We start from the raw sequence: 70865 nt of genomic DNA on the forward strand, positions 1-70865 counted from the left end.
TTCTCCATTTTGCTGGTTTCAAAAGATTAAGAGGCCAATTAGTAAAGCTCTCACGGCAGTTATTACCACGCTGGGAACTGGAGAGGGAAGAAATCCCCCTCTCTCCTCATCCAAAAGAGGGATTTCTGCCTCATTGTCGCCGAGTTGAGAGCTAAGGATGTGGGGTGTTTTTGGAGGGCTGCTGATGTGGTAATTTTGGCTCGGAAACAATGCTACGCTGTCTAAAGACGGGTAATGGAGGGAAGTAGCGGAGGTAGTGTTTTGCTCTGTGTGTGCGTTCACATGTGATACACACACATACAGTGAGGTGACATCATGGCATCGCTCTGAGGGCCACACTAGCTTCCAGATGAAGGAGGAAGCATCGTATTAACTCCAAATCAGGACGCTGACACAGACGCTTTGTGTGATTGTAATGAGCAGCAGGAAAGACAGAGTGGAACAGAGGGTTAGAGTGTTCCTCTGTGAGTGTTTTTAGGTTATACTGAAGTGCTCTTTGCTTTTAATTTTGATCAACCTGTGTTTATTTTTGAGATGCATTGTTGTCTTCTTACTAGGAGATTTATTACATTTGCCACAATGGCCTTCGACAGAAACAAACGCGTTCCTGTTGCATTCAAAAGAGGTTTAAGCATTGATGCTAAAAAGTGTGGTTTGACACACGCACGCACACACACATATCTATGTCTGATATTTTTACATCAACCCTCCTGTTGTCTTCATTTACGGGCACCAAAAAATATTGCTTCCTTGTCTAAAAAAAAAAATCCAGAAATTCAGCAAAAAAATTCCCCAAATTTCTGAAAATTTGTAAAACCTTCAGGAAGAAAATTAAAATAATTCCTTAAAAGTTTTATTTTAAAAAAATCCCCCAAATTTAGCATGAAAATTCTTATAAATATTTTTTTTTTAAAAATAGTAAAAATCTTCCATAAAATCCTAAAAATATCTAAAGTGATTACATATATATCAGTAAAACTTCCAATGTTTTCTTTCAGAATATTCACAAAAAAAAAATCAACCAAAATCCAGCGAAATTCGCTGGATTTTGGTAGATTTTTTGCAAATGTTTTTAAGAAACATTTTTAGCATTTCTTTTTTTCCCCACCAAAAAGTGCTCAAAAATTTCCTAAAAATGTTGAAAATGTGGACATCAGAAGTGTTACTGTGAAAATGTATATTTTTTTTCCACATTTTCAAACTTTAAAATGGGTTAATCTGACCTGTAGGATGACACGAGGGTTAACAAGTGATCATGACTACTTGCAACTAAATATGCCACTGAAAAGCCATTAGCCAACTGAGAATTTATCATCTAACTCCGATCGAACTTTTCATTTAGGAATGTATGCTACCTGCTACTAGCTGTTGAACAAAGTTAGTAGCTAAGGAGCTAGTTATTCCTCTCAGGTGTCAGTAACAAGTAAAACAGAGCTAAAAAAGAACTGATAGTGGACTGATATTCCCCAGTAGACACATATTAATGGAAGTGTTGCTCTTAGTCTGACTCAACAGATGTAGACTGTTGGTATTTGAGCATATATTTCACACAGTATTCTCCTTCCCTTCTGCTGTCTTCATGCTCCCCTTTTCAAAATCGCCTTCACTATGACAAACAACAGCCTCCAAGCAGCAAGCAACATGCTGAAAATAGCCAGAATCAACAAAAAATTTGATTATGCAATAAGGTAGACCTGGCTTTTCTTTTGTGGCATCTTCAGGTGGCCAGCACTATTCCACAAGGGCACCACTGCTGCATCCTGGGCTTAGAGTGCAGATGATTGGGATTGGTTTAAAGAAATTCAGGCAAATCAGAGCATTCTTTATCCTATAGCAGAATGGTGATGGGTGCAGCCAGACCACTCTAAAGTGCAGACACAGTGCTGTGGAGACACGTCTGGCTCTGCAAGACTATGTTGTTCTGTATGTGTGCATAAAAAGGCAACCGATGGCTCATATGTTCAACATATGAATTAAAAAGGGAACAAGTTCTGCTTGTGTCTTGTTCTCTCAAGAGGCCAAAAAATTCTGTTAATGCCAGTTTAAGAAGAATTTACGTTGATGTTTAGCCGTCCACCAATTGGGTAAGATTAAAAAAAAATCTTCAAAAAACACCTACTAACACGTCATCTGATTGATGGTTGATCTGAATGTGGTTAAAAGTCGGCTCTGTTTTAACATTCTGTCACCAACCTCATTGACTCTGCTCTTTGCCTGCTGCAGCTGGAGAAACCGTAAAAGTGTCGACACATGTCAGAATGGTTTTAGCCACATCTAAACTTGAGAGAGCAGAGTTTTAAAAACTGCCAGTTAGGGCATGCTGAAAGGCGGTAAATATTCTTATATAAGAGTATTTATGCAGGAGCTTTATTCTCTTTGTTAAATTAAATAAGAAATGAAAGCATGACAGGATGGGATGCAAATGTATCACGTAGACCTTTGCAGCAGTTTTAAATCTGATCTACCTCAAAGTACAATCATGTCAGCTTGACAGTTCACACAAAATGTAGCCCCAAGCCTGAGAATACAGTTTAATCAACAACTCTCTGGGCCAAATACAGAAATATTTCAAAACAAACATTTTCCTCTATATCTGGGGCACTCATCCGCTAACAAACAACATTTTAGGTCACTCAAAGTGTGATTTTTCTCAAACTTTTCATTACAATTAGTTTGCATAATTAGACAAACAGACATTACAAGCTTACAATGCAAGTTGGCATTGCTGCACCGCTTCACTGGCACAGTCTCTGCATCTAATGTTTCCAGCATGAGATTCTGTAGTTCAAAGTACACAGAAACAATAAAAATAACACAGTGTTCTTCTGTGATATTTGACATATCCAGTATGTGGACTGTCCCGGCATGCTTCATTGTGGTCATTTTTTGCATTCTAGTGTGTATGGAGTTAATGTGTAAAACTGATAGGTGTGTGGGCAGATTTGTTTTGTTTTTAACATCCATGATAATGTAAGATAGGTCTAAAAGAGTCAACTAGAATAAATCATTATTACCTTTATGATGGCAGGATTTATTGCAGTGCTGCAGCATTAGACTGCATTCATCTTAGCTATGCATATGTAAAAAAAACTGGAAACTGACTATATGTTGCCAAGTTTTCTAATATAGTTTGTGTGTGTGTACTTTTTCACAAACAGACTGGACCAAAAAGATAACCCCCTTGATGATGATGATGGTGACTTCATGCTCTACCAGGACTCAACATTAAAGCACATGTCACATTCACTTCAGTAAGCAGGAAAACGACACAAAGCAGGATAGTCTGGCTTGTTTACAAGTATGTATATTCACAGTTACCATAATAACTTTCAATGCTGGAACTAATGACATTTTGATAAAGAATAAAGTTGGTTTGGCAAAGCAAACACAACCCAAGAATCTCTGTGTGTGTTTGTGTCTTTATTATAGTGTTGTTATTACCTGCTTTCCAAATCGCCAGCAGGTGAGTCTCATTTGTGCTCAGACATGAAGTAGCCTGTCTCCGCTCTCCTTTTCATCAGCCCTCTTTATTATCTTCCATATCACTGTGAAGAAGTCATTAAAAGTCCTGGAAAAGACAGAGACAAGTGTTCGACAAGCCTGAGCTGGAGGGGCTGAAAGTGAACGGCTGGAGGGCAAACTGCAGAGGTTATAAAAGCTGACGAGGCTTTGCTCTGGTATTGAGAGGCACTAACTTCTGGTTTGTCTAATTAATCTGTCTGGTTGTGTTTGGCACCAAGAGCTGCCTGCAGACTATCAAAGCTCAAAGACACAGTTATATAATATGTACTTCTGAGAGATAGTAGTACTGAATGAAAAGGAAATAAATCACCTTTTTGTCCAGGTCAGGTCCTGATATGTTACCGTGGTTCCAGGTTTGTTGACATTATGTGTAGTCTAATACCTGAGAGGACACGAGAAGAAGATCCGGCTGTGATGAGGCAGCTGCTCATGATGGAAGTATTGAATCAATACGGGACGCAAATTGTTCCGTATTTTCATAAATGTCCCGTACACGTCTGTCACACACTCATCAAAACTGTATGAGGAACAAAATAAAACAGGAAATCTTTAGGGGAGCCAATTTCAACTTCGTAGGACCTATGTAGCGAGGACCCGCGAGGTCCAGCAGATTGACCTCAGACTTCTCTGTGTCCCCCGTCCTGCCCGGTCCTGTCTCTGGTTGCCTGGTTACAGTCGCTGCTGCACCCGCGCGTTTAAAAATGTCTACAAGCGAAACTCCACCACATCTAAAGAAGCAAAAATGTCTGCAAATGTACAGACGTGAGTGGGGAGAATGGAACCCCTGGCAGTGTTTTCTGTTGCTCATGGACTGACTGAATTAAGGCAGCATCAGGAGACCAACATGTAAGAAACATGAGAACAGACAGAACCCAACCAGCAGGTCACATTTTTTATCATCATCTAATCATCTCCTGAAGTCCATATGGTGAGGGACATCAGTATATGGTTGAAGATGCTTATAATCCTACTGATGTGGTCCTAGACTCTAAAGCAGTGGTTCTCAACTGGTCTGGGCCTGGGACCCACCATAAAACTGAAATGACAAGTTGTGACCCAAACAATATTTCTCCAAAAATCAACAATTTATTGATTGAGCGTTCGAAGACAAAACTTTTAAGCCTGAACTCAAGTACTTCACAACAACTCAAAATCAAGCAGCAATACTAATTCAAGTACTGAGGACTTTGAAACAAGTAGAACAATAGGCTCAAGTAGTTCTCAGGATATATAAAAGTGCATTTTTTTTCTAGAAAAAAAGTGCAATTCAACAAAACCAGTAGCTTCTCATAATACTGCACAAGTCTGCAACATTGCTGTTGTAGCTGGAGAAACTATGTATAGAAATATGTGCAAAAGAGTCCAAAACATGAAAACTGATGAAATGCATTCAACAAATTATTAAAGTGAAGAAATGCTTAATGTTCTGATCAATCTCAAAATGTAAACACAACAAAACATTTTTCAAAGGGCTTAACTATATTTGAAAGCCAATATTTGGGGAAAAAAATAGTGTGCAATATTGAAAGAAACGTTTGTTTTTAAGCACTTACAAATAAAAGTCACAAGTCACAATAAAAGTACTGCAGAACTACATGAAGTTCTAATGGCTTAGCTGAGGATGCTTTTTGGCCTTTACAAGAGTCTCAAAATCTGGCTGTATGCATGATAAAGCAACTCTGAGGTCATGCTCAATGTTCAGTTTATTTCGGTATTTTGTTTTCAGCTGAACAAGAGCTGAGAAGCCACATTCACAGAGGTATGTGGTGCTGAATGGTAGGAGGATTTTTACAGCTCGACTAGCAATGGAGGGATACTCTCTCATCACATCGTTGCACCAGAACTGGGAAAGGCTTACCTCTGTGAATTTCTTTCTGAGAGTGCGGTCACATGATAGCTCCACCAGCTCACATTCATCGCTGCTAGGCAACGTGATGCTTTCCATGTTTATTCCAAACGTGTCGCGCACCCAGTCGTCCTCGGGTTGTTTATCGGGAAAGTAGTCGCTAAACCGCTCGAAAAGTTTATTCATGCTTCATGCTTTCACTTGCCAGTACCTCACAACACAAAATACACTGAGGCTTTTGGACTCCTTTGTCTTCGATGTAGGAAAATCCATATTTAATGTCCTCGCTGTCGTACTTGCGTTTAGCCATGCTGCTGTTGCTACGAAAACATGCAGTTTCTTCTACAGTAATACGAGTGTCCTCACCGGTCGCTGCTGACACGACGACCCCCTGCGGCACCGGAGGGGAACTACAATGACTCGCCACTAAATTGGATTATCTTTATTTTTCTCTCTTTTTAGAAAAAGGCTCGCGACCCACCAAAAACGGCCCCGCGACCCACTTTTGGGTCGCGACCCACCAGTTGAGAAACACTGGATTAGAAAACCCTTGTGCAGTTATGTTAGCACATGAATAAAAGTCGGAGTTTTTATGGAAAACATGGAATTGGCAGAGTGACCCCAAACTGACAACCATGACAAAAAGTCCAAGTTGTTGAACCACACTCCAAACTTCCCAGAACATAATCCAATCAAACACCAGTGGGATGCTCTTAAACAAGCCCGATTTCACTGGATTTTGGTTGATTTTTTTGTGAATGTTCTTAAAGAAGATATTAGAAGTTTTACTGATATATATGGAATCACTTTAGATATTTTTTAGGATTTTTTGGAAGATTTTTACTCATTTTTTGAAAATATTTACAGGAATTTTCTTGCCAAATTTGGGGGATTCTTTAAAATAAACTTTTAAGGGAAATTTTTAAGGAATTATTGGAATTTTCTTCCTGAACGTTTTGCAAATTTTCAGATATTTGGGGAATTTTTTTTGCAGAATTTTTGGATTTTTTCAGACAAGGAAACAATATTTTTTGTTGCCCATGAATGAAGACAACAGGAGGGTTAAGCAACACACCTAAGAAGTATACAGGTAGTGGATCTTCTGGTTTCTTTGGGTTGTGAGCTGGGCCACTGGTGTGAAAGGTGGTGTGATCCATTGTTCATTGAAAAAATATTGATTCGTGCAACTTTATACATATGTTGGAAATTACACTCTGGATTACACAGAACTGCAAGCAATCAATACCTGAAAACAATGTAGCTCCACAACTGCCTTATCTTTGGTGGGTCCATGTAAAGAAGCCGTAGTTGAAAGGCTCCAACACAAGAGTGCAGAATAATTCTCCTTTTGGTGAATGTCTTGCAGTATTTTCAGTGATGTTGTTCCACATAGTGAGAAAACTATTGTTCCCAATATCTGATAGATGGACAAAGCCTCCACATAGAAGCCTTAGGACTGTAACATACAGTAATGTAACTCTGTGACTTCATTTGTTATGTAACCTGCTTCTACGAGCTGAAGTGAAGGCTTCTCATTCCTATATAAGAAGAAGTGCACGGACATCAGTTTGAAAACAAGGGTTTTTTTTCCATCTTAAATTTTCAAACCCCTGAATTTTTAAAGATACCTGAGTGTTCTTTACTTCGTCCTCGTCTTCCTCCTCCTGTGACCTCTGGAAAGACTCATCCATCCTCAGAGTTTGATCCCGTCCCATGGTGCCCGGCTTGTACCTGGGGGGTTCACTGTCCTGGACCGTGGGACACTGGGAATAGCTCTAAACCCAGAACCATCTGGCTGCACAACATTTCCCAAAAGCATCCAGTTCGACTTCCTACGTTGTCTTGTCCTTTGGTGCCCTTTCTTTCATTTTTCCAAAGTAAACCCTATTATCAACTCTGGAAGTCTGACATTTTCTACAATAATGCACAGTGCTTTGTTGTGTACCTGGGTTCTGCTTCACTACTGCGTCTTCCTGTCGCCTCTCCTGCTTTCCTCTTCCTCCATTTAATGTTCAACCTCAAAGCAACTGGACTGAAATACCATCTGGTTATCAAACTGCCAGAATTGTCTACTTCTCTTGGTTCTGTCATTCACTTTTTGAGCAAAGAGAAACGGATCAAATGTCAATTTAAGAAAAAAAAGGTTTGTAGTAGAAATGAGCAGTAAAAGGCTTTTAAAGTTTTGATGATATTATAGGAGGATTGTTCTCACATTCTCCAAATAAAAAGCTCTTCCAGTGGGCCCATTAAAGTTAGTGTAGGCACGTGATGTTGGCCAAAAATCCCATAATGAACTTTTAGCAAACTTTTGCATCTCCGTTTGGTGAGAAAAATCTAGCAAACAGTGGAAGACTCAATCCAATCACAAGCCTTTTAAATACTGTACGGAGTATCACTGTGAGCCTTGTTTTCTCCATCCTCCATTTATTGCTCCACCTCCAGGCAATCCTGGACTGGAATACCATCTGGATAGCAAACTGTCAAAATGCCCCTCTCTAATCCAAGTGTTTACATCATTTAGCTTTGTAGAGAAAAGGTTTGCAGAAATGAGCAGTGAGACTTTTAGAAGACTTTATGATAGTATACAATTGTGCTCAAATTCTCTTCTAGTGGCTGTGCTAATTTCTTGGGCCTGGATCAACATGCACATCATGTATATTCTTCACTTCACTTTCATTGAAAAGAAATTCTTTTCGTTTAAAAAAAAAAAAAAGGACATCTTTAAGTGACCCCAAACTTTTCATGCAAAAATAATTTATTTATATATATATATATATATATATATATATATATATATATATATATATATATACATACACATGTATTACAAGAAAAAGGTCTTCTTGATCAACATGCACATCATGTATATTCTTCACTTCACTTTCATTGAAAAGAAATTCTTTTCGTTTAAAAAAAAAAAAAAGGACATCTTTAAGTGACCCCAAACTTTTCATGCAAAAATATATTTTTATATATATATATATATATATATATATATATATATATATATATATATATATATATATATATATATATATATATATATATATATATATATATACGTATTACATTACATATACGTATTACAAGAAAAAGGTCTTCTTGATCAACATGCACATCATGTATATTCTTCACTTGAGCTATATCTTTTTCTCAGGAAAAATTCGTACTGAAGCAGGAAGGAAGGAAGTGTTGTAATCTGCATCAGAGCTGTATGGTAACTGCACTTCTGCAGATCAGCTGCTGCTGATTTTAACCACCACTTAATGTTCCAGTTTCTCTTTCAGAAAGCAGCTGTGGTAAGGCTAATTCAAATACTGTTGACCGTGCAACTTTCTGATTAAACATTTAAGGACAACAAGAGTCATGCTACTGCCTGGTGTGTTGATGGGTTTCATCATTTCCATCTCAGGTATGAGTTACTGTTTATTTATATATATATATATATATATATATATATATATATATATATATATATATATATATATATATATATATATATATATATATATATATATATATATATATATATATATATATATTTTATTTATTTATTTTTTTAAATCTAGTTAGTTTATTTACTACAAAACAAACAGTCTAAAGGTTCATAGCTAATAGAAATGTTGATATGACATGTAACAATCAGCTCTTGAAACAGTGTGAAATAAGCAGATGTTTGCTCATAAAAGCTTCTGTTAAAGGGGTGAATGGTGAGGCAAAAAGCATCTGTGCTTTAAGACGATCTTCAGTGGATCTGCCCTGCCCAGCTCTCTCATCGACTGTGAAATGGTACACTGTACACGAGGACGGTGTCAAGTATGTTAAGAAGGCGCTCTCTGCAGATGAAACTCATGTAACTTACAAGATGTCTGAAGAAAGTCGTCTTATTTTGACGATCAATGATCTGAGACGAAATGACTCAAAATATTACTGCTGCAGCAGCAATGATGAGGACCCTGCAGTTTGCTGGAATAATGCAGTTCAGCTCACTCTTTCAGGTACTATCCTTATTCATGACTATTACAGTCAGAATTGTTGCAATAGACATGAAATTTTAGATTTTCATACCATGGTCTCAGACCTGCAGGTGAAGGTGATTCCCTCCACAGAGGGACAAACAGTAACTCTGATGTGCAGCACCAGCTGTCCTCTGACTGAAAAGCCTGCAGCCTACATCTGGTACAAGAACGGAGAGTTTCTCTATGAGGACTGGTCTCCCTGGTACCAAGAGCTGCTCAGCAGTGATCAAGCAGTCAGATACTCCTGTGCTGTCAAAGGCTACGAGGGTCTCAGAGCTCCTGAAGTCTCAGTGGGTGAGTGACTATGATTAGCTCCTCATCATCATCATCGCACAAAACCGTTGGTTAAACTGTTTCACAAATGTGCATACTGTTACTAAGCTCATCAGTAAATAAAAAGCCCCACTGAATCTCATTTCCTCTTGACCAATTCAGATTCTGTCACACCGACCTGCTTCAGTGTGACCTACTCTAGAGGGAGGATGTGTTCATATGATCAAACATCACAGAAAGAAGCTTGTTCTATCACATATCCCAGAGGTAAAGTTTACACAAATTTTTACACACCTCCCACCTTCAGAGTTTAATTTAGTCTTTTGCTGTGTATCGTTTATTTCACGTCACCCTTTAAGGTGGGACACAGTTTCTGTAACTGTTCATTTATTAAAATTAACATGAGGCAAATGAAAAGTGTATTTGTCATTTTCCAACAGAATTAAAAGTTGAAAGGTCTTCAGGGTCATCGGTTGAAGTGAAATGTACCACCAGCTGTCCTGAGATTGATCCAAAGATTTCCTATAGATGGTACGAGAACAAAACCTTCAACAGACGAGCTGACAAACCACAGATTTTAGTTTCAAATTCTTCGACTACAAGCTTCTACTGTGCTGTAAAAGACCACGAGGATCTGCTGTCTGCTGACGTCTGTGAGTATGAAGCAACTAACAACTGATTCTTACAAACACAGTTTTAAAGTTCACAATTAGTTCTAATTACTCCCTCCTGTAGCTTCTCCCATTAATGAGACTGTGTCCATTTGTTTAGTGTGCAACAGTCAGCTTTGGTCATAAAGATAGATTTCATGTAGGTTCATGGCAATATCATATCATAAGAGAATATTTCCGAATTCACTGCTGTAGTAGAATTTATTTCCAGCCTTGCTTTTTGTATCATATGATGATGACAAGGTAAAGGTCAATCAAGTATCAAACTAATTTAATTAAGTTACTACAACCGTAATTTAGTTTTAATTTGATGAAAGTACAAATCTGAGCTAAAATTACACACAATATAAAGTGGATGCAATTACCAATATTAAAAAGTCAACACATCTCATCAAAATGTTGTTTGCAACTTAGATAGTTCATCTATAAATAATAAAAAATAAGTTCAGCGATTTGCTTTTGAGAATGTGAACAGAACAGCAGAGCAGCTTTAATGCTCCTTGGCATTGATTCTCCAAGTGTCTGGAACTGTTTTGGAGGGATGAACAACATTCTTCCAAAAGATATTCACTCACCAGTCCTTCAATTATCATATAATTGGTCAATTATTTTAGCAATTAACAGTTTGATGTACAGCATGGGTCACAAATCACCGTTCATTTCCCATGTTATTTCATGCTGGGTGAGTGTTACTTTGCGCTATCTTTTGAAATCATTTTATTTTATGATTGCATATTCCATGTATTATTTAAATATCTTGTTTTTGATTACTACAGATCATCATTTCTATTTTCCTTTCATACGTTATGAATAAAAATATATTTTTTATTACTGCATTAGGTTTTCACACGAGTCAAAAATGACCCATTCATCCAAGTGTGATTTAAAATTAAATGATTTAATACTATAATAATCAATAGTTTCAAATAATTACTTTAGCAGAGTGGGGCCAAGCACAATAACTGCAATATGTTTATTTGTAATTTTTTCCACACATATACATACCTCCACTAACAGATAGCACAGCTATTGAACTACTGTAACTCATCAGATGAGTCTTATGTGTCATCAGAGGAGTCTTCTTCATATAGAAGAACTGGATTCCCAAACACGCTGACAACTCCAGCTTGACCCTGTGGCAAATATTCTAGGTCATTATTATCATCATCACAAATTTCATACTCAGAATCAGGACAAACTGCCCCCTCATCTTCCTCATCTGGTTCGTCCAGCAGCATCTGTACAACCATCTCAGCAGAAAACCTGTGGACAGCCATACAATGGACAAAGAAAATCAAATGCTGTAGTAAATGCATGAGGATCGTTTTTGATCCGTTTTTGTGTAAACTTGATTTTAGAAATACTAAAGCTGTGCTTCATGTAAGTGAAAAAGGAAAAATAAAAATGATGATTTGTGCTGAACAAAAACAAGATATTTACTGAATCCATTGAAATACTAAGTGATAAGCTATAGTTTATTTCAGTATATATGATTGAAACACTCAGAAGGGTCATGATACAAAAAGGGCTTTTATTCCAAAAGTAAAAAGGGAAAAATAAATTAAGGATGTATGATGACCAAAACGAAGTTAATTGAGGAATACCTGGAATATTAATCAATGAAATTTATTGCAAAGATATAGAACATGGGCTGCACAGTGGCGTAGTGGTTAGCACTTTCTCCTTGCAGCTAGAAGGTCCCTGGTTCGCGTCCCGGCTTTCCCGGGATCTTTCTGCATGGAGTTTGCATGTTCTCCCTGTGCATGCGTGGGTTTTCTCCGGGTACTCCGGCTTCCTCCCACAGTCCAAAAATATGCTGAGGTTAATTGATCATTCTAAATTGCCTGTAGGTGTGAATGTGAGAGTGCTTGTTTGTCTCTGTATGTAGCCCTGTGACAGACTGGTGACCTGTCTAGGGTGTCCCCTGCCTTCACCTGAGTCAGCTGGGATAGACTCCAGCCCCCCATGACCCTAGTGAGGATTAAGCAGTGTATAGATAATGGATGGATGGATATAGAACATAAAAAGTGAGTTGGATCACTTTTGACACATGTTGTGCATCAAAGCATTAATTGATTAGTTACCAATAAATGTCAAAAATTGGTTTTCCAAAGTCCAGGATGACGTCCAATTATGCCCTGTTTATTCCACAGCTGAAAGGTATTTAGGAGTAAATATTTGGATTTCAGAAGCTGTAATCAGAGAATTCTGACTTATTTTATCTAAATTACTGAGGGAAAGCAGTAACTGTTACAATCCAATACCCTGGAATAGACAGAGGTATCAGTGAGGGATAAGGTGAAGGCAATATGCAAAAAAAAAGACAAAAACAATAGAAAAAAACTATTTTGGTGAGCGGCACAACATTCAATCCAGTTCCTGTTGGGATTTTCTGTATTTCAGGTGCTGTGGAAAAGAAGTGCCGGATGTTGAACTACGCCAGCAGGAGAATCTGTGCTCTGCAAGGCTCTTCAGTGGATATTATCAGTCAATACTCGCACCCTGACAACAAGCAAACCACTTTTAGATCATGGTATAGAATAAAAAGTGGCGAGCAGGAGAGCGTTGTGCAGCTGACTGAGGAAGCAGGACGTGTTCAGTATCATGACAACATAAATGAGCACATCCTAAAAATCGAAAACCTGAAGAGGGAGGACTCAGGAGAATACATGTTCCCAACGCAGCGGATACTTAACAGAGGACGGAAACTGTCTGATTTCCCCAAAGTGATGTTGGTTGTCACAGGTAACTCAGCAGAACTTGCAGCGTTGCAGATGTTATCACAGGGTGTTTGTTCCGGGTTGCCAAGAAAGAGGAACAATGATGAGTAAATGGTTTGTTCATGTTTGATGGGGCACATGAGTCAAGAGTCTTTAGCATTTTAAATGTTGAAGAGCTGCTACAGTCAGTCACAGTCGAGTCCTGTAACTCAGCAGAATCTAAACAGCTATGTTAAAGTGTCTTTTCAGAGTTATTTTTCCCTCAGCGATGTCTTCATTTCCCCAGTTGTCTAAATGTAAACAGATCTTAAATCCAGGGGGCCGTGAGCAAGTTATCGAGGAGTGACCAAACAGTTCAAAGCAGCAGAAAATGTTGATATTTAGTAATGGTTCAGGACTGATTTTATTAACATTTACTGACACTAAGAATCTTTCAGGCCTCAGCGTGTGGATACATCCAGCAGAGGTGACAGAAGGTCAGACAGTCACTCTGACCTGCAGTACCAGCTGTCCTCTGTCTGGTAACTACACCTGGACCTTCAACAGTAAACCTCTGAGCCAAAACAAGCACCTGGTTCTGGATCCAGTCAGCATCCAGCATGCAGGAAACTACTCCTGTGCTGTTAGAAATGGCAGGATCATCTCCAGTGAGAAGACTCTGACTGTCCAACGTGCTGCAGGAACATTTGTAGCAGCTGCAGGAGTCGGTGCTGCTTTTCTCATCATCACACTTCTTGTTGTCTTCTTCTGGATAAGGTGAGCAGCTCTGTTGTACGTTACTGACATTCTGTTTCTTATCTGAATGTTCGTACATACTCACGAATTCATTTCCCTAAACAGAAAGAAGAGGACTTCAGGTCAGTCTGTTACAACTGAAGCAACAGACAATACAGAGCAGGTAAAGATCAGACATTTTTAAGTTACTGGACAACATTTACATGTTAATAGTATAAGATCCAAACTATCTAAAGCTCTCCATTGTGAAATAGCCAAAAGAACCTGTACACTTCTTCTCAGTTCTTTCAAATATATTCCTTATTGGTAACACAAAGAGTGCAGTATAGTAAGTACGGAAAACAGAAATTTAGATATTCCACTTTATTCGATATGTTTCCTCATTTGTCCTGGTTATCTTCCAGTGGAGTGATTCTTTAAGAGACACTAACATTACTTTACTGACTCTGTGCCATCAGTGATGTGAATCCTATTTTTTCTGGCACAATAAAACGGAGTCCTAATTCTGTTTAAAGCTTTAAATTACCAAAGAAAAAACACAGTTAGGTCAATGAGTATTCACTGTGTTATGGTGTCCGTATGTATTTATACGCTGAGCAGTGTCTGTACAGTTTTAGCTATTGTCAGATTGTTACTGACTGTGGGCTAATTTTTCACTGTAATATTAACTTGTCCTCCTCCACGGAAACAGAAAATCCACGGCTGGAAGTGGAGAGAACTCAAAGATAATCAAAGAAGCCAGACACCAAATGTGAATTTATTTTACAAAAAAATCAAAAACTGAAATCAACATGCACAGCATTTTTCCAGGTGTCCACAGGTGTTACCAATAGAGGGAAAAATAGTGGTTCTGCATACACTAGATGTTGAACTATTAACATTTTTACAACCTCTACAAGCTAGCCATTTCTCCCTCTACTCTGCACATCAAATATATTTCACCATGTTGAATGTATCGTCCAGTAACTTGCTCCTCTGCGTGCTGGTTTTGATCCGTGCTGCATTTTATTCTTATTGCTCAAGCATGTTTTATTCTCCCCTTGTTTTCTCCTCTCTGCTCTGTTTAAACACAGCCTGCAGTTCATCCAAAAAGTTGTCAGAAAGTCAGAGAATGTTTGTCCTGTGAGCTGAGTCAGTCATGGATTCTCAGTTTTGCAGAGAGGTGCAGAACTTTTTTAGTTTTTGACAGGTTCTAGTTGGACCAAAGTGCAAACACTTTATCTTTTGTGACTATCTTTTGTAAGGTGATTTTGATGATAATGTTACAAATTGAAGTTTAGATTTGGTCTATTTTTTCCTGAAAACTAAGAGTAGAACAATTATTTCTGTCTTTATAGCTTCTAGCTGTGATAAATGGTGTAATTTCTCTGATTATGCAGAGAGAACATGTTGTTCTAACCTGCCAGCATTTTGTGGGTTACACAACGACATTTGTCCTAAAAGTTCATCAGTTCAGCTTCACTTGAGCAAGTACGTGTCTCTGATATAAATGAATATAATTTGCTGTCTCTCTTTAGCTGAACCCAGGTCTTCTGTATGAAAACGTGTCAGCTCAGCCAACAGTGCAGGATGATCTTCACTACAGCAGTGTCCACTTCTCCAAGAACCCCACTGATCCTCTCTACACCACCGTCCAACCTCATCGGCCTAAAGAAGACGAGCACGTTGCTTATGCCGTTGTGAACATTAGACCCAAGGTGACCCCTGAGTGAGCATTTCCTCCCGGTATAACTGGTTTAGAGTCTAACTTTACTCAATCAGAATCAGAAGCTGTTGTGAGTGACCATTCTGCCTGATATGGCAGATTTGCCGTCACATGTCAAGGATTCTCCAGCACCATTTTCACCTCATTCTAATCTCCAAAAGTGAAACAAATTGATGCATTTGTCAGAAAATAAATAAGTGTTTCTGAAGCAGCAGTAAAATGTAGGTCTGCCTATGCTAAAAAACCAGACAACAGACAAATGTTGATAAAGCTGCCTCAGTGTTACTCTCAGTTTTCTTTGTACAAAATGTCAGAAAACTAAAGCTAAGAGGTCAATGCATTCTGGCTTGTTTGGGGTTATCATACCGGGCATTTAAATAAATCTATAACAAACACAACATATTGGAAAATAAATGTAAAAACACAGACGATCCTATACAAAAGGGTTTGGTATTTTGTTGTAGTTTCCGGCCAATGACTCAACCTTCATCGTGGATTTGGGATCTCCAGCTGGAATGCACTTGTCTCCACTGCTTGAGAATTCACCCCTTTAGAGTTCCTCTCTTCACCATTCACCCTTTGAGAAGGTGAAGTTGTGATAGAAATCTACACCCAGCTTCTACCTGAAGTTTTTCAAGCGTTGGAACTTTCATTGCATCGGCAAAACCTTAGAAGAGAAATCAAATGATCATCCTACATTCCAGGAACACATTTGATATTTGGTGTTGGTCAGATCTTTTAGATACAGAATGAGGAGAACATTTTAGTGGGCCGTTTAGGAAAACTCTTTAGGATGCATCTTTATAAAAGAGATCTTGCACGCGTCCATGAATGTTAAATGCAAGCAGACAAGCAGCTGAAGTGCATCTTAAACTCTCCTCACAATCTTTCATGACAGATTCTAACAGTCCTCTGCTGTTTTTACGCCACCATCTGCTCAGCGGTGATGCATACTCTGCTACATGTGCTGTAGACAGTGCTGAAAGTGTTGATTGACACCATTTCAAAATGATCTCAACAGCATGTAGCTACTGAGCAAGAACAAAATATTATTTCTTGTATTTTGTAATAATATGATTATCACAGTGCTATTTAAAAGAGAATTGAAAAGACTATTTTGTGGGCTTTGTGTTGTATTATCTTCTGTATATTTGCATTTGTATTAGTGTAAACTATTGCTGACAGCCTGAAATATGCAGTTCTCTGCATTTGTCGTGATGAATAAAAATATTGTATACTTTGGCGATTGAGTGAATTTTTTTTACTTTTGTTTTTATTACAAATTGACCAAAATACCAAAATAACGGCTTCAGAAATACTTAAATTCAACATTACACCAAAAAACCTCTTCACTACACAAGTTCTTCACTAGAGGTCTCTTCTATGTCAACATAGTTATAAGGAAGGAAATGCTTTTTGTGGGGAACAGAAATGGTGTCTCTGTCAGACACATTCACACTTCCCTCTGTGAGAAGACGGCTGTTGATTTCGATCATTCATTAATATTTTGGATATTTTGTAGCAGGTTTCATAAAAGCAGCAGCTGGAAAAAGGTCATTAAAAGAATCAAGCAACCAACTTCCCGATTAGAAGCTAAAGTCTACAACAACCATGTTCCTGGAAGCAGCTGCATGTGTGGTTCTGGGTTTCATACTGAACATCTCAGGTATGTTTGATCGGTTTTCCTCTTTATGTTACTAAAAATGTAATGAAAATGTAATCTAGCAGTTTTGACAAACTGAGATTCACTGTAAGTTCACTTGTTCTGCTGTTCTGAGCTCCTCGTGTTTCTGAAAGTACAACAGAGTGATCTTTACTAGTATCAGACTATTATCAAAAACTGATCAAAAGAATGTTGGAAACTGTAATTCTGAATTGATGCTTGCTCATGAAATCTTCTGTTAAAGGTGTTCAGGGAAAACAAAGAAGCATCTGTGCTTTGAAAAGTTCATCAGTGAATCTGACCTGCTCAGCTGAACATCCAACTTCAGATTTGGAATGGTACTCTGGATTCTGGGATCACTCCAGGATTGAAGTATCTGCAGATGGAAATCGTTCAAAGTACAGCATCTCAGAGGAGAATAATTTCACTCTAACAATCAACAATCTAACGGACACTGATGCAGATATTTACTGCTGTGGAAAACCTACTGACAAATCAGTCAACTGCCAGATAAATCAGACAATTCTTCTCCATGTTGCAGGTACAGTGATCATCATTCATGTATAAATTGATTAATTTAAGAACAAACAGTGAGTTCATGATATTTATAATAACGGTCGTCTCAGACCTGCAGGTGAAGGTGATTCCCTCCACAGAGGGACAAACAGTAACTCTGATGTGCAGCACCAGCTGTCCTCTGACTGAAAAGCCTGCAGCCTACATCTGGTACAAGAACGGAGAGTTTCTCTATGAGGACTGGTCTCCCTGGTACCAAGAGCTGCTCAGCAGTGATCAAGCAGTCAGATACTCCTGTGCTGTCAAAGGCTACGAGGATCTCAGAGCTCCTGAAGTCTCAGTGGGTGAGTGACGTTAAAAACCTCACATTGAATGTTCAGCAAAAACCTGAAGCTTGAACTGAATAAATCTATTTGTATAGCTTTAGGAGGTTCACTGAATTGAACTTGTTTTTGTGCAGATTCTGTCACATCGACCTGCTTCAGTGTGACCTATGCTACAGGGACGATGTGTTTATTTAAGAGTGAGCCCTGCTCCATCACATATCCCAGAGGTGAAGGTTCTTAATTTACACACACCTCAAAGCTAATGTCTTTCAAGCCAGCATTTTACAGCAGATCACTTATTCTGTGTTAAGACTGTATTCAGTTCTACATAAATAAATAAATGGAAAAGCCTCCAGTGAGGGGATCTGGAGGCTCTGTGGTGCTGACGTGGTTTAGGTCCATATGCCTCTTTAGAGGGAAGAGTCACTGCAAATCAATCCAAAGTTGTTCAGATTGATCAGCTTTATCCTAAGATGAAATATTTCTATCCTGATGGAAGTGATCTCTTCCACTGTCCCATCCATACACCATGAGGGATCACTGAATGGTTTGGTGAAGATTAAAATGAAGTGAATCATATATCATGGCCTTTGTAGTCACTAGATCTAAGCACAACACCTATGGGAGATTTTGGAGCAGCACCCCTTCATCATAATCATCAAAACACCAACTGAGTGAATATCTGTTGGAAGAATGGTGTTTCATTCCTCCACTAGAGTTCCAGAGACTTGGAGAATCAATGCTAAGTAGCACTGAAGCTGCTCTGGCTCTGCACAGAGAGGCAACCACTTAATAAGACACTTTATGTTGCTTTTCCATTAATTTCTCAGTTTTCTGTTTTCCAACACTTTGAAAAGGTAACATTTAATAATTTATCTGGTCGATGTGTTGAATTATGTATTTGACATGGCAAAGATAAATCAATTAAAGATGTATTTAAATGTCCCTACAGGAATACATGTTCAAATGACTCCTGGAAAAAAAGATCATTTCAGACTGACCTGTAACACCGGCTGTTCTCTGACTTCATTTACGTGGTATAAAGACAGAAAAACAGACAGACAGAAGGAAAAACAACAGATTCTAGTTCCCAGCAGTATTACAGGCAACCCCAGCTTCTCTTGTGCTGTAACTGGTTTTGAGGATCTCCGCTCTGCTGACGTCTGTGAGTATGAACCAACTCATTGGCAGTTAGCTAATGGAAAATGACATTTGTATTAATGGTCTGCAAATGACAATGAGATTCATGATGATTTTAGTACTATTTCATTTAAAAAATATGTACAAGGCAAGCACACTTGAGACTAGCAGGTCCTGGTATTAAACATTTATGTCTAACACACAGAAATGTTCATTTAAAGTAAGTTCAGTAATTAATTTCACTTGTTTCTATGTATATTTCAGGTGTTGATGATAACAACTGCTGGAGTCTGAATTGTGTCAACAGAAGAATTTGTGCTCTGGAGGGATCTTCAGTCAACATCTCACATGAATATTCACATCCTGAAGATGAGGAGCCAAAGTCTACACTTTGGTATAAAGCAGAGGGAAATGCTGAGCACAAAGAATGGCACGGGCATAATGTGGAATATGAAGAGACAAAGAAGCAAAACATCCTCAGATTAGAAAAGCTGAAGAAGAGTGACTCAGCAGAATATAGGTTCATTATTGAGACAACCAACAATGAACTGAAACACTGTGGTTTTCGTGGAATTTCTCTGATTGTTACAGGTAATTATAATTTATTGTTCACTCTTCATGTTGTAGCAGAAATCAGCTGTAGTATTTAATATTCAGTACACATCATGTAAATACTCGCATTATCTATCTACTTCACATTGTTTTATACTTGTTATTTTTGTCTTGTTGGTATTTGGAAAGCTATTCTGTCCATTTCCTTTACAACATGGAGTCAACATTAAATGCTTCTTCATATTTTATCACCAGACATCTGGACTCAACACACACATTTTAAGGCTTCTCTTGTAAAGACAGTCACCACACTCCTTACTTACAGATATTAACAGCTATCACCTTGAAGATTTTGAACTTTTTCAACACTTTCCACATAAGGTCAATCAGCTAATACAGTATAAACATCAATCATTCAGTTTTGTTTTGTCAAAATCCGATCATTAATGTCTTCCATGTCTAATAAGACAACATGTTAAACAGGTACAGAGACACAACCTGGTCCAAGATTCAATCATTAACCTAAACAAGTCCAGCTGGATTGCGTGTTATTTATTGTTATGATGCTGTCTACTGTACTGAGGCCAGGAGCATTAGTAGAGACATTGTTTGATCTAAACAAAAAGTATTAGAGAACACATTGACTAATTTGAGTCACAATTTTCTTTTCTCCACACTGAGAGGAGCTTTGTGCCATTCACAGCAGCACTAACTTCATTAACTGTTTTTTCTTTTGACGTGTCACTGTGATCTCACGTGGCCTTAATTAGCTCATTGTTTATCTGAAAGCAAACAGCATACCTACTGTCAATAAATTCAAAGTTTCTACAGTGAAGTTACTGGGAACAAAGCAGTCGCTCAGGAGGAAACCAGCTGTTTCCCCCTTTTCAGCAGGGGTTCAAATAGTTTTTTCTTGTATATCAGGTGGATCATTACAGGGAATTTTATAGGGAGTTTTCAGTTTTGCGGCTTAAATGCAATAATATTTGCAGAAGTGACATTACTATAAGCATTAGGCTAGTTTGATTGATTTAGTCAATAAAAATTAGGTAACAGAAAGTTGGTCTAGTAATGAAAAAACTGTTTCACAGCTTAGAGGCTACTGGGGATACTGCTGTAAAATATCACAGGCGTAAAATTCTTTTATTCAAATTCATCTAAAATGTTACTTCATGCAAATTACCAGAAGGTGCAGCAAATAAATAAAAATTGAGAATCTTTGTTCTGGCTATATAAATAGTGAGATTTAATTTGATTTAACGGCTCTAATAGTGGTGGAATTTTTTTGGGGGGGGGGTTAAAAATTACATCGAGAAAAACCATCTCTTTTTTACATCCACTGAACACATTGTGTAGCTTTTACTGAAATTACTTTCTAGAAATATCACGTGTTTCTTCAGTCTGTGACTTTGACCTCACTACATAAAGGCTCACAAATTCCAGTTTAACCCCTGGTTGAGTTTATGTGAATTTAACACTCACATCTGCTGTTCCCAGGTCCTACAGATAGTTCGGGTTGGTTTCTATTATCCATTAAGGTGAAAAATAGAAGGGATTGTAGTTCAAGTTGCATAAATAAAAATAAATGTAATACATCTGGCATATCTGAAAGAAAAATATAAACATTCTCCAAGCAATATGGGCTGTTTTGGAAAACATTGACCAGTAATCCCATTATGCCATTGAATTTATGCAATGAGGACTACTTATAAAACATCTCATTGACATTAACAATCTAACCATGTTCCAGGCCTGACAGTGACCATGAGTCCTTCTGCAGAGGTGACAGAAGGTCAGAGAGTCACACTGACCTGCAGCACCAGCTGTCCTCTGACTGACAACAACAACTACATCTGGTACCTGAACAGTCGACCTCTGAGCCAAAACAAACACCTGGTTCTGGACCCAGTCGGCCTTCAGCATGCAGGAAACTACTCCTGTGCTGTGAAAACCCACGGAGACATGGAATCAGCTGTGAAGACACTCACTGTCCGTAGTATTAGCACTAACTGGAAAGTAGCAGCTATGGGAGTCGGTGCTGCTCTAATGGTTCTAATACTTCTCACTGTCATCTTGTGGATTGGGTGAGCATCACTGTGTTCTGTTTCGAATGAATGAGATTCACATATGAAGTGACCCTGACCTGGTATCATGCATTAGTTTTTGCAGAAAAAAGAAGACTTCCAGCAAATCTCCTAATGAGGAAACACTGGACAAATTGGAGCAGGTAAAGAGACACATTTATATAATTCTGCTACACAAAAACAAACACCAATCTTATCTCCTGCAATGCTTTTTAAAAAGTGAAATCAGCAACTTCAATTAAAAGACAAAAATAATGCTATGATTTCCATTCAGTTTCAGCATTATTTTGGCCCCATCTTATAAACAATGATTGTGTTCTAGTGACACAGAAATATAATGTCCGAACATTTGTCCTTTATTTTACAACGTAAGAAATTAATACAGTACCAGTCAAAAGTTTGGATGCACCTTCTCATTCAATGTTTTTTATATATTTTAATTATTTGATACAATGTAGATAATACTGATGACAGCAGAACTATGAAAGAACACATATGGATTTATGTTGTAAACAAAAAAGTGTTAAACAAACCAGAATATGTTTTGAGGTGCTGTTCTTTTGTGGTTTCTGAGGCTGGTAACTCTAATGAACTTATCCTCTTGGTCTTCCTTTTCTGGAGCCGTCCTCATGAGAGCCAGTTTCATCATAGCATTTGATGGTTTTTGCAACTGCACTTGAGGATACATTAAAAGTTGTTGAAATTTTCCGGATGGACTGAGCTTCAGTGATTCTAGCCATACGATGGATTACAACAGTCGTCAAACAGGGCCATCCACTGTGCACTAACCCTACCTCTGCACAACACAACTGGTGGTCTCAAACACATTAAGAAGGCAGGAAATTCCACAAATTCGCTCTTGACAAGGCACACCTGTTAATTCAAAACCATTTCAGGACACTACCTCATGAAGCTGATTGAGAGAATGCCAAGAGTGCAAAGCTGCCATCAAAAGAGACTACTTCTAAAATATAAAACATATTCTGGTTTGTTTAATAATTGTTTTGTTTACTACATAATAACCACTGAATGAGAAGGTGGGTCCACACTTTTGACTGGTGCTGTAGTTATGTTCGAAATTAGGAACATAACAACTCAACTATTGTGCATCTTTTATAAAATATTACCTACAACCTGTCATTTTGTTCACCAGTTTATGAACTTTGCAACAGCATGAAAAAGTTTCACTACAATGAGGTGTCTCTGCACAATTTTTGTTTTTAAATCCTATGAATATCCTACCTCACATCCTTTAAAACTCTGTATCCATATCCAAGAACTACTCCGAGTCTCTGCTATTCTGTGCTAATCCTTCAAAGCGATTCAATTCCAATTGAAGTCATTTTATGCTGTTTTTCCGAACAGAATCAGTGACATCTTAAATAATGGTGTTTGTCTTGTGTTTTTATCAATTCTTTTATCATTCTGGCCTCAAGTACAGTGAAATCTCAGCTCAACCAGCAGAGGAGAAACACTACTACAGCAGAGTCCAGTTCTCTAAGAACCACACAGATCCTCTCTACTCCACCATCCAGCCACATCAGCCCCAGGAACAAGAGCACACCCCCTACGCTGTGGTCAGAATAAGGTCCAACACCACTGAGTGAGTTTATCTTGCTTTTAAAATTCACGTTTTATTTCAGGGATATATCGTAGGAATTCTGTGGCTTATTACAAGTTAGATTGTATGATATTATAATGTCTTGGACAATTTAAAGGGGAAAGAAACTGGATTTAGTTCAGGATTGCGACTGTTACTGAAACCTGATAAACTGAGAAAACTATTTCTTCATTTATATTTTTTTTAGTCTTTTGTAAAAACCTCTGTCCATGAAAGCACTCTTTTCTTTACTTCAGGGCACTCTGACCAGGCAGTGGACAACTAGACGTCATACAACAGGAGAAACAAGGACAGCACGCTTCCCTATGAGATGTACAGAACTGGAAAGACATCATTATCTCTGCAATGTACTCGCATTTAGGGCTTCCCCTTCTGTTCTTATGTCCTTCAATCCTGCTGTAGATAAGCAGTCACACATTTAGCATCTTCACACCTCTGGATCACACCTAATAGTGCCGATAAGGACTCGCAGCCTGCTTTGGGAAGTCACACCACCACATTTTACTCTTGCAACTTCAGTGAGACTGCCACTTTCAACTGATGTCACACATCATGAACATTTCACAAACCCATTTCATGTTAAATAACAGGAAGCTTGGAAGGCTAAGACTATTTCATTTATGTAGAAGTAGTTATAGCCCATACAGTGTGTTTTACTTGTTTTCACTGCAAACAGGACAAAGTCTGAATATGATTTGTTTCACATTTCAGCACCAAGACTGGTTCATAACCAATCAAGACAGTTTGTTTGGCTTTAAAGACCCTCTCTGTTTGTGGGTAAAACCGTCAAAAATCCTGTCAGTGTATCAAAGCTACATTTTTAGATGTCTTTTTTCCATGAAATGAATCCCCTTCTGCCTTAAAATGGCTAAGATGTAATTATACTCTCCCTCCACGCACCACTTCTCTCACTGCAGCTGGAGCACATCAGCTCACAAAGGACTCTTCTCAACCTGTTAAACTACTCCATACGTAATGATATGTGTTTGAATGTTCTTATTGGACTATCATTTAAAATACAGGTTTGTTTTACTCTTCTTATTTAATAAACAATAGTGAAGCAATGTGCCTCAGATGAATAAAACTACAAAGAACCAACTCAGCCATTGGTCAACATTAACAGATTTAATTACCATCCTAGTATACACTTCAATGGTTAATCCAGATACAAAAACATAGAAAATACTTTGCTGCCTCCTGTTTATTTTGTGGAAATAGCAGCAGGTCTTCTCTTCCTGTGTCCTTCAAGTAAGTATGTAATTCAAGTCTATGTTCCACCCCAGTTACACGGTAAATATGCACTCAAAACACTTGTACAGCAGACTGACAGGTTTAACAATGTACGATGAGAAACAAAGTTAGCAACAGGTGTGAGGCTGAACATTGTGGTTAAAGTCGGTAAGGCATTAATGTAAACCGTGTTGTGGGAAGGAGAAAGAAATGGTAAAAACATGGGTCTCAGAGACATAAGGCAGAACTGGTTCATCACCACCATCAGTGACGCTGCGCTACAGTTTAATGCAGGTTTTATGGCAGGATCCCATTTATCATGTGGTTTTTGGGAAAATGCAATTATCTTGTATGTTGTTTTAGCTGTTTCAGTGAAAAGAGGAACAAGTGAAGAAGAAATGAGTGTTTTTGTTTCCCAATAGTGCAGACAGGGGGAGGATGACAGTTAGCTGAACACATCAGTCAGTTTCTAGTTGGATTCAGTTCTTACCACTTCCTTCTATACTTCCTCTGTATTCACAGACCAAATAGGGGAAGACTCCACTATCTCTCCTTCATTGGTTTTATATACAAACAGTAAACTTGAAAAAAATCAGTTATAAGGTCACACGATGCTACATAACTTGCCTTTCAAGACGTTAAAATGAGTCAGTTGTTTCTTGTGTTGGTTTCCAGGATCTGAGATGTTTGCTACTGTGTGGGCACACGTCAGAGTAAATATGGAGGTCATCAAATTTATTATTATTATTATTATTGTGGCCACGCTGACTCAGTCAGTGTGTTTTAATAGAGAGGTTACACAAGCGCAGACATTAGTACTCCAATCTTTGTGTCTTGTCCAACCACTCCTGACTCTTCACAGCCTCTTCGTGGTATTTTTGTGCTTTCAGTTGTCTAGTAGTAATTTTGCCAGAGACTGGAGGATATCCCTCTTCTCATACAAGTACATCTGGGTTTCCCACAGCATGTCCACCAGGACGGCATCACTCACCTCATCTAGCATCACCTCCTGAGAAAGCTGGGGACTCAGTCTGCACAAAACACAATGGAAACCGTGAATAGGGACCAACTATAAGAACTAAATGAATGTGAAAGTTTGCAGAACGGTGTTCGAAACAAAGGTATTGTACATTTGCGTTTTGAACCACCTCTTGAAAATAAATTAGTATAAATACAGTAACAGTCAAAAGCTTGGACACATCTTCTCATTCAATGTTTTTATTTACTTGAATTATTTTCTACATTGTAGATTCTCACTGAAGACATCAAAACTATGAAAGAACACATATGGAATTATGTTGTAAACAAAAAAATGTTGAACAAACCAGAATACATTTTATATTTTAGGATTCTTCAAAGGCAAGGCACACCTCTTAATTTTAAACCATTCCAGGAGACGACCTCATGAAGCTGACTGAGAGAATTCCAAAAGTGTGTAAAGCTGTAATCAAAGCAAAATGGGGCTACTTTAAAGAATCTAAAATATAAAAGATATTCTTGTTTAGCATGTTTTTGTTTAATAAATAATTTCATACGTGTTCTGTCATGGTTTCAATGTCTTCAGTATTAATCTAAAATGTAGAAAATAATTAAAATATATAAAAACCAGTGAATGAGAAGGTGTGTCCAAACTTTTGACTGGTAGCGTATATACCACCGCTGTGATGCAGCCGCCTCTCTCTAGCTTTAATCTCTTTGACTAATGTACTGCCCACAGCGCTATATGATTGATTATACATTAATTAATAGTCTGCTATCAACAATAATCAATAAACGGTGAAAAATCTTTTCACTAAACGTAAGAAAACATAAATTAAAAAAGGCATTTCAATGATGTGAAACTTGTGTAATTGCATTTGTGCTTTTCCCATTGACTGTTACGAAGCTTAGCATTAAATATGTATTGTAAATGACAGAAATTATGAAGATTTGTGTCTAAGAGCTTATTTTATTGTACAGATTTATAGATGCATGTCAATAATGCTAATATATCTACTTAACTGAAAGGTATCTCAGACTTTGGCTTAGCTAGAACCAGGCTTTTCAAGCTGGATGGTGGCGAGTCAAATTTAAGAGGTTACTTCAGAAGGCATCAGCACTGTCCTCAATGCAACATCTATGTGATATATAGTTTGTCAAACTGCAGCTGTGTAGCGTCCAGATCATAAACTTTACAGATGATACTACTTCCGTTTCCCAGACAACTTTTGTGAATCAGTGCGTCATCATCCTCTCCGACCTCGAGATAACTGATGCACTCTCTCATCCTCTCAGCCTTGTGTCGTACACTGATAGCTATCAAGCAAGTTTTCTTTTAATTATTGCTCTAACTAACGTCTGCTGTAACACCTAAATGTTTATTCTTTGTGAGCCGCACTTCTCTGGTCGGAGTCACTCAACACAACACGTTACAGCATGTTAAAAGACTGCATAAACACTGTGATAACAAGACGGACAACACGAAGGGGGCCAAGAAAAGATGTTTAGCCAAAGTTCAATCAGATAAAGAGATAAGACAGATAGCAGAGGCAGCAGGATATGAGAACCAAAAACAGCATGTTCTTAGTCAGCTGACCTGTGGTAGATGGTGTCGATCATTTCACACCAGGCTCTGGCCCTGTCCACTGCACAGCCATCAGAGTCTGTACACTGTAAACACGTTTATTTTAAATTAAGACAAAGTAAGCATTATTAGAATACGATGGTTGTTAGTTATCATGAACAAATTATGAAGAAACTTGAAAGGCATTAAAGTAGAAATTGATGGTTAAAGATCACCCATCACTGATATCAACACAAACAGTGGCGTACTCACGCAGTCCACCAGCATTTTGCCCAGTTCCTTAGCTCCTACAAAACTCTTGGCCAGCTCCAGTGGGTTGGAGGGCCGGAAAACATCCACAGAGCTCACCACCACCTGAGGAGGTTTACCTGCAGACACGTGTATTTAAAACAAAAGTTTACAATTAGTCGGACTTTCCTTACAGGGAACACAAGCTGGTTATTCAAAAGTTGTCATAGAAATCTTCCTGCGTACTTAAATTGTACAGAGTTGTCGAGGTAACAGTGTGGACCGCCAAATGTCCACACTACCTCCCATCTCAACACGCGTGCAAATTACAGAATATACTGTTGAGTATCTTGAATAAATCACATCCATCTACTGACATACAGCAACTCATGGATGTTCCATGGCACACTTAATTTGACATGAATAGTCTAGACACTCTTGGCATGTTTTCCTGACAGCAAGTATCCATGATAGAAGTTTTGGGAGTTGTTTTTTTTTTTTTTTTTTTTTACTTTATACCAATTGTCACAAGATGAGATACTAGGATCAAATCTACCTTATCCTTATGTTTATTTGAAAGATGTGAAAAATACTAAAAATCTACCTCATTGTTTCAAGTTGAGACATACTGTGCTGATGCCTATTCATGTGCTAACAAAATTGCACAAGGGTTTTCTAATCATCAATGAGCCTTTCAACAGCATTAGCTAACACAATGTAGCATTAGAACACAGGAGTGATGGTTGCTGGAAATGTTCCTCTGTACCCCTATGGAGATATTCCATTAAACATTTCCAGCTAGAATAGTCATTTACCACAATAACAATGTCTAGATTGTATTTCTGAACCATTTAATGTTATCTTCATTGAAAAAAATTGCTCTTCTTTCAAAAATAATGACATTTCTAAACTTTTGAAAGGTATTGTATGTGCGTGTTTTATTGCAAACAAACGAAAACTAATAAACAAGGAGAAACAGGATACACAACACGTTTAGAGTGACAAAGACACTTTCCATTCAGTCACAATTATGTGACCTACCTGTACCAAGGGACACCACTGTGCCCAACTTCTTAATGTTCTCCTCAGGACCCTGAAAGACAGACATAAATAAATGATTCAATGATCTGTAATGATGAATCAATGATCTAATAAAAAGAAAAGGTTTACAAATCCATTAGCAGTTGAGTGTGCACTTAATAAAAGACCAACGGAGACATAAAACTATAATACAGCTGTCAAATGATCTACCTCTGCTTTCAAGGACTTGTTGTACTGATGGATTTCTGACATGGCGTCGAGTGTCGGGTTATTGGCCAGCAGCCCTCCATCCAGAAAGCGGCCCATTGGTCGGAAATAGGTAGGAGCAGCACCGCTGGAGCGGGCAGCTCTCCACACAAGTTGTTCTGGCATAAAGACAAAGAACTGAGTTAGACAAGAATAACTTACAATAACTTACGCTTTCAAATTGCATAGAACATTGGTAAACAATCTCAGCAAAAAATATGTTCATGAAAGCACAAACAGCACAACAGCAAACAAAAGAGTAGAGTGTGTTTTAAAGTAGTTACATCATTTTCCTTGTTGCTGTGCTCTTGAAAAATCCTCAAAAGCACGTGTTCCCTTCCGGACTGCATTTAAATCAACACACTGGGATTTATGTGGTACTAAAACTAAAATAAAAATAAAAATAAATTCCTTTGAACCTGTTTCCATCAAAGGCTTTTTATCTCTCACACATACCAGTGTTTCGGCTGGATTTATTGAGTTGGCTTTCAGGCTTTTAAATATATTTTTAATACATTTTCTCATAACCAGAACGCAAAAAAGACAACCTTATGCTGAAAATCCATAGGAACAATAATGCCCTAGACTCATTTATCATTATATCTCATTATTTCAATACTCCCTAGGAGTATTTAACAATGATTCATAGTGGCAGTAATGTAAATAATTCAATCTAGACTCAACCTAGGCTTAACCAATTAAATATCATTTGGTTATTTTATGGGTATTTAAGTCTTTGCTGAAATGATCACCCATTATGAGGTACTGTTACTAGCATCAGTGACAGTGTTTGCTACAAGCGTGATGGTGCTTGATGAACAAACTGTGAAGACTTTTTAATACTATTCATGGTTTTGAGTAAGACTTGTGTCTGCCCACAGACACATATATGTCCACACACCTTCATCTGTCACCTTCCTACGCTTTCTGGGTGGCTCTTCTGTGTAGCCTACTATCAACACATCCTCATCCTCCCATCCTGTAACAACAACAGGGCTGGCACTCAAACAGCACAGAACAACTGGACTTCGTCATGAATATAACATACAAACTCAGACCCAGGAACTTCCTTTGTAGGCATCACTGCCTGAATGAACTGAGAGCTTGGTTTCCTGTTGAGATTAGCTCATCCTAGAAATTATTACGATTACCTGTAGGTTCTGAAAATAGCTTACTTTGGCACCATCCAGTGGTGTGATCAATGCACTTCAATATCCCTCTAACACATTTAACATTTGACATCAACAAACATAATTCTTGAGGCACCTTGTGGGGTGGTGAGAGGCTTGAATGTGGCAGTGGTGGCATACGGAGGCTCTCTGTGGACGGATGGAGGGTCGTAGTTCCTGAAGATGTGCAGCTCTCCAGGATGTCTGTCTGCCAAAACACTGGTGACCATCACCCTGTACAGAAAGCAATAAATGAGTGGAGAGGTCAAATATATGATGCTACAGCATTTGTGCTCACACAAAAAAAGGTATGATTTGGAATTCTCCCTAAAATCTGAGAATTAGCAGTTGCACTAAATAACAAAAAAATATCTCCAGAATCTGGTTACAAATTTACGTACATATTTTTGGGTGTTAACACCACTTATGCACGTTTCTAAGCAGCTTAGGCTTTTTTCTCAGGGCATTCAAGCTTGGAAACAAATTAGAACACAGCACAGCAGGGTCAAATCAGCTCAACTTTTCAAAGGCTGACCATCTACAGTAAAAGAGCATTATGCTTGAAGCTTTTAAATCCCACACATCACCTACTAGTTTAAGGGAATGTATTGGTTAAATAGCAAAACTTAAAAAAAAAAAATAAATAAATAAATAAATAAATAAATAAAAAATTACGCATATTTTCTTTTGGTGCGGTCATGCTGGCTTACGCTATCACCTAGCTAACATTTTAAAATGTTTGTACGTCTGAAAAAGGCATTTTCAGCATTTTTATCTTTAGCACTTCTCTTTTTGTTTGCTACCTCTCGTGTAGTGCCAGTCGATGTGAACAGCTACCTGGGGAATTGGACATCTGTCATTTTGGTGTTCTCTCCAAATTCTTTCTTCAAAAAGTCCTCCAGCGGTGCTGATTCATAAGGTCTTGACCCTTTGAACACCTGTTCCTTCATCCTAAAGTACAGGCAGCGCAAGTACTCCATGGACTTCCCTGCATATAGAAGAAACGCTAGTATTGTGCTGGTTCTACAATACAAAATCTAAAGTAAAAGGAAATTCAAACACACCGTGGATTATAGCGAGGGCCAGGATGCCCCCAGTGCTGGTTCCAGCAACCCAGTCGAAGAGCTCTCTGGTGGGTCTACCTGCCTCTCTCTCCAGAGCGATTAACATCTGGATCAGCACCAGGCCTTTAATACCTCCACCGTCTAGACATAGCAGTCGGTCCATTCTGCAGGACACAAAACAAATAACAAGTCAGATCACATGAATGCATTTGCACATTTAAACACAGAGAGTCCTTATTTAAATGAAAATATAAATAAAACTAATCAGGTTTCTTAGGTTTGATACAAAAATGGCTGGTAAGAAGAGGAGGGATAAATCTATATATTACACAAGCTTTCAACGATTCTCTTTGGATGCTACCCCTAAATTATAAGATCAAACACTGTCAGTATCTCAAGGTAAACCTAAGAAACAGGCGTTTCATAAATAGTTACTGAAGCAATTATCAGTGAAGTAGCTCCATGTCTATTAACAGCATCAACTCCAGCCTTCTACTAGATTCAACATTCTGAAGAAACAGTTAAAATCAATAAGACAGTGTGATAACCTGATGACCACTGTCTTCTCTCTCAAACTAACTCATTTTTCAGAGACTTAACTGTTGTCCTCTTCATGCGGTCACAAGTTTTATGACTGGAGGCAAACAAAAGCAATCTTTCTGATGTAACTACTTTATTTATTTACTTTTTAACACTGAATGAAAAAGCAAACAAATGAAACTAAAATATGTAAATCAATATTAAGAGAATTAAGCCTCTAAGAAGCAAAAACTAAAAGTACATGGCATTATTTTTCCATAAGCCTGTTTCTTCCCTATAATATCCATACAGTCTTCTACTCACTTCTTTTTTTCCTTTTTGTGGCCATCCACTTCAGATAAGCCTTTGCTCATTGCACTCATTGCTGCCCCCACATACATGATGTCCTCAAACCCTGTAAGCCAACAACAACAGCTGTTGGTGCCGGACGAATATGTGACATCAAATCCGTGCATAAAGAACAGAAAATGGAAAGGGACCACTTCTCAGCAAGCCACATGGGAGTTTTACAAGGTGAATGCAGGTATAGAGAAATAACATTTACATAATGGTATCTGCTGTATTCAGCACTATCATTATCCTATCATCATAGCCAACCTCTGCCACAGTGTGTTGCTCATAAAATATGTTTACAGATATGGCTATGCTGCCTCATCACCTTTTTTTTAATCTAGTGCTGATGCATCAAGATTGAATCTCACCTTGCAGCTCAGGTCTCATGGAAAATTCAGATCTTGTTGGGCTGTTAAAATTGCACAAGTTCTAATTTAAACTTTCTCCCACGGCACTTCAAATGCACTCTGAATACATGTTAATCTGCTGAAGATTAGTCAGTAGAATTTAGAATAAGACAACCCTAAAACCCTACATTTTAGATGATCCTCAAGTTGCACAAAATGCAAGGTGTATTGGACCATAAAGTGTTCAGTATCAAAAGTTTGGGGTCATCCAGACAATTTCATGTTTTCCATGAAAACTCCCACTTTTATCCATGTGCTAACATAACTGCACGAGAATTTTCTAATCATCAATGAGCCTTTCAACACCATTAGCTAACACAATGTAGCATTAGAACACAGGAGTGATGGTTGCTGGAAATGTTCCTCTGTACCCTATGGAGATATTCCATTAAAAATCAGCTGTTTCCAGCTAGAATAGTCATTTACCATATTAACATGTCTGCACTGTATTTATCATTCATTTCATGTTATCTTCAGTGAAAAAAACTGCTTTTCTTTCAAAAATAAGGACATTTCTAAGTGACCCCAAACTTTTGAACTGTAGTGTAGGTAATAAAAAAATTCAGAAAAAGATCCCCCTAGTATACGTTTAAGGGGAAGAAACGCCAAAACAGAGAACAGTGAAGGAGAGGGAGAAGCGAGGGACAATGGTGTTACCTATGCCTTCAGACTTGGCCTTGTTGTAGATGGGAGGAGGACTGCCAGGGGAGGGAGGGAGGCAACGCTGCACTCCTACACTACACAGCATGTCCAGTAGTATCTTTCTATTAGGACCTTTCATGTTAAAACAAACACACACACACACACATGCAAAGCAACATGTTGGACATGCACACACGACATAAACAGCAGCGAGAAAGAAGAGACATACAAATAGACAGAGAGCAAAGAGAGAGACAAAGGAAGAGAGAAAGCAAGAACATCAGCAAGCTGTTAGCAATCATCATGCATCGTCAAAATCAATAAGTAACAGTAAACCCAATTTACCAGCCTTTCTGCTTCGGAGCATCAAGTGTGTGGTTTTTACATTCTCTTTATGTGCAAACATCAGATATGCTCATGCAAGATTTTTGTATCAACAGTGCACTGCAAAAAATCTTACCAAGTCTATTTGTCGTATTTTTAGTCAAAATGTCATCCCACTCGATTTAAGATAAATTCACTTAACAAGTGACGTTTCAGCAGATGGAAGGACTTGCTTTAAGACAATGCATCTGAAATATCTTGTTAAGTCAAACAATCTTGAAATTATCTTGGTTTGAGTTGAATTTTACAAGAAAACTCAAAATAAGTTTAACCCTCGTGTTTTGAATTTGCTGGATTTTGGTTGATTTTATGTGAATGTTCTAAAAGAAAATAGAAGTTTTACTAATATATATGGAATCACTTTAGATATTTTTAGGATTTTTTGGAAGATTTTTACTAATTTTTTGAAAGTATTTACAAGAATTTTCTTGCCAAATTTGGGGGATTTTTTAAGATAAAACTTTTAAGGGAATATTTTAAGGAATTATTGGAATTTTCTTCCTGAAGGTTTTGCAAATTTTCAGAAATTTGGGGATTTTTTTGCAGATTTTGGGGATTTTTTCAGACAAGGAAACAATATTTTTGGTGCCCGTAAATGAAGACAGCAGGAGGGTTAATACATCTCAAATTAGGAGGTTACATGAAAGCAAAGATCTATTTTTGAGTGAAAAACTGTTTCTTCTTTTTTTTTAAGCATGTCTGGCTTATTTTAAGACACCTAAGCCTGACAATCCTGGTAAAATAGAGTTTAAAATCAGTTTTCCCAGCTAATTTTGAGATCTCAATATTCTAAATATCATATCTTATTTCAAGAAATCTTACAAGTCATTTTTCATTTGTTCTATTGGCAGATTTTTTCACTTATTTCAAGGTAAAGTTCCTTGAAATAAGTTTTTTTTCTTGTTTTGAGAGGGGCATTTTTTCCAGTGTAATTCTAAGTCCAATACATGAGTGACAGAGTTCAAGTCTTTAATAAAAAAATCAAAGAGAAATTTGAAAATGTTTAGGCCTTTAAAATCCAATTTCTTTCAAAAGGTGTAAAATCACATCAGCTGCAGCAAACTGTAAAAATACAATCAGTGTGCCACATTTTCAGGCCAAAATGCAATGCACATCAATGTGACATGCATTGTTGTGGTGGGTTTTGTCTCACTAATAAAGAAGAACAGAGAAAGGAAGAAGCTTGATTGCACCTGAATTTATCTCCCGAGACTGGTGGGCCTAGCTTCTCATGACTTTACGTCAAATATTCTGAGTGGTCAGAAAAATAGAAACACTGTAATGCAATACAATATAACACTCTAATCATTTTTATCACTAAAAAATAAAAAATGTCTAAGAAACTTCTATCTTCACTGACAAACATTTTTTGGCTGTGGTATACAAAATATTTTCAAATGTCACTCACAGTAGACCCTCTGATCAATAATCTTCCCCTAAAGAGTCACAAAATATTTATGAACTGCAGAAGTTGTAAAACAAAATTTCATATATTGACTAACTGCACTGAGATGTATTATTTTGTTCTAAAAATCACTCAGTCTGTCCATTTTCATGCAAATTTTTACCATCTATGGAAAGGCACATGCTTTTAATAAGACCAATGCGATCAAGCAGATTGGTTAGGTCAGGCACGGTAAGTTCTGATTTTATTGTCCAAACCGAGGCTGTTCTTTAAATGCCTTATTCAAACCCATGTACACCTCCTCATGCCAGAAACTCTCTTCTCCTCAGAGTTTAAAGCGCTCTTTTCCTGCCCTTCTTTCCCTCTTACCTTTGCTGGTGCGGGCAGCGATGAGTCCAGGTGTTTCTCCCAGGTCATTGTGGATCTCCACATCAGCTCCAAACACAATCAGAGCTTTGATCAACTCTATGTGGTCCATCTAATAAACAGAAAATATGTAGATTACTATTTTTTCAAAAACATATAATAAAGGATGATGATTAAAAAAAACCATTATCTTCGGATATTCTTTATCTTTTCACATTATGAATCTGTGACATTCAATATCTTCACAAGTAGTGATTTAATGCATCATTTCGGTTTTAAAGTAGTTACATCAATGGCATAGTCGTTTTTTTCATTAAGAAACCCTGAATTTTGCAGCTCTGATTACAAAAGAAACAAGAATATCTTTCATTCAAGCAATGCCTGTCCCATTCCATATCATGCCTTCTTCATTTCTTTAAAATTTTGTAGGTTATTGCCTTTGTCTGAAAGATAATACTAACAGTATATATACATATATATATATCGTACACAAACCTTCATAGCTAAGTGGAGGGCTGTGTTCCCATCCTGACCCTTCAGGTTGGCATTTGCCCCGTGAGTGAGCAGCACCATGGCCGCCTCAAAGCGGCCCCTCTTGGTCAAAATGTGGAGGGCGCTCTCTCCAGTCTTACTGAGGTAGTTCACTGCACAGCCATGCTCCAGCAGCAAACGACACATCTGGCACAGAGAGACCACGACAGCAAACGTTAAGTCACACTTTGCCAATTTGCAAATCACTCTAACACTGATGTCTTGATTTGAGAGACCAGAACCACACCACAGTGACACCAACTACAGGCAAATTACCACGGCCCACGAGATGTTTCATCACCCATTCACAATGTGCATTTTACCAGACATATATGATCACAAAGCAAAAATGCAATTTAAACAGCTCATTATGAATTTCTAATCACTAAACATATGAGGCAATATTTGTAACCTCAGCGGTTTTGGACCAGTGGAGAGGCGTCCCTCCATACAAAGTGTCCTCAGCATGGAGCTGGCCTGGATCTGCTTTGAGGATCTCTTCCACACAGCTGGCAAACACAAAATAAAAACTTTTTAGTACAAAGTTGTAGTTACCCTCTAAACATTGCTAATAACAATTAGCATCCGTATGAGGACTCTCAGCTGCTACATCCTACCAGTTCTGATGTACGGATGTGAATCTTGGAACATAAATAATAAAATGTCAAACAAAATCACTGCAACAGAGATGTGGTTGTACAGACGCATGCTGCATATATCAGAAAAACGAATGCAGATGTTTTAAAAACACTAAACACAAATTATACGCTACTGAACAAAATTAGGAAACGGCAAGCAACATTTTTTGGGACACATAATAAGGAAGGAGACCCTGGAATATATCATCACAACTGGAAAAACGAATGGGAAGAGAGGACGAGGCAGACAGAGAATGAAAATGGTAGACGGACTGACATCACGGCTACACATGGAACGGGCAACAGTCACAATTCAGAAGGCAAAAGATCAGATTAGATGGACAGAAATGATCGCCTACGCTGGATGGCATGGCACTTGATTGAAACATTCTATACAATATAAAGTGTTTCATTTTTTTAATCTCTGGAAAAGAACTTTCAACAACCTCTACAGGTAACACAAACTTCAGAGGCTCAATAATACCTATTTGAGCATTTTGCAGTAACTCATAAGGGTACATATACAGTCAGAGTTCTATTTTTAATAAAGGCAGGTCAGAAGGAATCTCTTTACTGGCTCGGAGGAAAACAATGACACCCTTTTAGCGCCAGTGATGTTAGTCTGTAGCTACAAAAACTATTCATGTCATCATCCTTTCTCTCACACTTACCCCTTCTCGCTGTATTTCATGGCCATGTGGACGGGGTAGCCCGTCCCGCCGATGACATCACACTTGGCCCCACCCCCCAGCAGGGCCTTGACTGACTCCACACGGCCCAAACGGCAGGCCACATGGAGTGGCGTCTCCCCGTTGTTGTTCAGCTCATTCACCCCCGAGCACAACCGCGAGCACAGCACCTGGATGTGGAGAGGATGGCAGGAAGGATGGCAGAGGGAGAAGAAGAGAGTGGAGAGACGGAAAGTCATGTTTATATGCAGCTTTGAGGATTTAAATAGCCTGAACAACCTCCACAGAGTAATTAGCTGAATTTTTCTCACAGATAATGTTTATAAGTCAAACTTAGGTTCAATATTCATTGTATAAAAGATTTAAATCATGTGAAGAAGCATTACCACATAAGATACTGTTGGGAATAATATTTCAATAACAGTTTTAATGCTATAAATATTGTGTGTTGCATGTGAAATTAACTATGTGATGAATTAATATAACTGGCTGCATAACAGAAGCTGAATAACTGAGTATTTAACCGCTACTAATGCACAACAGCTACAAATTAAGAGACAGAACATCATACAGGTTAAAGCTTCTGCTTCCCTGCGAGGCTCCACAACAACCTTGACAGGAAAGAGACCTGATGATCAGAGGGCAGATGCAGGCAGGAACATACCGACTGAACCGGTGAAGGTAACGCAGAAGTAGAGTCGCCAAATTAAATGAACATTAATCACATTAATGACTTTAGCCTCCCACCATTACATGAACACTATCAAATGCAGTATGTAAATGGGCTTTTCTCGTGAAATGCAGAGTGCTGCTACATGCTCTGTTTTGTGCGCTCACAGAAAACAGTGCATGTAGAAAAAAAAACTCACTCGGTGTTATCTTGGACAGATCTGGCATTACATCGCTCTATTTTACTTTTCAAAGTAATTTGTGGCCCTACATGGTGATGTGATAAACTGCAAAAAGTGTTGGCATAATTTTGATCAGATGGGTGGAGACTGATCCCCTGATTTTATGAAGCAGCGACAGATCGATCCTACTGAAGACTTCACTCTCACCTGGATGATGACAGGAGAATCCTGCTTGGAGGCGCTGTGCATGGGCGTCTCTCCGTTGCGGTCTTTAATGTCGGTGCGAGCCTGACTTTCCTCCAACAGCTCCTTCACACACGGCAAGTCACCTCGCTCACATGCCAGATGCAGCGGCGTCTGGCCTGATGCATCCCGAGAATTGATCTGACTGGAAACATGAGGACATGTTTGTGTGTATGGGAGCTCTGCACACTGAGCAACCAAACAAGTACTTTTGCATGTTTTGGTCATTTATTTTTTACAAGAATCAGTAGCTTTCAAAGCAATTTCCTTCCTTCTAGGCTGCTATAAGTTTACTCATATCATATCAGTATAAATGTTGGCTTGCAAAGGTTTTATTTTTTGGCAAGCTCATGTTATCTGGGTGTGGGGTGTTTGAAAAGTCTCTCTGGTTTGTCCGTTTGGGATATTCCAGCATCCCAGTTCTAACACTTGGCAGCAAGCTTTTAAATTCAATATAAGATTAGAATTTTGCTTTGAATTTCCTTGTCATGATCAGATTTTCTCAAAGTCTCCTTCTCATTAAATTTCCCCGCAACACTACTATTGAAAGCAAAGTGTGTTTGAGGCCAACAAAAATTGCAGCAATTAAATGTCCACTGTGATGAATTAACTGTCTCGAGTGGCTTTCAAGCTTTCAAAACTGCTGCATACTTTTTTTTTCTAAAAATGGCATAATTTGGAAAATGGAAGGAATAATGTGAAATGATCTGTAGCTAATGGGCTAGAAGCTTTAAAATTTAGCCTAAGTGTTTCCTAACCCTAATTATATAAATTATTCATAAATAATCAACAGCCATTTGTTGTATTGTAGCATTTAGCTGGCATTCTCACTGACTCCTCACAATTCCAAGTCTCTATAGACGAGGCTTGCACATTACAATCTGCTCCTCATTTAGCTGTATATTAATGTACTTCGGTGAAAATAATCCAAACCAGTTCCACTGACACATCCTCTTAAACTGAATATGTGGGTTCTGGACTGTCAGTGCTACAACTATGAAGACCTTTAAATCTTAACTTCTACTGTCTGACAATTAGCTAACTAAACAAATGATCAAAAAAATAACTCTAAGATTCACTGAGATCTCAACAGTCCTCATCAGAACCACCACCGAATAAAAGTCAACATGTCTCATCTTACCTCTGGACATAGTTATGTTTGAGACACTCTCTGAGGCCTGTTTCTACAGCAATGTGGGCGGAGCTCCAGTCTGGGTGGTTGCGGATGCAGTCCACGATTGGCTGTGCAGTCTCTGCCTTCAGAGAAAGTGTCTCATAGAAGGGTCGGAGTTTGAGCGCATACTGAGGGAACCAGTTCATGGCATCTTCCTCTGACACCACCTGAAACAGCCTTCAGACAGTGCAGTGGGTACAACGTTGAATTTTACAAGAAATGTTAGAGGGAATCTGAATTTATTCCAAAAACTGGAAATGTGTTAATGCTATGTGCTTATAGTACAATGTCAGACCAGATAAACAAGAGAACAAGAATGATTTTTCTCTACTAATAAAGATCATTCCAAAGAGCTTGGAGTATATCTGAATTTTACCTATTGGTTATTGTGCCTTCAAAAAGAGGCTTTTGTTTACTGTTTGTGACTTTACTGTTTGCATTCAGTTGTGTTTTGGTTCCCACCTTGAATCAACTTTTAGAACACTGACGTACACAGTATAAATGTTTGCAGTTGCAGTCACACTGAGACAGTTAAAAGAATGCTGAAGTTTTGAAAGCAGCTTTAACAATTTGCAGTAAACTAACACAACCAAGTTTTACAAGCGATTTTAACATGGTGTAAGATCTTAAAAACTTTTGCTTTTAGATGTCTGCAGTTAAATCTGCAAAGTCCACAGTGTTTTCAGAGAAAGCTTGACTGTTACGTCAAAGATAACGATCTCTGACAACTTCAGAGTTTGGTTTCAGTTAAGGTAAACTCCTTCAACCTTTCCCCAAGCCTGCTTTTCAGATCAATAGCTGAATGACTCAACAGTGACTCATTCAAAATAATGGGCTTGAATTTAGTTAAGCTGCTCATTTGGGTAATGGTGGAGATCAACAGCGACCTAAGCTAAATCAACAGTATTAACATTGAATAAAAGTAGTAAGCATGTCTACAGAAGCTTGTGGAATCACAGAAAAACAAAAAACCGTAATATGTGCACCCTTAAACTATTTTGATGATTGCACAACACTGCAGAAGACACATATAACACCATTCCTCACATGACGGGATCAATACTGACCTCAGAACCACAGTCGGCGTCTCGGGGGACATAAGCAGACAGTCCCATGACTGGCACTGGGTATTTTTGTACAGGACCATGCGTCCCTCTTCTTTCAGCAGAACTTTGCCTCCTCCTCCATAGTCAGACAGCGGCACATCTCTGACCCGGTAAGGGTTGGTGAAGAGGGTTGACACAGAGGAGACTGTGTCCAACAGCTTGCCCAGGAACTGCATTGTTACCTGAAAACACATATGTATTAAATACACATGTGGACAAAATAGTTGGTACCCCTCGGTACATGAAAGAAAAACCCAGAATGGTCACAGAAATAATTTGAATCTGACAAAAGTAATAATAAATAAAAATTCTGTGACAATTAACCAATGAAAATCAGACATTTCTTTTGACTTGTGGTTCAACAGAATTACTTTAAAAAATAAACTCATGAAACAGGCCTGGACAAAAATGATGGTATCCCTAGAAAAGAAAAGAAGAAAAGAAGAAGAAAAAAACAGTGCATGTAGAAAAAAAAACTCACTCGGTGTTATCTTGGACAGATCTGGCATTACATCGCTCTATTTTACTTTTCAAAGTAATTTGTGGCCCTACATGGTGATGTGATAAACTGCAAAAAGTGTTGGCATAATTTTGATCAGATGGGTGGAGACTGATCCCCTGATTTTATGAAGCAGCGACAGATCGATCCTACTGAAGACTTCACTCTCACCTGGATGATGACAGGAGAATCCTGCTTGGAGGCGCTGTGCATGGGCGTCTCTCCGTTGCGGTCTTTAATGTCGGTGCGAGCCTGACTTTCCTCCAACAGCTCCTTCACACACGGCAAGTCACCTCGCTCACATGCCAGATGCAGCGGCGTCTGGCCTGATGCATCCCGAGAATTGATCTGACTGGAAACATGAGGACATGTTTGTGTGTATGGGAGCTCTGCACACTGAGCAACCAAACAAGTACTTTTGCATGTTTTGGTCATTTATTTTTTACAAGAATCAGTAGCTTTCAAAGCAATTTCCTTCCTTCTAGGCTGCTATAAGTTTACTCATATCATATCAGTATAAATGTTGGCTTGCAAAGGTTTTATTTTTTGGCAAGCTCATGTTATCTGGGTGTGGGGTGTTTGAAAAGTCTCTCTGGTTTGTCCGTTTGGGATATTCCAGCATCCCAGTTCTAACACTTGGCAGCAAGCTTTTAAATTCAATATAAGATTAGAATTTTGCTTTGAATTTCCTTGTCATGATCAGATTTTCTCAAAGTCTCCTTCTCATTAAATTTCCCCGCAACACTACTATTGAAAGCAAAGTGTGTTTGAGGCCAACAAAAATTGCAGCAATTAAATGTCCACTGTGATGAATTAACTGTCTCGAGTGGCTTTCAAGCTTTCAAAACTGCTGCATACTTTTTTTTTTCTAAAAATGGCATAATTTGGAAAATGGAAGGAATAATGTGAAATGATCTGTAGCTAATGGGCTAGAAGCTTTAAAATTTAGCCTAAGTGTTTCCTAACCCTAATTATATAAATTATTCATAAATAATCAACAGCCATTTGTTGTATTGTAGCATTTAGCTGGCATTCTCACTGACTCCTCACAATTCCAAGTCTCTATAGACGAGGCTTGCACATTACAATCTGCTCCTCATTTAGCTGTATATTAATGTACTTCGGTGAAAATAATCCAAACCAGTTCCACTGACACATCCTCTTAAACTGAATATGTGGGTTCTGGACTGTCAGTGCTACAACTATGAAGACCTTTAAATCTTAACTTCTACTGTCTGACAATTAGCTAACTAAACAAATGATCAAAAAAATAACTCTAAGATTCACTGAGATCTCAACAGTCCTCATCAGAACCACCACCGAATAAAAGTCAACATGTCTCATCTTACCTCTGGACATAGTTATGTTTGAGACACTCTCTGAGGCCTGTTTCTACAGCAATGTGGGCGGAGCTCCAGTCTGGGTGGTTGCGGATGCAGTCCACGATTGGCTGTGCAGTCTCTGCCTTCAGAGAAAGTGTCTCATAGAAGGGTCGGAGTTTGAGCGCATACTGAGGGAACCAGTTCATGGCATCTTCCTCTGACACCACCTGAAACAGCCTTCAGACAGTGCAGTGGGTACAACGTTGAATTTTACAAGAAATGTTAGAGGGAATCTGAATTTATTCCAAAAACTGGAAATGTGTTAATGCTATGTGCTTATAGTACAATGTCAGACCAGATAAACAAGAGAACAAGAATGATTTTTCTCTACTAATAAAGATCATTCCAAAGAGCTTGGAGTATATCTGAATTTTACCTATTGGTTATTGTGCCTTCAAAAAGAGGCTTTTGTTTACTGTTTGTGACTTTACTGTTTGCATTCAGTTGTGTTTTGGTTCCCACCTTGAATCAACTTTTAGAACACTGACGTACACAGTATAAATGTTTGCAGTTGCAGTCACACTGAGACAGTTAAAAGAATGCTGAAGTTTTGAAAGCAGCTTTAACAATTTGCAGTAAACTAACACAACCAAGTTTTACAAGCGATTTTAACATGGTGTAAGATCTTAAAAACTTTTGCTTTTAGATGTCTGCAGTTAAATCTGCAAAGTCCACAGTGTTTTCAGAGAAAGCTTGACTGTTACGTCAAAGATAACGATCTCTGACAACTTCAGAGTTTGGTTTCAGTTAAGGTAAACTCCTTCAACCTTTCCCCAAGCCTGCTTTTCAGATCAATAGCTGAATGACTCAACAGTGACTCATTCAAAATAATGGGCTTGAATTTAGTTAAGCTGCTCATTTGGGTAATGGTGGAGATCAACAGCGACCTAAGCTAAATCAATAGTATTAACATTGAATAAAAGTAGTAAGCATGTCTACAGAAGCTTGTGGAATCACAGAAAAACAAAAAACCGTAATATGTGCACCCTTAAACTATTTTGATGATTGCACAACACTGCAGAAGACACATATAACACCATTCCTCACATGACGGGATCAATACTGACCTCAGAACCACAGTCGGCGTCTCGGGGGACATAAGCAGACAGTCCCATGACTGGCACTGGGTATTTTTGTACAGGACCATGCGTCCCTCTTCTTTCAGCAGAACTTTGCCTCCTCCTCCATAGTCAGACAGCGGCACATCTCTGACCCGGTAAGGGTTGGTGAAGAGGGTTGACACAGAGGAGACTGTGTCCAACAGCTTGCCCAGGAACTGCATTGTTACCTGAAAACACATATGTATTAAATACACATGTGGACAAAATAGTTGGTACCCCTCGGTACATGAAAGAAAAACCCAGAATGGTCACAGAAATAATTTGAATCTGACAAAAGTAATAATAAATAAAAATTCTGTGACAATTAACCAATGAAAATCAGACATTTCTTTTGACTTGTGGTTCAAAAGAATTACTTTAAAAAATAAACTCATGAAACAGGCCTGGACAAAAATGATGGTATCCCTAGAAAAGACTGAAAATAATGTGACCATAGGGACATGTTCAATCAATGTGTGTCCTCTAATTAGCATCACAGGTGTCTACAAACTTGTAATCAGTCAGTCAACCTATTTATAGGGTTACAGTAGTCACTGTGCTGTTTGGTGACATGGTGTGTACCACACTAAACATGGACCAGAGGAAGCGAAGGAGAGAGTTGTCTCAGGAGATTAGAAAGAAAATTATAGACCAGCGTGTTAAAAGTAAAGGCTATAAGACCATCTCCAAGCAGCTTGATGTTCCTGTGATTACTGATTACAAGTTTGTAGACACCTGTGATGCTAATTAGAGGACACACCTTGATTGAACATGTCCCTATGGTCACATTATTATCAATCTTTTCTAGGGGTACCATCATTTTTGTCCAGGCCTGTTTCATGAGTTTATTTTTTTTTTTTAAATAATTCTGTTGAACCATGTTTCAAAAGCAATGTCTGATTTTCATTGATTCATAGAACTTTTATTTATTATTAGTTTTGTCAGATTCAAATTATTTCTGTGAGCATTGTGGGTTTTTCTTTCATTAACCGAGGGAGACCAACAATTGTCCACGTGTGTAAGATCAAAGCCACCTACAGCACAGTGTCTATGAACTCAGCAGGGTAGCACCTGTTTGGCAGCTCTGCCTCAGGATTGTTGTCACCAATAATGAACGATTTATTCTACCCCTAAGACAGGATGTAACCAATCAGGAAGAGCAACAAGTGCAATATGCCAAGTATGGCTGCTGACAGCCTCCAATTTGTGGCTAGATGAGTGCAATAATGAGCTGCTCTATCAACAACATCTCACTGTGAGGTTTGGATTATTAATGCAATACTACTGTTACTAGCTGGGCTAAGGTTAGCTGTGGACATCCTGCTTCCTATTTCGCTTCTTGTAGCTTTGAAAACTGAGTGTAATTGAGACCGGTCTTCATTTAAATGAACAAGTGGCTCCATTCATGCCGCTCACGAGTTTAAAGTTGGGAAGAATCGATTTAAAACCGAAGCTAAACGCCGGAGGCAGTGCGCACTGTCACTGAAACACACCTTTAGTTCGTGTTTTTCATATAAAGACCTGGAACCATTCTGAGCACATTTAATACAGTCAGCTAGCTCCCTGTCCACTGCAGATAATCGCATTAAAGAGTATAAAAGCCGGCTGCTGTCCGTGCTTACCTGCTAGCTGCTCTCTGCCTGACTTCTGACGGCTACATCAACAACCGCCGCAATACAACCAACCCTGCTGGAAATCATGATTGACGTGAGCTCAACCAATCAGAGTTCAAGGATGAGAAGCTGCTCGGTTGTAAGGCGGGGCTTATTACATAGAGGATGCTCGGTCATTCTTCAAGCTTCCTACTGTGAAACTGCTAATAAACTATGAAGTTTTGCACCTTGAAATTTTTAGATATTGTATACTTAAAAACATTAGAAATACTAGTAATTCGAGTAAAGAATAAAAGTCTTCCCACCTGTATTCAACAATCCTTCAAATTAAGAGAAAAAAATTATAATTTAAAAGGGCTGGTTGTCTTTGAAAGAGGTAGTGTGAGAACTAATGTTAAATACGGATGTGTTTCATATTTGGGGGTTATATTATGGAATGGACTGAGTGATGGGTTGAAACTGTGTAGATCTCTGTTGAGTTTCAAAAAAGCATTGAAAGGCAAAATAATTTTGGATTGCAATGTAAAATGACTCATGTGAAACGACTAAGAAGAATAATTTAGAGTAAATTTTTGTTTTGTTTTTTCTTTTTGTCTTTTGTTTCTTGTATTACTGATATGCTGGGTGATTCTATGGATTGTACAGGATAGGCAAAATAAGCCTCGGCTTCTGCCTATTCCTTTTTCGGTTACAGAACTTGTAAAAATTATTATTGTATATGTATGTATTTTTGTTTGTTTGTTTGTTTTTATTTTTGGTTTTTTTGTCTTTTCTTTTTCATCTTCTTTTTTCTTTTTTGTGGGAGGAGGAGGGGAGGAGGAAAGAGAGAAAAAAAGTTTCCTGTAAGAATGTATAATATTTTTTACTTAACTGAACGCACAAAATGAAATTATTGTACTGCAATTTTGTAACCGAAGTAAGCCATTCATTCATTCATTCATTCATTCATTCAAGCTGAAATTCCACTAGCAGACACACAACCTCAGAAAGAACCTTGTTATAATATATACAAAACTTCACAGAAATACACAAATTAATTGAGAAATAAAAATGTTAATTTGAGAAATTCAAGATATAAGGCATATAGAATAGAGTATACCAAGAGGAACCACACCAGCTGGGTTAAGCTGCTTACATGTGACTTTAAACAGTGAATAGCAACTACATCTCTACATAAGCATTACACTAAATGTTCCTGAATGGTTCAGTGATATTGTACAAAACTACAGATACAGTTATAAATCAGTCTTTGGTTCAAAAGCCATTAAAAAACACCAATAAATCACATGACTGTGTCACTCAGATGATTTCAGATTCAGTTCCTTGTGTAAAATTGGTAATACTATCAGTGCCTTTTACTTCACTCACACAATCTCAAAAAGCTGAGTAAAGTCAATAAGACCTGTCTGCAAAAAAACCAAAAAAACAAAACAGTAACTAACTCTGCTTGACAGTTTTTTCCATTTAAAATCAATGTGAGAGTGACAAGAGTAGTTTTGCAGTGTCTGTGTGTGTGTGACCACATTTTAATGGAGGTAAATACCATTTATGCTTTATCCTTGGGTAAAATTTATTGTTTTTGTTGCCTTATTTTGCCCTCAGAACAGAGATTTGACATGATTACTGTCATAATTTGAGGAAATGGTGAGGCAGGAAAGATTTTGTAGCTGTCAAAAACAGATGGTGTTGGATGAGCCCAACCCTGTCTTAAGGTGCTTGAACGCTAGTTTTAGAATGCCTAAACTGAATATTAACAGGGAATGCTGCCTTTACTTTATTCTCATTCCAGTCAAAGATCAGAACATTGGAATGTGAGAATTTTAGAGTAGATTAAGGAACTTGAAACTCTAGAAGTACAAAAAACAGTAAGTTCTCCAACCAGTGTGACCAAATCTGTCCTTTGTCCTCCACGTTTGACCCATTTCCTGAATCAAAATTCTTTTCCTCTGGCAGGAAATGCATCATAGATATTTGTGTGGAGTTTAAACAAAGAAAAAAACACTTGAGAAAGACATCTACGGGCTTTTTGTGGATGATGGCCACTAGAGGGTATTATCACTATCAAACTTGTTTCATAATCAGCTTATGCACGGATAAACAGGACTATTTTTTCTGTAGTTTTTGTTGAAATTTCAGCTAAAGACTTTATATTTAGATATTTTAGCAACTAGGGGGGCACTTACATTAAAGCTCCCCTATCCTTTCCTTTTTCAGCAGAGGTATTTTTCACCATATGTGACCTTTAAATGTTGCAATGTTATATATTATCCATATTACTGTGTTAGTAAGTACAAACTAAGGGAAAATCAAACAAAAGAAATATTGCCATTCCAGAGGACTGTAGCATAGCTGTCACAGGTTCTTTTCCCAGAATATTTTGCCATGTCATAGACAGAAAAGTGCTGAGACAAGTAAAGATGATGGGAATGATGGGTGAGTTTAATTTAGCTGCTTCGTGTTTCATGGCCCTGGCTTCTTTTGCTTGTAACGCTGGTCTAATTCCCTTATGAATGTGATTAAGAATGGTGTTGCAGAATGCTGCCATGTGCGGCTGTAAATGTACACATCAGGGCACGCTCCAATTCAATGTCTATGGGTATAATTGTTTGCAATGCTCTCGACTTGAGCTGAACAGAACCGCTATTAGTGTTATTAGAAATACCATTACCTGCAAGGCAAAATACAGTATGTGCTGTGTTAAAAACATTAAGTAAAAACAAATTAACATGATAATTTTTTTTTTTAAAAAGGCAAAAATATTAACTTTATACATCTTACAAATAGCTAACGGGAAAAAAACATATGTATAAATATCAATAATTAAAACATTTAGATATCTGTGATTGGGAAGCGGCTTGATTCTGTAATGTTATGAGAAAGTTCTGCAAAGTTCTAGTAATGTTTACCATGGGTAGTTTTCTTTTAGTTCCCAAATATTCTGAAAGGCAGAATAAAGTTCCATGTAGAAACAACCCCCCAAAAAATCTTAAAACATTTTTTGAATGTTGCATCAGAGCGTTCTTCCTTTGTTATTATGTAACATTAAGGGAATGTTTTATAGAAGAACATGTTTAACAGCAGCTGTCTGAGAACATCCTGAGAGTACTGCAGGTAAAATATTTTACTTTTGCTATTGCATCAAATTACAGGAAAATTCATTTGGTTTTTAAGGTCTGAATAACATCTGGAAAGCATTTTTTTAAGGTTGGTTTGGGAATGTTCTTCTTTTGTTATCGTGTAACATAATCTGACATTCTCCAGAAAACCTCTGAAAGTTCAAATGTTCTGCCTTAGCTCACTTTTAACGTCACAGGAACACTATTTAAAACAACAAATTTCCTCAAAACGTTCTTTGAGCATTATAATGACAATATGACAATATGACAACATACCTACAAGTGCAATGCTTCTGTCAGTGCAATTCATACCATGTGCAATTTTGCTCTTATGTTGTATATATTTTCTTAAGGTGTCTTTTGCTCTTATGTTGTGTGTGTGTATATACACACACACACACACACACATATATATATATATGTGTGCGTGTGTGTGTGTGTGTGTGTGTGTATGTATACACATATGTATATATTTTGTTTTTTGTTGTTTTTTTAAAGGTGTGTTATATAGACTATTTTTAATGCTGCTATTTGGAGAGTACTAAACTGTTTTTCATTGTTTTCTGTAACAGTGACAAGATCGATTCTATTCTATTCTATTTTATGATAATATGTTTTCTTTAAGACATTATTGGAACTTGTTGGTAATGTTAGCCAATACTGTGGGAACATACCCTGCTTACTAGGTCATGCTCTTAGTGTTTTTGAAATCCTGACCTGAGCCTCGGAAAGAGGTGAGTTTTGAGTTCAGAGTTTGTTTTTCTAGGTGCTGCCTACACTGACCATATGTGTAAACTTACTTTCCCTTAACATCGCTGTAAACTCGGACAGTTTTGTCTGTTTCAGGGAGGAGTCATCAGGGCGCCTCCTATCATTTGGTGAAAGCTCAAAGCAGCGCGCGGTTCTTTGCATCCTCGTGAGTGTCTTCATCGTTGCCAGGGCGACCAGAGGGGCTGACCCCGGCCACGTGACACAGCAGGCTGGCCGCGCCGCCGCCGCCGTAGTGCTGAGTGTGTGCGTGTGTGCGTGTGTGTGTATGTGTGTATGTGTGTGTGTCTGCTGCCTCTCACACCGTTTGGCTGTGGTCGACCCGAGCAGACAGCGGAGCTCGTCGCCAGGAGAGACACAAACAGAGACAGGTAGCTCAGTTTGGGGCATGAAACATGGAGCCCTCGGCGGCGGGAGATCGCATTTTCGCCGCGGAAGCCATACTGAAACGCCGCGTCCGCAAGGTGAGCTCCAGCCGCCGCCGTCCCGCGTGTTTTGACTGGCTGCAGATGTTGGCCGCGGTCGGCACGGCGCGTCACGGCTCCGGTCCATAGGCTCCGGGCTGTCTTCTTGCGCCTATGCTATGCTGCGGAGGCCTCTGGTTTGCTAGCCAGAGCTAGCAGAGAGCTAACTAGCGAGGCTATCAGTCATGGCTCGTATATCCAGGCACTGGCAGGGCAATAAAAACAGCGACACAAAGAAGGGGCTAGCTGCAGAACAAGGCAGTCCAGGCGATGGGATGTGGGCTGAACTATGAAATGGAGGGGCCTGATTTCTTTGCCAGCTAATGGTAGCTAAAGCTATACGGTCACAGTGTGCATTTTTCAGCCTGTAGTGGAGGTGTAGGGAGCAGCCACATTAAAGGCTGTTTCAGACTTGTGTTCTTCTGCATGGTGTGAAAGATGGTTGCCAAAACATTAGTCCTTGCACTTATGTACTGCTGCTGTGAGAGGAGTCTATCTACACAGCTGCTGAAGGACTTCTCATAGTTTTCTGTGTATTATCACTTCAGCAAGACTTGTATCCTAGAGGAGACCCTATAAATTATGGCAGGCTGCCATCTGAAGTATATAAAGTTAACCAGCAGGCCCACCAGGCCTCCACTCACTTCTGAAATGTCTGCTGGAACTTAAGAGTTGCACCCCTTCTTGTGAAATGCTGGCATTCCAAGAGCAAAATTAGGTTTCACATGATCTCATCATACTTGTTTTTTCTAGCAGTGAATTGTCCTTTAAAAAAAAAAAAAAAAACAGTGAAAATGCGTGATACTTGGTGTATTTTCTGTTGTAACCATAGTGAGAATGAGCTTGTATCCAGTGAGAACAGTGAAGTGTTCTCAGCTGTAATTTATGGCATTTCTTTGATGGAATATAATTGATCTCAGACTAAAATATAAAATGATGTGGCTTTGCATGAAAGGCGTGTAGTAAATTTTTCTCTGTTGTGTATAAAGGACAGAAACTCTTACAAATGTGCATATATGACTAAAGGCTAAACTACTGGAAACTGAAAAAGGTGTTTGAGGTTTCAGGGTTTTTGCAAAATCTGTCTTCTCATGTGTGAGCTGTTTTTGGTAATCCACTGTCTCTTTTTCTTGCAGGGAAGAATTGAATACCTGGTAAAATGGAAAGGATGGGCAATGAAGTCAGTGCTGCTCTTTATGATGACTGCAGTTCACGCATCACAACATTTTCTTTAAAATGAAGCATTTGTCTGCATCGTTTTTAATGTGCTCACAATCAGCCGAGAATGTGGATTATATCTGATGGGGTGTAAAATTAGCTGATGGTAAACGGTGTCCTTTGTGGTATAATTCATCATGTTGCTCCATCCTCTTGTAGGCACAGCACCTGGGAGCCAGAGGAGAATATTCTGGATGACAGGCTGATTTTGGGTTTTGAGCAAAAGTGAGTAAAGCTGGTTCACTGGGAGTTCATATGCGCCTTTTTTTTTTTTTTTTTTTTTTTTAATCTGAGTGTTTTTTGTGCACATTTTGCCTAGAATTTGACCCAGGTCAGGATTATTTTAGGTTAACTCCCATTTATCTCACCGTAAACGGTCATGTTTTCTCCTGCTTTCATGTCTCCTTTTAATGTCTTCATTTTCTTCCTCCTCTTCTATGTCTGATAGTAAAAAAAAGCCCATCTGAGCTGAGCATCTGAACTTTCTGTCTGTTGCCAAGCCACTTAAAAGACTTGTACTACTCACGCAGATGTTTACAGTAAACTAAAATGGACAGGAAAAACTAAAATGACACATCAAATGGAAACTAAAGCGGACACAAGCAGACAGACAAGCAAACTCTGTACAAACTTCAGATGTTCTCTGTCCCCGCTTGCTCTACTTTCACACACCCACAGCTTTCATTGCTGTCAGCTCTTGAGATTTGTTATATTTGCTCTCACTCTCTGGTTCTTTTTTTAGCCTATCTTCAGTGTTTCCTTTTGTTCTCTTTGCTTTTCTAACTGTCATTTTCTTTTTATAGGGAGCGGGAGAGAGAGTTGCATGGGCCAAAGAAACGGGGACCGAAACCCAAAAACTTTGTTATGAAGGTACAGTTTTTGATGGTTGTTTTAAAGTTTCCAAATAGGGACGAGCTACTGTATATAAAGTTGGATTTAATGGACACTGACACTTTAGCAGTGATTGTAAAGCTAGTTCGTTTTTAAAATGAGTCATTTTCAGGTAGAAAAATGCAGCTTAGCTAAACTGAGAAATTAATTCTAATAATTTATGTCAAATAAGTACCTTTGTTCTGGTTTCAGCGCGTTACAGGAAACTTGAAGTTTCAGTTTGTGGTTGTTAAAGTAGGAATGGGGTTAACATACTTGAAGCAGGCCATCTTTTGAAGTATATTTTAATTCTTATTCTCACAACATGCTACACTCTGTGTGTCTCAACTTTATAAAATAGTGTGAAAAGAAGTCAGCACTGCAGGGTTTCATTTGTACTCAGCTTCTGTGTTTTAACTCGTGAAGTGGGCATAGTGCAGGCTGACAGGTGTTAAAGCCAGCAACCTTAGGCCATAGAGAAGTGCTTTCTGAAGCTTTAAAAAGTCTGACTATAATATCTTACATAGCATGACATGTGAGCTAGCCAGTTGTAATCTAGGCTGTAGTTTCAGCTGCACAGGAGCTTTAGGATTATTTAGACTAGCAATATTAACTGAACAAAAATACAGAGATCTCACTTTGACTATTTTTGTTTAAAATCACAGTTCTAGGTAACTGTGTTGCTGAGCTTTATGTTCAGGTCCAAATCCATCTATATGCTGCTAAGTACTCCTGGTGACACACCCTTAAGGGCTAAAAAAATGTATAATTTCTAGCCAAATCTAGCCAATATTTACATTAACGTTATAGCACTGTTATCCCAACACCATTTTACTGGCTAAAGTATTTATCAGTGTGACTATGACCTCAACATGTACTATATAGTAACTCATTGATGCTTTAGATAGAACTTTCACCATCAAAAAATATATTTATTTGACAATTGTCATACAAATAGTTGTGATCAGTGATTTAGTTGCCTGTTTCTGTTAATTTTATGCCTCTTAGTTTTTGATTCTTGGCATTGGCACTTTTAACCAACACCTTCTTGCTGCAAATCTGATAAATCTCCTCTTTCAAGTTATTGAGCTTTCCTTTTTCATTTGGCTTAAAACCAAAATGTGTCCACAGTGGTGGTGCTGTGCTGGACTTTGCAACTAAATCCATTATGGTAATGTCAATAGATGCTCATCAAAAGGCAGCTGAGAAGAAGTTAAATGCCATGAGGTGAACAGTTGTTATTAAATTGCAGCAGATGATGACATTTTGTGTAAAGCTGGTTTTATACAGGTGAATGGAAACTATTGTAACAATTACACAAAATGACCACAGCTTGAATAATAACTGCAATCAGATAGTTGTGATGACGCCACAATATTTTTTCAACCAATTGTTAATCAGTTTTAACACTGAGACCATGACAGTTTTACTTCTAAATGACAAACACATTTTGCAATCTGATTTTTCAATATGGCATTACCAGATGTGTTTAGGGAGGTGTAAAAATCTATCTTGCTCTGTGAAAATGGTGTCTAAATCCTTTTTTTCCTTCAGGCTCGTGGACAGAAAAGAGAGACCAGCAGCCGAGCCTCAAGCAGCCGTCAGAACACCCCGCGTTCCTCTTCGTCCACTTCCAGTCGAGCAGCTTCCTCTTCCTCCTCCGCCCTGCCTCATCATCTACCTTCGTCGTCTTCATCTTCCTCGACTGTGGCTCCCTCTCCTAAACTCAACTCGCTTGCCGCCACCCACAAGCTGAAGAAAGACATTCACCGCTGCCACCGGATGTCCAGGCGCCCTCTGCCTCGCTCAGACCCCATGGCGGCTACTTTCTCCAACCCTGGTGGCTTCCCCTCCCGCATGCACGTCTCCCCCTTCTCTGAGACCGTCCGCATCCTGAACCGTAGAGTCAAGCCCCGGGAGATCAAGAGAGGTCGGATTATCCTCAATCTGAAGGTCGTTGATAAGCCAGGTCGGGGTGGCACAGCCTCGGGAAGTAGGAATATTACAGCAGGACGCCAGAACATCCCTTCCCGCAATCGCATCATTGGGAAGAAGGGAGAGGCCCCCTATAGACCTTTCCAGCCTCCTCTGAAGATGCTGGGGTTCCCGATGTATGGTAAACCATTTGGGCTGCAGTGTGGAGGTCCTGTGCCTTTCCACTCCCACCCAGGCTCATGCTCCACCACAGTGGCTCGGGACAGACGCACCACCTCATCGCAGTACCAGTCACCTCCTTCTCCTTCCAGCTCCAGCGGGTCCGAAGGAAAATCTCCCACCAATGCCACGGCCGCACAGCCTCAGCCTGCCGCCGGAGCATCACCCTCCAGCAAGGATGCAAAGTCCAGTAAACCTCACACAGAGACCCAGAAGGGCCAGAGCGCCAAGCTATCTGCTCCTGCCCCATCCTCAGATGGAAACCCGGCGGCGTCTGCATCTCCATTCCTCCCCTCCTCTCCCTCTTCTTCCTTGGAAGATGAAGAGGAGGAGGGTGCCCAGGACCACTCGGTGTCCTCAGAGGGAGAAAGGAAAAATCCTCGGCAGCGCAGAGCTAAACGTCAGCCGCCCACCACGCTTCCCTCTGTCGCTCCTGGGGACCAAAGCTCTGCCCCTGCTGAACCCCAGAGGGTGCCCGCCGAGGGAGACCCCGACTGGCACCCGGAAATGGCGCCGAGCTGCAAGGATGTGGTGGTCACAGACGTCACCACCAACCTTGTTACCGTCACTATTAAAGAGTTCCCCTCCCCTGCCTCCGGCCCTGCCTCTCCCTCCTCCAGCCCAGAAAACGCCTCCTCCCCTCCTCCTGTCACCACCTCCGAAGACCCCTCCCCAGCGAAGCCATAGGCAGTCAGATGTTATGAAGATGCCATTGATGATAGAGAAAATATCATGCCAGTGTTGCCACTTCAGCCCTACCTTTATCTTAAGGGTTTGTCCATACTTGCATAATAGTTAATAAAATGTAATGTAATGTAATGGTAACACCGCCCAGCCATTGACTAGTAAAAAAAAAAGAATATTTTTTTTAAAAAGAAGTGTATAAATTCGAAAAGGGGCAGCTAATACGCCCTCCTTGTCATTTAAATTGCCATATTTTGTCCACTTGCACAGCACTGACTCCTTGAAGCAGACTTGAATGGAAATGGTATCTGTTTTCTTTCACTTGCTTCAGACATGCTCAGTTTAGCTTGTTTGGTGCACTACAAATTTGTCCTGAAAGTGAAACCCTCTCTCGTCTGGTGTGAGGGGTAAACTTTTATCAAGCACACTTGATGTATGTGAAAGAAACGTACTGTTTTGACCCGTGCTCCGCTCTGTAGGCTGTTATCGACAGCCTCCAGGTGTTACGCCAATTTCCTGACCCCTGCTCTGATTGGGAGTCCAGCTTGTTAATGATAAATGAGATGATGTGTTTTTGCACTTAACACCGTTGGACTCTCAGACCGTGCATCGATACAGCGAGGTAAATGCAACGCACTTGACTGCATCAAAATATAACCTATTCTATGTAGTTCATCAATTTTTCAAGGCCTTTTCCTCATGCTCTCTTGAACGCACATGCATATATATACAGTGTGAGTAAGTATTTATATGCACGCACAACCTTAAAAGCTGCAAAAGAATATACAAAAACAATAGATTTTTAAGTTATTGCTGTCCTTGCGGTCTTTCCTTACTTGCCTTGTTTTCTCACAACCCACCACCACCTTCAGCTCTGTAACGTCCTCCAAGACTCTAAACTGGCCGGAAAATAATTGTGATATTTCCTCTGTATGCTAGAATTGCGCCATGTAACTTCCCAAATTGTCAAGGCCTAGAAGGTCCATGAGCTGAACACAGTTCAGGCTGAAGCCACCAATGAAAAAGAGTAGTTTGTTGAATCTGTGGTTTCAAGTCTGTCCAGCATGAATCCAGGCAGTTTTGGCTTGTAAAAATCAATAGCGAGGGATAAGTTTGTCTGTTTAGCTTTAACTTTAGCAGGTAAAACAAAGAGCTTTCCACACTTTGTTCCCTTGAATCTTGTCAGTCAGTCTTTTAGCTACAGTAACTGTTCTTGATTAGTATGTTCTCAAGTACTTGTGTCAATACAAGTGGTTTATGTAGCGTGGTTCACAGTGTGTTCTTGCCATCCATAGAGCTAGTGCTGGAACTGGAGGACACACATCATTATCCTTCTGTTCTGTGGGGGGTCCACCTTACTCTGTGATTGGTCAGCTGTGCAGAGGTGAGAAAGGATCCAGGGATTGAACCGCTCTCTCTGGCTGTTTTTTTTCCCCCTTTCTTGGCACAAGAATGTGTGATATTGGCGCAAAACCGTAATACAGCATGTTGCAGGTTGTCGTCCACGATGCTTAAGTCTATATGAGCAAGACGCTTTGTTTTTTATGTGCTGGCTTTAAATCCAGATTTTTTAAAGCATTGTAATGTTCTTACTTTAGATTACATGGTGCTCTTGAGTACTTGCAGAGGAACGATGAGGAATTAGACCAGAGGATACCTTGTTCTATCCAGAAACATGGAAAATATCCTCTGTTACTGCTAGTTTCCCCAGTGGGAAATCACCTCAAGACAAATTGTCCACAGCTGATAAATGTATCAATTCTGTTCTTCTCTGATCAATCTCTTAGGTGACAATCCATCAGACGCTTCATATTTCTTACCCAAATGGACCAAGTATTTTATTTCCTGCCTTGTTGCTTTTGCCTTTTATTGAGGCAAAACTGTCTGACCTGTCGTCTTCTGACCGTAGAGGACATCGGTGCCGTCATGTTCTTCAAACACACCAGGTGCGCTGTCTTTCAGCGCGATCTTATTACAGTCAGATAGCGTGTTAGGCAGCCTGATGGTTAGAAAAGATGCTTGATCTCAGAAAGTTTGATCCATCACCCTCGAGTTCTTGATCACGAAGCTTTGACGTGCACATTCACTGCTGGTTGTTTTCATTGAAATCCCAAATAGCTTGAAAGTGATCAAAGTTTTTGACCTTAAAGTGTATCAGAAGTACTTAAAATGAACGTGGCTCTTCATACACAGATTTTTTTTTCTGGTGCTGCCAGCTCTTTTTAGACCTTCCCAGACCTCGGCTCTTACTCTGATGTATCTCTGTGGTATAATATTTTAAAATCTTCCGCATGTGTTGCCTTATAGCTGCTCCGTTCACCCCCAGCTGCACTCCAGGCGACGTTTACCTCGTCCTAGTTGGCTCTTGTTACACAGAACAGCTAAAAAAACAAAAATACTCCATTAAATCATGACTTTAGCTTGATGACTTTAAGGATTACATTATAGCAAACTGTAATAACTTTTATCGGTTTCTGTTTTCCAAAAGCTCTGAGTGCCACGTCTCCTATGTCGGTAACACAAGAGGGTGACGTTGCCTGCTCTCCTGTCATGTACTGGATGGTTCTAGTTGTTGTCAATGCTGTTTCAATACTCTCATAGGTTACACATGGAAGGATTTATTCCAAAATGACACATCCATTATATGAAGAAAAATGATTTTGAAATCAAATTTAAATTAAGGTATTTTTTAAAAAAGGACAGGACTTTAATTCTTGCTTGACTGAAAGTGAAAACAGAGTCCTGTATTTTCCACAAACATGGTAAACTAAAGGCTTGTTTTCTTCTCCAAATGGATTTATCACGATTTGGAATAGATTTTTTCATCTACTATATCTTAAATATCTTTAAGTGGTGGATAGAAGTGGCTGTCGCAGTTGGTAGATGTGTAAGGTATTAGGCTGCTAAGCGATGTTTTTCCAACAGTTGATAGCAATGTTTTTCTTTTTATTTCCTTCTTTTTCTTTGTCATATGGGGTAGCACAACTCAACATAGTGGCCTGTCTTTCAACCAAATAGGGCTCTTGATTTTATTGTTTGACTTTTTAAGCCTATTTTTCCCCCCCCTTTGAATTGTTTTACATTTATATGTGATGTAATTTGAAGTGCTAGATGTACTTGGCACTAATTGGAAAAAAAAAGGAAGGATCCTTGTTTAAATGTATGGATAAGATGCTTAATGGATTGAAATGTGTTCTTTTGAAGCATTTATTTTTTTCGTTTGTACTGTACTTTAATACTATTTTGAAATATGCATAATAATGTCAATGTGATGCTGTTTATTTGAATGCCATTTTTTATATAGTCCAATATGGGTTTGATGAGAAGGAAAACTGATTTTATTGTGTCAAGACTGCAGTTTTGTCTGGTTTTATGCTGATATGAATTATGTACATTGTATTAATGGAAATGACGAGGAGGTGGAGGATAATGATGACATTGTAATGTATCTGAACTTCTGAAGCATGTTTTGCAAACCCTTATTGTACAGATTATGTATTCAGTGTCATGTTACCTGTTACTGTTGTTGCTTTCTGTGTGTTTCTTGTACAAGGCTTTTAATTAAAAGCTCTTCAAAAAGCTTTATTTTGTTTGTTTTATCCAGCTGTTGTCTCATAGTTAATCGTTGTTTAGACTATTTGAATGTAAGAAGGAATATGCAGAATTTTTGATTTCGTTTTATGCTAGATTTAAATAGGTGACAGTAGATATATCATAGACATCATGGGGAGAAAATGCAGACAAATACACTTGACTCTTTAGCTGGCCGCTATAGGATAAGGTAGTAATAGTACATTTTTCAGTACATGAGCAACACCTTTCACCTTATGTAGTCTTTTGATCAATTATTAGTTACTCCCTGTAATGTAAATCAACTGTAATGTTGTTAGCATTCTGATGAGTGGTTTTATATCACATGTCCACCGTGAAGCTGCAGTTCACTGATGGCAATATCAAACATACAGATTCAGATTTCTGAGGCTTCATACATAACAAATTTAAAGAACCACATTATTAATATTTAGCTAGTTAGCACTTAAGTAGGACAGCATTCCTTAAATTCAGTAGAATATTTCACAATGGTTTTCACAATGTCTTTCATGTTTTTGTGTGCCAACATTTTTCAGTTAAATGTTTATGCACTTTCGTCTGTACTTTTTTTCGGCAAGGAAAACAGTAATTAGGCCTCACTAATGTTTTTCCGTGCAATCAAGATAGAAAGCACATTTTCACTAAAGCGCAATATTTTAATGTCCCACAGAGAGGCACTGTCGAGCTGTTTTGGTGCTTTCAGAGTAACAGCAGCATTCTGTGTTTTCAGAGGGATCGTGAGTGCTGAGGTGATGAAAAGGTCATCACGCCGGGGTATCCATCTCTCAGTGTTTTGATGTTGAGATGAATACGTACATCTAGTTCAAATAGTTTTGTTCTCTTCTACTCAGTGTTTTATTTTATTCTTCTGCTGTTCATACCGTTGGATGCAAAATAGAGAGACACTCTTTCCTGATCTCTTTCTGTGTCTTGTCTGTTGCCTCCCTGGCAGGATAACCACCGAGCTCATGAGCCAGATGGAACTAAAACAGTCATTGTGGTTTGATACGACTGGTCCACATCTGTGTGTGCATGTGTATTTGTGCATGCAAGATCAGTCGCCTCTGGAGATGAACCCACAATCTGGGTGGACTGGTCACCGCACTGCAGCTTGACTAAACTGGTGTTTGCATCTCTGGCTGTGGTGGATATTTCATTTTCATTTTAAGCCAAAAGGAATATGTGCATGTGCTGTTTGGTCCATGAGGGCGTCACTTGAAAGGGTTAAAATAAAATGCATTTTAGTGGATTTTTTTAAAACTGTATTGAGCTTTTAGAATAGAATAGAATAGAATAGAATAGAATAGAATAGAATAGAATAGAATAGAATAGAATAGAATAGAATAGAATAGAATAGAATAGAATAGAATAGAATAGAATAGAATAGAATAGAATAGAATAGAATAGAATAGAATAGAATAGAATAGAATAGAATAGAATAGAATAGAATAGAATAGAATAGAATAGAATAGAATAGAATAGCTTTATTTATTATATTTTGGACCAGATTGTTCCCTGAACACCACACTGTCAGTCTTTAGGCTTCATCTCTGTAGGCGGACGCATCTCCTCCTCAGATAAATCCAACCGTTGTCGTGTAGTTAATAATAGTGTTGGAACTGTGGCTGGAAGAACAGTGATATGAGTACAGTGAGTAGAGGATGGGGCTCAGCATGCAGCCCTGTGGGGAGCCAGTGCAGAGTGTGATGGTGGAGGAAGGGTGGTTTCCTACTCTGACCGTCTGTGAGCGGTTGGTTAGGAAGTCCTTGATCCGGTGGCAGGTGGACTGTGAAAGTCACGATTTAGCGAACAGTCTGCTGATGATGACAGTGTTAAAGGCAGAGCTAAAGTCTATAAAAAGCATCCTCATATCATGTCCTAGCCTGCCAACATTACAAGTAGAACAATCAGCAGTCAGTAAGAGTCCTTACAAGAAAAAACAAGCAAGCCGAAGAGCTAAAGCAGAAGAAAGAAGATAAAGACAAGAATCTTTCCTCTGTTGTTACACAGCAAAAACACTCTTTGTGGAATAAATGTCTTATACGGAATTACAAAGTCTTTTTTCTCAAAGTTAAAGCTGCAATAAGCAGTCAACATTGATTAGTGGCTTCACTTGGGATTTGAAGCCCACTTTCCTGAGTGAAAGTCCTTCACGTCTGACTTTTACTGAGGCTGAACTACCTCATGTGGGTAGAAGAACTGCTAAAAACTCTTGTTACAAGCTGGACCTTCTGAAGAATGGGGATACCTGCAATAAAAAATAACATTAATTCTTTGAACATTTCAACTCAGGCTGCATGATTTGGGAAAGGTATGTGATTGTGATTTTTCTGACAGATATTGACAATGTTTTTGGGTTGTTTTTTTTGTGCAGTTTCAGTTCAGTGTTCAATGTGTAACATGTGGAACATGGACGAGTGTTGCCACATGGAGTGCCATAGCAAACATAGTGTCACACAGGGGGCCCGTTTCACGAAGTAGGTTTAGTGAAAACTCTGATTCTGTTAACCCTGAAATGAGGGAAACTCCGAGTTTTGCGTTTCACAAAGGGAGGTAAGTCAAACCAGAGACAGAGGGGTAACTCTAGCCTGTTTCACAAAGAGAGGTAAGTAAAGCATTTGGTCAGTTACTGTAGTAACAGATTCTATGAATGTAACCTGGTCATGACCAGGTTTTTCTCAGTAAATCTTGAGTTCCTCTCTGTCTCAGGCCTTTTTCAGCTACATATGTTATTAGATTTTGTCATTCATTCAGTCAGCAGGTGAGTTTTTGTGAAGCCTAGTTGTGCTGTGTGTCAAAATGTCATGTCCTTTGATTAATGGTGCAGTGGATGAAGGAGCAGAGTTACTGTGCAGAGAATTAAATATTCTTTGGGAGATTGTTATCAGACTGTGCATAGATGTTGTTGCATTTCTGGACAATTATCTTTTAGAGTGGTACTGTTTCACATCACAGTCCATAATCTACATCCACAACCTAATCTGTCGTTACATTTGCAACATTAGCAACAGCAGTCATGCTCTGACATCCCAGCAGATATTGTGTGTTGCACAGCGGTTGTTTGCAAATGGAAGTTTTTCATATAATGTGTGAGGTGCAGAGCACTTGAGTAAGGCAACTGTGTGCAGGGGAGGCAGGAAAGTGTGCTTGGCCTTGAAAGGGTTTTTACTCGTCTTTGTGGTTTTCCCTGGACATCAACCTGTCAGAGCCATCAAGGAGGAGTTTCACAGGATTGTAGATGAATGATGTAGAGATGTGTTGAATTAATTTTATATCATATTCTGTTAATGACATCATGCAGCATCATCAGAGTGGGATTAGTAATTTTAATGTCTTTTAGGATTTCTCAGTGTGATTGGCTGCATAGATGGCACTACATCCCCATCACAGCTCCCTCACATAATGAAGCTGATTATGTGAACAGGAAGTCCATTTACAGCATAAATGTGCAGGTAGGTTAGAGGTAGTTTGACTATGGTTTCAAAATGTTAAAGGCTGCATCACAGTTAAACATCTGTCATTCTCTGCACTGTCAAGATCATATGTGATGCTGCATACATCATTTCCAATGTGGAGGCCAAGTGGTCTGGGTCTGTTCATGAGTTTAACGTGAGCAACAGACTGCAGCGTGGTAGGCATCCTAAAGATTTTAACAATATAATTCACTTGTCTACCTCCTTCAATATACTCTAATGCAGTGGTTCTCAACTGGTCTGGGCCTGGGACCCACCATAAAACTGAAATGACAAGTCGTGACCCAAACAATATTTCTCCAAAAATCAACAATTTATTGATTGAGCGTTCGAAGACAAAACTTTTAAACCTGAACTCAAGTACTTCACAACAACTCAAAATCAAGCAGCAATACTAATTCAAGTACTGAGGACTTTGAAACAAGTAGAACAATAGGCTCAAGTAGTTCTCAGGATATATAAAAGTGCATTTTTTTTCTACAAAAAAAGTGCAATTCAACAAAACCAGTAGCTTCTCATAATACTGCACAAGTCTGCAACATTGCTGTTGTAGCTGGAGAAACTATGTATAGAAATATGTGCAAAAGAGTCCAAAACATGAAAACTGATGAAGTGCATTCAACAATTAAAGTGAAGAAATGCTTAATGTTCTGATCAATCTCAAAATGTAAACACAATAAAACATTTTTCAAAGGGCTTAACTATATTTGAAAGCCAATATTTGGGGAAAAAAATAGTGTGCAATATTGAAAGAAACGTGTGTTTTTAAGCACTTACAAATAAACAAAAGTCACAAGTCACAATAAAAGTACTGCAGAACTACATGAAGTTCTAATGGCTTAGCTGAGGATGCTTTTTGGCCTTTACAAGAGTCTCAAAATCTGGCTGAATGCATGATAAAGCAACTGAGGTCATGCTCAATGTTCAGTTTATTTGGGTATTTTGTTTTCAGCTGAACAAGAGCTGAGAAGCCACATTCACAGAGGTATGTGGTGCTGAATGGTAGGAGGATTTTTACAGCTCGACTAGCAATGGAGGGATACTCTCTCATCACATCGTTGCACCAGAACTGGGAAAGGCTTACCTCTGTGAATTTCTTTCTGAGAGTGCGGTCACATGATAGCTCCACCAGCTGACATTCATCGCTGCTAGGCAACGTGATGCTTTCCATGTTTATTCCAAACGTGTCGCGCACCCAGTCGTCCTCGGGTTGTTTATCGGGAAAGTAGTCGCTAAACCGCTCGAAAAGTTTATTCAGATGTGTGCTTATTGTTTTCGTCATTGTCTTGTCATCGCAGCGATGTTTTTAAATCCTGAAGCCGTCTGCGAAAGTAATCAACAGGTTTTTGACTCTGGGATGAGTGCTTCGTTTCCAAATGACGCTTCAGTTTGGATGGCTTCATGCTTTCACTTGCCAGTACCTCACAACACAAAATACACTGAGGCTTTTGGACTCCTTTGTCTTCGATGTAGGAAAATCCATATTTAATGTACTCGCTGTCGTACTTGCGTTTAGCCATGCTGCTGTTGCTATGAAAACATGCAGTTTCTTCTACAGTAATACGAGTGTCCTCACCGGTCGCTGCCGACACGACGACCCCCTGCGGGTGCGGAGGGGAACTACAATGACTCGCCACTAAATTGGATTATCTTTATTTTTCTCTTTTTAGAAAAAGGCTCGCGACCCACTTTTGGGTCGCGACCCACCAGTTGAGAAACACTGCTCTAATGTATCCACTATACACTACAGGGGCGTTTGATGGCCTTCTGCTGGGTGACAGGGGTTACCATGCCAACCCAGGCTGAAGACCTCATACCCTGACCCTGAACCAGGCCCCCAGCAGAACTTCAACCAGGCTCACTGCAGGATGAGAGCCTGGGTGGAGATGACCATAGGCCTGCTGAAAGCCCGTTTCCAGTGTCTACATCCCCTCACGGTGACCCTTGAGAGGGCCTCTGATATTAATGTGGCAAGTGTTCTTCTTCATAATATTACCACTATTAGAGGAGAGCAACACCCTGCCCTACAAACTGAAGAACCAGATGATCACCAACCACCTGCCAGCCATCCAGGACAGCAGAGCAGTCAGAGACACCATGTGCAATAACCACTTTAGAGTTCAAGTCACCATCATCACCACCAGAGCAGTCAAATAAAGACATGACATGCATTTCATTTGGTCTTCTTTATTTCCCACAAATAAAAGAGATAGTTCAGTTCATGTTCCAGTAGTTAACAATTCACCTGTCACCTGCATCCACCTCTAACTTGTGCTCCAGTATTTCAATTTCCAGATCTGCCCTCCTAATCTGGTGGTCCAAGTACTGCATTTCTTTATCTGTTTTTTTCTCAACAAGTGCAGTTTGTAAATCTGTTTTACTGGTAACTGGGAATACATAAAGGACATTAAATTGCACAGTTGCACATGAATTCCACGGACCCAACCTCTGGTGTTTACTGAACATCCATCTCACTGAGTCAATCTGTGCAGTGGAAGTTGAGGAAGCATCCTGCTGCTGTCCAGCCATGCTCTGTTAAAAAGGATGAGAATGTGCAATACTTCAGTGTAGGCTAAATGTCACACTCTATATTCCACCAGAATGTTCAGAAATGTGAATGGGAAGAGAACTATCGGTAACATACCTCTAGATGCCTTTCTGGATCCCCCTCTGTAAAGGCAGCAGACACAGTTTCATCCTCTTCATCCTAGATGAGTGATATGTTTCAGTGGACTGAAACTACCATTTGGCTAAATCTTTGGAGTATTGCCTACTTACAGTTACAAGGTCTGTTGTGGTTTGAAGGGGCTCCACCAGGCAGATAGTACCATCAGAATCTGTTGGGCCAAAAGAAAAAAAGACCCAAAATATTTGTATGAATATGCTTTAAAAAATTCCGCACACGCACACACTTGTCTTGGGATGTGGTCTCAGAAGATGAGCTCCCTCCAGGGATTCCCTCAGCCACTGACCTTCCCAAATTCTGGCTTAGGACCAGCTCCTCTGCCTCCGTTACAGGTGGTGGTGCTGGGCCACCTCCCTTTTTACAGGCATCTCCTTTCTTTCTGTTGGCTGAGTAGAAGTCTGTGTTAGTTTAAATAGGCTTAATTATTTAACAGAACATGATATGGATGCAGACATTTAGGCTATGTGTGGGATAAAACCACTGCACAGTCAAACAGCCACTTAATAATTAAGCTACTTTACAATGTAAAACATGATCAAAATGAGGTAGCTCCATGAGATTATGCCGACTTCTTACCTGTTTGAACAATGTTCTTATATTTCATCTTCAGCTGCTGCCACATGCGCTTCACCCCCGCAGGATTGCACCTAAATGAAATAACAGAATAGGCTGCTATTAAACAGTTTTCCTGTAATATTATTGTGATTTAAACTTACGCATTGACTCGGGCAGCAATGTTCTCCCACGCCATCTCCCTCTCTTTTGCAGCTGCAGGTGCTGCACTTCTTTCTAAAAACGTGTTCGAAGTCGCCATATGAACGCATTAAGATGTCCAGTTCAAGTGGTGTAAAAAACGTAGCTCTCCGCTTCCCTGTTGCCATGATGAGTCGTCGAATCGGGGTTCCATTGATGCTGTCTTTTTATAGTTGCGGTGCACTCTGGGTTAAACTACTCCGAGTTGATTAAACCAACTCAAATCAGCCGTTGTTAAACCGAAAACTCAGAGTTTCGTATCTCAGAGTAGATCAACTCAGAGTTCAGGGTTACACCGAGTTTGTTGAACCTGCTTCGTGAAACGGACCCAGGATTATTTAAGGGACGGTTTGGGCCCTGAGTTGAACAAAGCAGGCACAGACACAGAGAGACTTCCAGACAGGTGAATAATGGAAAGAGTTTCATTTAAAAAGATAACTAAACTAGTACATAAATGGAGAGCTGAACTGGGGAAACAAAACTAAACCTACCTATTCAAAACTACGAATACAGAAACGGAAATCAACCAATACTAAACTGGATTAACAAAAGTAAACTAAGGAGGAATACTCAAAAGATGGAGAAAAAGGATCGAGGAAAAAGGAGTCCAGAAGTGGGGAAGCAGAGTCCATGAGGGAGCAGAGCGTGTGAAGCCGTTGCTAATGTTGCAAATGTAAGGACGGATTAAGTTGTGGATGTAGATTATGAACCATGATGTAAAACTGTACCGCTCTAAAAGATCACTTTCCACAAATGCAACAACAGCTATGCACAGTCTGATAACAATCTCCCAAAGAATATTTAATTCTCTGCACAGTAATGCTGCTGCTTCATCCACTGCACCATTAATCAAAGGACATGACATTTTGACACACAGCAGAACTAGGCTTCACAAAAACTCGCCTGCTGACTGAATGAATGACAAAATCTAATAACATATGTAGCTGAAAAAGGCCTGAGACAGAGAGGAACTCAAGATTTACTGAGAAAAACCTGGTCATGACCAGGTTACATTCATAGAATCTGTTACTACAGTAACTGACCAAATGCTTTACTTACCTCTCTTTGTGAAACAGGCTAGAGTTACCCCTCTGTCTCTGGTTTGTCTTACCTCCCTTTGTGAAACGCAAAACTCAGAGTTTCCCTCATTTCAGGGTTAACAGACTCAGAGTTTTCACTAAACCTACTTCGTGACACAGGCCCCTAGTTTATTTTCCCCTTTCAGTATTGAGTTAATTATTTGATTTCATAAATCTTTTCCCATTATTCACCTGTCTGCCAGTTCTCTGTGTGCCTCTGCTTGGGTTCTCCTGCTTCCACCATAACACAAGTTTTCAAACAATAATAAAACATTCACTGTTTTTGAATGAGCCTGAATATATTTCCTTAGACTAAGTGCACTTTCTGGGTCCACATTTTTCACAATCTTCATACTCTACAGACAAAATGATAACTAATTCAAGAAAATGATCAACAGATTCAGAACTGTTCATGGGATGGGGCCACATTATTTCTAAACCACAGTTATTCACTGTTGCTGAATAAAACCAAAAGTAACTGGAAAAAGTACACAGGGTGTGCTCTAACACAGTAAATAGCTGAGAAAACCCCACAACAACATGTCTTAACTTTGAATTTATTGTTCCAAAATAAAGTTAACATGACATTGTTTCTGTGAGAACCAGTTTAATGACAACATTCAGACAACATAAATCATCCAATTATCTGCATGTCATGCAAAACATAGAAGATAACATACATAGTGATGTGGAACACATCTAACAAGTAGTACATCTTAACATTCAATGTTGACAGTAGTAGTTCCTCCACTTTTCCACTGGAATGAACTCCCCCATTCAACTTCACAGACATCAACAAGCAAGTACAGAAGCAACTAGTCCAAATCACAATAAGCACCTTTTTTTTTTTTTTTTTAAAGTGCTACAGAATACAGAAGAAAAATACAGCCACCCAAGCAGGTATGATCCTGCTGAGCAATTCACACATCTACTGTGTGCAGGAGATCCTTACAATGACATAAATACAACTGACTACAGGACACAAAATAGCTAAGAAAAAAAACAATTTGACCATTAAAGAAAAAGCTGTAAGTTCCCTTTAAAAACTAATAACATCCAGAGGACAACAGTGTACAGCAGCAACAGCCTGATAAACTACAGCTCCAAAATGTGACTTATACTCAGTATGTTGTTGCAGGTTATTAGCAGGGATGGTGAATGTGAATCAAGGACAGCCTTGAAGCTATTTCTTTTATATTAAATCTGAATTTCATCACCATAGAAAGACAAGAGCAGGATGGAGTTTTACAAATTGTAATTAAATACATCTTTTGGCTCAAATAAGATAAAGGCCTTATAACTATTTTGGGTCATTTGGATAACATATAAATGCTCTGATGGTTAGACACATTCTCTACAAATGCAACCGTTTATGCAATAGCATCAAATCTAAATATTATTGAACATGCAGTTTTTAAGCGGAAACTGTGAATACAGCACTTGCAATCAAGATAAACTTTGAATAAGTGTCATATACATGAGCAAGCTTAACAGAGCTAACATTTTAATTTATATACAGTTTATATTGTGCTTCCAACTAAGACTGAAAGTCATGTAAGCTTTGTTTAGCCTATGGTGACAAAAATACACAATTCTTTCATCACTCTGAACAGCAGATATTTCAATCTAAAGACAGTCAATCCAAAGATGATTGTAAAGTAAAGCAAAGTGCTGCAAAAGTTGTTTGCTGAATGATGGTGACTTCTGTGGATATGGACCAAACTGACCACAAATGTACACCTCTGGAACCACAGATACCAGCTGACTGGACAAAACCTGGACACAATGGTGGCATATAAATGACTGAATTTGAGTTTAGTGTCAGGCTGGCAGCTGTCAGGCCTAGATGGTGCTCTCTCCCTCTTTTCTCCACCTCTTTTTCCTTTTTAGGTTTGTCAGCAGTGCAGTTGCAGCGGCAGGTGTCTCTCATTGTCAATCATCATCAGCTGGTGCAGGAGCAGGTGGAGAAGTTGCCAATCAAGCTCCACTCTCGCCACAATATAATCAGACACCACTCACCTCTCAGCGCTGGATCGTGACACAGCCAGTACAAGAACTCTGCACGTTACTCCTGCCACAAGTTCCATGATCTCGTTCTCCTGGTAACTCTGTTTGTCCTCCTTCGTTTCAGTCCCAGTTCCACCTGTTCCTGCTGCAATTCTTCCTGGTTCCTCGTCACCTCCAGTTCCTACTCCGTTCAAGTGTTCTGGAAATACTCACCTGTGTCATCCTCCTCCTTCCTGGTGTCCCTCCATGTTCACCTGCCACTGCAACTCATCACCTGTCATCCGGACTCGAGAACCACTCGTCAAAATCCCTCAGCCACTTACAGTCATGAGCCCAGTCCGAGCATCTTGTTTTGTAGTCGTGAGTCAGTCCTAGAAAACTGTTTTTCTGATTGTTATCTGAATAGCAGCTCTTGAATTTTGATATCGGGTCAAGTAATTATCTTGAGTCTTGAATCTAGTAAGTGTAGAGTCCTGATTTAATTCCTAGCTTCAAGTTAGTTCTTTGTGAACTGAAGATTTTGAATTTGGTTCAGTAAAGTAGAACACTTTTTTGTATTTTCATACCTTAGATTGGTAAGCTCTCTTGCCTGGGTTATACCCAACGTGAGTCAGTTTTTTGTTTTGGTTTTTTTTTTGAGTTTTTGTATTCAGCTGTCTCTGCCTCAAGTAGTTGCCAGGAGCTTTTCAGAGGGCTTTTCGTTCCTTTTCGGTCTTGTAGTATCTAAGTAGAATACTTAAGTTTTTGTCCTTAATCACCTTTTTGAGACTTTGTAAATAAACTTCTTTTTTGCATTATAACTAGCCTGTTCATTTCCTGCGCCTGAGCTTCCTGGGAAATCGTAACATTTAGTGTGTTAAATATTGCATGTATAAACTCTGATAGTTGTTGGTACAACCAGAACGTGTGCATGAAATCAGCAGGTTACTGTTTCCACCTCTTGCATGTAATGCAGCTCTGTCAGGACATACATCAATCAGCCACAACATTATGACCACTGACAGGTGAAGTGAATAACATCAATCATCCTGTTATAATGCAATAATCTGCTGAGAAACGTTGAGTCCTAACATTCATGTGGATGTTTGACATGTACCATCTACCTAAACATTGCAGGCCAGGCAACCCCCCACCCCCATCTAACCCCCATTTCCCAGCACTCCTTGATGTCAATTGCCACCTTCAGCAGGACAATGACAATTACTGACGTCTCTCTAAAGCAAAATGTGAGAAAAACTCTTTATTCTCATTACAAGGACACATAAAACCACTCAACAAGCAATGTACGCAGAGAAACACACATACACTCCACATTTGTTTCACTGTGTTCACTAACCTTCTCCAGTGTCTCTCTCACACGCGCGCACACACACACACACACACACACACACACACATTGATCCATCACCGCCTTGTTTGCTCGCGCTGCTGCTGCTGGAGGTTCACCTCTGCTCTGTCTGACGCATGCCCACAACCACGCTCCTCCTCTCCAGCGGTCCCCATGGTAACGCACAGGGTAGAGCAGCTTAGCAACACGGAGACCGAGAGGCAGCATCCCTGGTCCAGGCAGAGCGACAGCAGCGAGAGGACAACAGCAGCAGCAGCAGCGCCTGGCAAACTGCCGTGAATCTGCTGTGCGTAAGTGTCACATTTCACCCCAAACTACAGCTCTGGTGGTTTTCACAGGAGGTCAGACTGAGACTAAAGTTGATCCTCTGACTAGGCGAGATCGTGATTGTGTTGTGCAGTCTTCCAGCTTGCTGCCTACGGACAGATGCTGCTCTCAGTTTTAGACTCGGCTTCATGTGCAGGTTTGTGTGTGGCAATCGCTCCCTGAACCGTAATCTGTTTCCATCTGTCTTCACAGTCGCAATGAAGTTCGTGGTGGTTCTTGTTGGAGCGGGAACTCTGGCCTTCCTCGGGGCGGCCATCTGCATCATCGCCAGCGTTTATCCGCGAAAACGCGCCGCGCCTGTCAGCGACAACACCACCCTGGCATCGGAGACGCTGCTGGAGCCCCTGGAGCCGGGATCGGTGGCTCACGCCGGGCCGCTGGGCGCTCTGCACGGCGCCGAGTCGTACGATGGAGGGAACGGACTCGGAGGAATCGGCCTGGAGGTGCCCACTCTGAACGAGCTCAACCTCGGGGAGCAAACAGGGGGAGGATCGACCAAACAGTTCAGCTTCAGCCGACTCATCTGCACTCCTGTCCCGGTCGGAGAATGTAAAACCAAAGACCTGAGGCAGCGGCGGCAGCAGCAGCAGCAGCAGGCGGATGAGCCGCTGTACGGAAACGGGGATGAAGACCTCCGGACCACCGCGGAGGAGCTCCGGCAGATGGTCCTGCAGCAGAACGATCAGATCCTCATGGACCAGAGGACCATCCGGGAGCTGACCGGGAAGCTAAGCGAGTGTGAGAGCGGCCTGGAGGACGAGAGGAGCGTCCCGGAGCGGAGCATCGGGGTCTGGAGCGGGAACCGCCGCGTCATGGCCGGGGATGATGTGAGCTCCTCCGCCGCGGCGCAGCTGCAGACGGCGCGGGCCGTGGAGGAGCTGGCCCGGGCCATCATGGACCTGAAGGACCGCATCGAGAAACTCGAGGTGAGTAGAAAGATACTGACCACAGGCGACTCAAACTTTGGCAAAAGCCGTTATTCTTGCTGCTTATCCGTCTGTTTGAGATTTGTTTGACTGCAGGATTTTTGGACAGATACCAAAGTTATTCAGCCAGGTGAGTCACTGTTTTCCGGTTTCAATTACACCCATGTGTGGTCCATCTAACAGCCAGATGTTCCAGTGCCAGTTTAAGTTGTTTTTGGGAAAAATGGAGGAATAATGATTGACAAAAATGAAATATTCAAACTAGAAGTGTCACAGCTCTACTGTAGCAGACATAAAGCCTCTGGGTTCCTCATCTTGGGTGCTCTGGTCTTTCTCTCACCTCCTCCCTACCCTTTATTCTCCCCTCCTTTTATCTTCACCTTGCCTCTCCTCTGACAAGTGACTCGTGACACAGGCGCCCCTCATGTTTTGTGTACCCTCCCCATGGGAAATCTTTCCACCTGCTGGCCCTCACACCCGCCTGCATCCCCCATCATGTCAGCCTCCTCTACCCTCTACCTCCGCATCCAGCAGCATCCAGCAGCATCCAGCAGCAGGAGAGAC

General features: G+C 39.5%; 5 protein-coding genes and 1 long non-coding RNA gene across 8 annotated transcripts in view; 3 read left to right on the forward strand and 3 right to left on the reverse strand.

Annotated features, from left to right (window-relative positions):
* Positions 1 to 2518: 2518 nt before the first annotated feature.
* On the reverse strand, positions 2519 to 5693 carry LOC129348783 (uncharacterized). The gene is made up of 3 exons (XR_008601478.1): positions 5381 to 5693; positions 3833 to 3904; positions 2519 to 3568 (listed from the first exon to the last, which is right to left on the reverse strand). It is a non-coding gene; the product is annotated as an uncharacterized LOC129348783 (long non-coding RNA).
* A 2946-nt stretch (positions 5694 to 8639) lies between these two features.
* LOC111588200 (uncharacterized) lies at positions 8640 to 24454 on the forward strand. Its single transcript, XM_055009809.1, has 19 exons — positions 8640 to 8780; positions 9070 to 9366; positions 9448 to 9681; positions 9823 to 9927; positions 10101 to 10313; positions 12735 to 13076; positions 13489 to 13807; positions 13892 to 13949; positions 15304 to 15494; positions 15591 to 15604; positions 17399 to 17695; positions 17781 to 18014; positions 18131 to 18223; positions 18949 to 19161; positions 19401 to 19727; positions 21439 to 21772; positions 21849 to 21915; positions 23209 to 23375; positions 23630 to 24454. The coding sequence occupies exons 1-19, from the start codon at positions 8735 to 8737 to the stop codon at positions 23637 to 23639; spliced, it is 3561 nt and encodes a 1186-aa protein (XP_054865784.1). The 5' UTR covers positions 8640 to 8734; the 3' UTR covers positions 23640 to 24454.
* Positions 24455 to 24503: 49 nt separating this feature from the next.
* Positions 24504 to 40442, reverse strand: LOC111588208 (phospholipase A2, group VI (cytosolic, calcium-independent)). Of its 2 annotated transcripts, XM_055010270.1 has the most exons (17): positions 40205 to 40442; positions 39105 to 39314; positions 37928 to 38108; positions 36852 to 37039; positions 35955 to 36051; positions 35507 to 35689; positions 35015 to 35123; positions 32872 to 32988; positions 31778 to 31868; positions 30935 to 31098; positions 30708 to 30858; positions 29968 to 30104; positions 28666 to 28820; positions 28456 to 28507; positions 27439 to 27554; positions 27199 to 27272; positions 24504 to 25654 (listed from the first exon to the last, which is right to left on the reverse strand). In XM_055010270.1, exons 1-17 carry the CDS (start codon positions 40435 to 40437, stop codon positions 25510 to 25512), a joined length of 2403 nt encoding a protein of 800 aa, XP_054866245.1. In that variant the 5' UTR covers positions 40438 to 40442; the 3' UTR covers positions 24504 to 25509. The 2 variants fall into 2 exon arrangements, with proteins under 2 accessions (XP_054866245.1, XP_054866246.1); XM_055010271.1 differs by lacking the exon at positions 32872 to 32988.
* A 396-nt stretch (positions 40443 to 40838) lies between these two features.
* LOC129348740 (85/88 kDa calcium-independent phospholipase A2-like) lies at positions 40839 to 44833 on the reverse strand. Its single transcript, XM_055009810.1, has 4 exons — positions 44718 to 44833; positions 43192 to 43412; positions 42092 to 42301; positions 40839 to 41094 (listed from the first exon to the last, which is right to left on the reverse strand). The coding sequence occupies exons 1-4, from the start codon at positions 44808 to 44810 to the stop codon at positions 40839 to 40841; spliced, it is 780 nt and encodes a 259-aa protein (XP_054865785.1). The 5' UTR covers positions 44811 to 44833.
* A 4062-nt stretch (positions 44834 to 48895) lies between these two features.
* On the forward strand, positions 48896 to 57692 carry cbx6a (chromobox homolog 6a). Its single transcript, XM_055009761.1, has 5 exons — positions 48896 to 49185; positions 50322 to 50365; positions 50563 to 50628; positions 51207 to 51273; positions 52828 to 57692. Exons 1-5 carry the CDS (start codon positions 49117 to 49119, stop codon positions 54112 to 54114), a joined length of 1533 nt encoding a protein of 510 aa, XP_054865736.1. The 5' UTR covers positions 48896 to 49116; the 3' UTR covers positions 54115 to 57692.
* An 11491-nt stretch (positions 57693 to 69183) lies between these two features.
* The window catches only part of nptxrb (neuronal pentraxin receptor b), a 12030-nt gene continuing 10348 nt past the window's right edge, over positions 69184 to 70865 (forward strand). Inside the window, exons 1-2 of one of the 2 annotated variants that reach the window (XM_055009759.1) lie at positions 69184 to 69338; positions 69568 to 70301. In XM_055009759.1, the coding sequence (XP_054865734.1) occupies positions 69573 to 70301 (729 nt within the window). In that variant the 5' untranslated portion in view covers positions 69184 to 69338; positions 69568 to 69572. The remainder of the gene's footprint in view (positions 69339 to 69567; positions 70302 to 70865) is intronic. The other variant, XM_055009760.1, reaches the window with a different exon arrangement.

This window comes from Amphiprion ocellaris, chromosome 4 (assembly GCF_022539595.1).
Source record: "Amphiprion ocellaris isolate individual 3 ecotype Okinawa chromosome 4, ASM2253959v1, whole genome shotgun sequence".
Taxonomy (NCBI): Eukaryota; Metazoa; Chordata; class Actinopteri; family Pomacentridae; genus Amphiprion; species Amphiprion ocellaris.

Excerpts from the sequence above, each read along its gene's own strand:
- cbx6a (XM_055009761.1), top strand. The coding sequence starts at position 49,117 with ATGGAGCCCTCGGCGGCGGGAGATCGCATTTTCGCCGCGGAAGCCATA. Across the intron at positions 49,186-50,321 it reads TGAAACGCCGCGTCCGCAAG|GGAAGAATTGAATACCTGGT; the intron begins GTGAGCTCCAGC and ends TTTTTCTTGCAG. Across the intron at positions 50,366-50,562 it reads TGGAAAGGATGGGCAATGAA|GCACAGCACCTGGGAGCCAG; the intron begins GTCAGTGCTGCT and ends ATCCTCTTGTAG.
- LOC129348740 (XM_055009810.1), bottom strand. The coding sequence starts at position 44,810 with ATGCGATTATCTGCAGTGGACAGGGAGCTAGCTGACTGTATTAAATGT. Across the intron at positions 43,413-44,717 it reads ATGAAAAACACGAACTAAAG|GTAACAATGCAGTTCCTGGG; the intron begins GTGTGTTTCAGT and ends ATGTGTTTTCAG. Across the intron at positions 41,095-42,091 it reads AAACATAACTATGTCCAGAG|TCAGATCAATTCTCGGGATG; the intron begins GTAAGATGAGAC and ends TCATGTTTCCAG.
- LOC111588200 (XM_055009809.1), top strand. The coding sequence starts at position 8,735 with ATGCTACTGCCTGGTGTGTTGATGGGTTTCATCATTTCCATCTCAG. Across the intron at positions 18,224-18,948 it reads CTCCATCACATATCCCAGAG|GAATACATGTTCAAATGACT; the intron begins GTGAAGGTTCTT and ends ATGTCCCTACAG. Across the intron at positions 19,728-21,438 it reads AATTTCTCTGATTGTTACAG|GCCTGACAGTGACCATGAGT; the intron begins GTAATTATAATT and ends ACCATGTTCCAG.
- LOC111588208 (XM_055010270.1), bottom strand. The coding sequence starts at position 40,437 with ATGTGTTTTCAGGTAACAATGCAGTTCCTGGGCAAGCTGTTGGACACA. Across the intron at positions 32,989-35,014 it reads CGCTGCCCGCACCAGCAAAG|GTCCTAATAGAAAGATACTA; the intron begins GTAAGAGGGAAA and ends TTAACATGAAAG. Across the intron at positions 28,508-28,665 it reads ACAAGTCCTTGAAAGCAGAG|GGTCCTGAGGAGAACATTAA; the intron begins GTAGATCATTTG and ends TCTGTCTTTCAG.